The 72,089-nt window shown below is 36.8% G+C and overlaps 2 protein-coding genes across 2 annotated transcripts; one reads left to right on the forward strand and one right to left on the reverse strand.

Moving 5' to 3' along the window:
• The first annotated feature begins 5,785 nt into the window (after nt 1–5,785).
• LOC143556114 (protein IQ-DOMAIN 32-like) lies at nt 5,786–13,554 on the forward strand. The gene is made up of 6 exons (XM_077045535.1): nt 5,786–5,852; nt 10,441–10,799; nt 11,096–11,278; nt 11,384–11,452; nt 11,522–12,803; nt 13,397–13,554. The coding sequence occupies exons 1-6, from the start codon at nt 5,786–5,788 to the stop codon at nt 13,414–13,416; spliced, it is 1,980 nt and encodes a 659-aa protein (XP_076901650.1). The 3' UTR covers nt 13,417–13,554.
• Nucleotides 13,555–14,003: 449 nt separating this feature from the next.
• LOC143556107 (uncharacterized) lies at nt 14,004–19,751 on the reverse strand. Its single transcript, XM_077045525.1, has 7 exons — nt 19,590–19,751; nt 17,555–18,157; nt 17,273–17,460; nt 16,380–16,594; nt 15,613–15,806; nt 14,405–14,530; nt 14,004–14,237 (listed from the first exon to the last, which is right to left on the reverse strand). The coding sequence occupies exons 1-7, from the start codon at nt 19,749–19,751 to the stop codon at nt 14,139–14,141; spliced, it is 1,587 nt and encodes a 528-aa protein (XP_076901640.1). The 3' UTR covers nt 14,004–14,138.
• Between the last annotated feature and the right edge of the window lie 52,338 nt (nt 19,752–72,089).

The raw sequence follows: 72,089 nt of genomic DNA on the forward strand, positions 1-72,089 counted from the left end.
ACACACAACACACCACACACATTCACAAATCAAATTCAAAATACAACACACACACAAGTAAGATCAAGATCCAAGGTGAAGTTAGGCAATTATGAGGAAGAACCAAGTGGAAAGGAGCATCACACACATAAATATCATCCATTTCATCATCTTAGGATCTTCAAAAACCCAAGTAAGTTGTAGTTATAAGTTGATTTCTATGATTGAATATATAAGATTATGTGTTCTTGGCTTGAGATTGATCTTAGAGATTGAAAAGTATGGATGCATGTGTGTGTGTATATGAGCCGTAGTTATGTATGCATGTGTAAGGGGAAGAGTTGAACCCTCACATACATGCATACATTCATCCTCAAGATTATATTTGGATTGTTGAGATTGATTAGAGATGTTGTTAAGATATTGTGTAATTAGGTGAAATTATGGATGAATTTGGTGATTGAGTTTGATGTTAGAATGGATATTGGATAATTAATGATCAATAAGAGTAATGATATGAACATAATCTGTTGAATTGCTAGTATTGAAATTGAATTTGGCAAGAACTTATTCACAATTTTGCACTTTAGGGATTCTTGGATTTCTTGGATAAATTGATAATTATTGGTGATTGATGAAGTTAGATTGATATTGATGATAGGTTGTATGTTAGAGAACTCATAATCTATTAATTTGAAAGACAATGCTTAAAGATGATTGTTGAAAATTGTTAAATTTGCTAAATAAGGAAACTTTGTTGGATGCATAGTTGAATCTTTGATTATTATATGAATACTTAACATATATGATTTTAATAGATAATCAGTTACTTACTTGAATTAATTAGGATGGAATACATCATCAAAGTACATGTTGGAATATTGTATGAATTACTTGTCACCTACTTGCTAGAAATAGAAATTTTTGTAACTTGAATAATAGAAAAATCAAAATTTAAATAGAACCATAGGTTGCATGAAACCTTGAAAAACTAGTTGAATGAGATAAACAATAATCATAATTGTAAGATTGGATTAGATAGAATTATTAAAAATTAGAAGTTGCTATAATAGGAAACTTTGTTGATTGAACACCTAGGAAATTCATAAGTTGATTAGTTAATGAAACACTTGAACTTGTGCATATATGCTGAGATGATTTGATGATGTGATGATGATAGAAATGATCATATGACTTGGTGATTTGATTTAAAACAAACATACATGATTAGGCATGCATGTTAGAACATTCTAAAAAGGAATAAGGAATATATTTGAAAAGTATAACTTTGGCTTATTGTAGAGACAATGACAATGATAAAGATCTGGACTTTTGGATGTTATGATAATGTTTGTTATATTATATTTTGCTAAGTTGATTATTTCCATTATTAGTAAACATAAGTTATGAATTAGGAGTCTAAATTGATTGAAATGTGCTATGTGAAATTATTTGATCAAATCTGGAAATATTAGTAAATTATATGTTATAATGTGTATATTTAGTTCATAGGATAATTGGTTTGGACTTATTTGATTTATTTTACTTTTCGGTAACTTTAACAGTCAAAAAATCAACTTTTAAAAGCAAACCAATTAGGGTCTGTTTTAGAACAGCCCCTAAAGTTGTAAAATACTCATATATAACATAATTTAATAGATGAAAAGAGGACATGATAAAAAAAATTTGGTCCTAAACGGTGCGTGTCGCGACAACCGACACGAAAACGTTAAAAGTTGCTATTTTAAGAAAATATTTTCTAAGATGAGAAGTAACATATTTTTGTAAAATAACTCCTAAAACTGAACTAATATATATGTAACAAGTGTTTTCAAATATTTAAAAGTTATATTTTATACGAAAAGTCGAACGGTTCGATTTTAAACGTAAAACCGACAAAACCAATAAAAATCCATTGTAAATAATAATTAAATATTTTCTTAAAAATTTCCAGCAACTGAAACTTTAATATTTTATCTTATTTATTTATTTATTTATTTATTTATTAATATAGTTATTAAAACAATAGATAACGAAACCCGAATTATACTTGTTAACTTGCTAGATAGGAAATATGTGTTTATATGCTTGTGTGGTCATTAGGCTAAGGTTAAATAAATAAAATATTTTAACAAATAAAACTCAAACGAAGTTTTATTAACAAACGTGTACTAATATAGGACACGCGATTTTGGACGAAAAGTTTCGACTGTGAGTTTCTCTAGAAACACCTCGTTTTTAAATAAAAATTTTTTTATTGTGTTTTGGGGGAAAAGCATATTCTTTTATCAATTTTATTGAAGTTTTTTTAAAAAAATATTTTGTTTTACAAACCGTGTAAAAAGTGAGATGAGCCAACAATTGGTTAAATAACTGTTAACCGAATTAATAAGGGCACAGAAATATTGGTAGATCTATCGGGGTGACGCCCCCCACTTCCAATCGCGTTGGGTTAAAAATGAGAATATTTTGAGTATGGTATGTTTCGAGTTATCAATTTTGATAGTCATACACTTGTTGTATTCCTTGCTAGTCTACAACAGTGCAGTTTGTTTAAAATATAAAATGCTAAGTTTTTATAGAAAGTTCGATTATTAAGAATTTTAAAGATATAATTACCATGTTAAAAGAAGGGTAAGGAAAGAATACTACCGTTGCTTATGGTAATAAGTTATGACAATAATGGTTGTTGAACCATTATATGGTGAGATATATAAGTATTCGTTTACCATGTTTCATAATAAATTGATATAAAGTGTTGTTTATTATGATTTTTATGATGATTTGAATTGAATTTTCGTTTACCATACTTTCATAATATATATATATATATATATAGGGAGGGCAATAAGACCTTTTTAAAAAATCTCTTAAATTTAAGAGTTTTCCTATCTTGATGCACATTGTACAACTTGGTATTGCACATGTCTTCAAAACCAACAACATATCATACGCAGGTGATTCAAAATTCAAAACCCCAACACATTCTGACGGTGCCTTCATCTCTCATTGGTTCACGTTCCGTTTCAGAACAATCGCCACCGCTTCCACTGGCCAATTAACTCTAATTACTCAGCCGCCAAAGTTCTTCCGTTCGCAAGTAAGCTCACATTTCATTCAATTTTCGTGCATGCATTTATTTATTGATAGCTTTATCCAGTTTAGAGTTTATTGGCCCAACATTATTTGTATTTGGGTAAATTATCTTGAAGTGAGCTGTAAAACTATGAGCTAGGGATGGGGGAGACATACGATATTATTGAGCTATAAAGCTAAGAGCTAGGAACTGTAACCTACATTTGTGTGTTTATGGCTATCAAGAGTCTATTCCGTAAAGGATGTTAATGGTGATTATGATGTTAATGGTGACTTTTGCAAGCTTACTAGATTGTTACCTTATTTATATAAAGGATTGTGAAAAAGTTTACTGATATATTCTTTTGTTCTTGTCTTGTTTTAAGGTAAGTGTATTAAACTTTGAATTACGGAAACTGATTCCACTCGAGGAAGTTTCTGAAAATTTGAGATGTTTTAAAAAAGTGCTAACATCACAGGATGCTGATAAGAGATTAGGGATTTTCGGGCACAATAAGCTTGAAGAGAAAGAGGTGCTTGGCCTTTAGGTTTCTGGCTTACAATTACTGTTTTTTATTCTTATTAATTTATAAATTTCTGTTGTTGTATTTTCAGGAGGGCAAAATTTTGAAGCTCTTAGGGTTTATGTGGAACCCACTATCATGGGTCATTGAAATTGTAGTAACAGGCTTGAATTAGAGTGTTAACACTCTTAGGTTAGTCTTATTCTGTTGTTAGTTTTGTAACACTATTTCGAACACTATTGTTTCAATATGTATCTCCATTTATTGACATTGTATCGAGTCTATTCTTTTACAGGGTAAGATCTCAACATTTTTATTTGTTTCTATTTTCTAAGGTTGCATGCCAAGTGTTTGATATATTGCCCGAATAGATCAACTTTAGCTAGTGGTATGTCATTTTTGCATTTGGTGGAGGTGGTCTGAACATTGGCCGGTGACCGCGATTAAAATATGCCCTACTTGAAGAAAAGGTAAAAAGATTTTACATATATACGTTCATCAATTTCATCCGGATGATGTTGTTGCTAAAACTAAAATAGAACTTACTTTTGCAGTTAATAGTTTTTAATTTATTACTATTTTAGGTGGAAATAGTATAAAGGAATTCCATAGACTCGTTTATTCTCAATTATTATCTTTTCATGCCTTAACCTGGCAAGTAAGTGCATGTTAATGTTTTAACTATTTTAATCAATCATATCATCTGTTATTAATTTGTTATTTTATTCACAGATCACTCCCATATATTTGATATCTTGTGTGAACCACAATTTTTGATTGTTGAAACTTGAAAGTCTTGTTGTACAAGCAATCCGTTCTCCACTTTTACCAAAAAAAACATTAAGATATGTCGACTAGTGTGTATGATCTTTATTACATGAGCTCAAATGCGATGAAGGTAATAACGGTTTGTAATTTATGTAAGTCTAAAAAATTGAATAATTGATTATTGGTATTATTTTTGTAGCAATGGGATGGATTAATTGAATTTTTGGGCTCTGAATCTAAAATCACGGGGGTCTTGAATTTCTTCATAAGTACATTTTGGAATATTAGTTATGATTTTCTATTATATTTAGATTAGATAGGATTAGAAATGAGGTCTCTAGGGAAAGGTTAGGAATAGTTAGCATATCAAAGAAAATAAGGGAAGGGAGATTGAGATGGTTTGGGCATGTGAAAAGAAGACCGACAACAGCGCCAATTAGAGTAGTGGAAGCCTTCATTGTGGAAGGAAAGAGGAGTAGAGGCAGGCCTAAATTGACTTGGGATGAGAGAATTAGACATGACTTGACAGAGTTGCACCTCTCTGAGGACATGGTCCAGGATAGAGATTCGTGGAGACGTAGGATTAAGGTTAGCGACTTCTAGGTGAAGGTACCTAGTTAGCTTAGCTTTCTATTTAGGGTCTAGTTGGCTAGCCTTGCTCCTTGTTGTTTATGAATATATTTTGTTAGATGCTGCTTTTTGTTTCGTATGCCCTATTCTTAGTAGGTTACAGATTCCTTGCTTTTTTGGTAGTTTGCTATCTATGTATTGCCAAGTGTCTTTGCTTGTAGGATGTATGTATGTTTACTCTAATAAAATGTATGTAGCTTTATGAGCTGGGGGTCTCTCTGGAAGCAGCCTCTCTATTCTCACGGATAGAGGAAAGACTTGCCTACATCCCACCCTCCACTGACCCTACCGATAGCGTGCTATGCGGTGGGATATACGAGGCTTGATTGATTGATTGATTGATTTTCTATTATATTTGTTTATTGTATTATTCTGAATTATATAATTATGTGTTGCATAAGTATAAGGATTTCAAGAATTCTGTGTTTTTTATCACTTATGAAACCGTTACCGAACTTACATTATAGGTGGACAACCGGAACACATTCAGTTGTAATAATGGAGGCACTATGAGGAAAAGTGCTGCCAATTTTTTTAGGATCTGTCGAGGCTGTTTGTTGGGTCAAATCCTGTTCACGTAATGGCTTCAAGCACCATTGACATTAATCCCAAAGATGAAATCTTTGATGGGAAGGTATTGTGCTTTTATAATTTACTTCCTTGGTCAAAAATCAAAACACTAAACTTAATATTTTAAGTTAATTTAGAGTTTTTAAATTTATGAGGAATGTGGTAGTGTTATTAGCTACAATTCACGTTGATGTGACATTATGTAAGTTTGGTTGTACTACAAAAGTTCACGAAACTATATGGTTGTACTGCAAAAGTTTAGGAAACGAAACTGCAGAAGTTCAGGAAACGAGACTGGAAACGAAGGTACATTTACAGTTAGGTCAAATTTAGTCATGTAAACAAATCGAATGAACACTAAATGGGTTTTTTAGTGTGCATTTATTTTAACTTTAACCGAACAAATGAACAAACATGAACACTTAAACGAACAGATTTTCTTGTTCTTGTGCGTTCGTTAAAAAAATGAACGCGTTTGTTCGTTGAACTTTATCCGAACAAACACGTTGACTTAAACAACTGGATTTTCTTGTTTGTGTTCGTTTTTTAGGAAAATAAATGTATTTGTTTGTTGAAAACGTATCGTATTTGTGTTTGTTCATTAAGAAAATGAATGTGTTTGTGTTTGTGTTTGTGTTTGTTTGTTACGAAAATGAACGTGCTCGTATTTGTTCGTTACCAAAATGAGCGTGTTAGTGTTCATTTGTTAGGAAAATGAATGTGTTCGTGCTTGATCATTTAACTTTAACCGAACACTTAAACAAATGTTTTTTTTGTTTCTATTTACTCGTAAAGATATGAATGTGTTCGTTTTCGTTTATTTCCGTTCGTTAATTATCTAAATTCAATTTTCCTATTTAAAAAGAAGATCTAAATTAAAGTCTAAATACCATCATCAATATATCAAACATTTCAAAATTAAACACATATATATTAACAAAGGGAATTAAAATATGGAAATCAAAATGATTTCAATTTAATATTGGTATAAATAAGTTTGAATGAGTTTTTAAATGAATCAACATACATAAATAGAAGTAAAGGAACCGAATTCAAATGTACGTAAATGAACAAATATTAACGAACGAAATTATGGGAAATGATCAGTTATACATATTGTGTGTACAATGGAAATGTTGAATCTGATTTCTCTGGTTTCATCACTTCGTGTATAGAAAAAGAATCAAAGATGTAACAAGATTGACAGAATAGATAAAAAAAAACATATGTCGGTTTGGGGAAAAAAGGTACAACAACAATTCGCAGCCAACTTGAGTGCATCATCATTCACATTTATTACTCCGGCTCTTGGGAATTTCTTTAGGTTTGTTTATCTAACTCTATCTATACTAATAAAAGAAAATAATGAGGATGATGTGACAATCCGTATTCATTCTAGGTCTAATCTCTTTTCTCATTCATTCTACCTATCCATGGGTTATGGAGCAAAACCATATTGACAAATGGGTTATAATTTCTTTCTAGTTCTCTAATTTATCATCTCATTTATCTCAACTATCCATTTGTCATGGGTCCAAAAAATTTTGGCAAATGGGTTATAATTTCATTTCCAATTCTCTAATTTCTCATCTTATTTATCTTACATATCCATGGGTCATGGGACAAAACAGTTTTGAGAAATGGGTTATAATTTCTCTTTTTATTCTCTAATATCTCATCTCATTTATCATAGTTATCCACGGGTAATTGGTCAAAACAATTTTGCAAATGTTGTACATTAAAAAATGAAATTTGTAAATTTGAGATTTTAGACTTCTTATTGTTTATATTATATATTTTATCTTCTTTTTACCTATAATTATGTTCATTTCTTTTAGATCTTTTTATTTTTATTATTTGATAAATCCTGTGTAATACACGGGTTCAAAAGCTGGTTAAATATATATTGTGATTTACGTTTTCAAGTAAATATATTGTAACCATGTATACTGATATCTAGAAGAAATGGGTGCCATTAATGAGAGAGATGTTACATCAATTAGTCAGGGCTGCAAGTCAAACCTATTCATAATAAGGATTCCCCACTTGACTATTTATTTGATCAAAAATTTAAATTTGCTACTCAGTATTGACTTAGACCATTCGCTATGGTGGGGGGCTTCGAAGCCCCCCCCACCACACACCGTGCCACGTCAGCGCCACGTAAGCACCGAGGGCATCGAAGCCCCACCCAAAGATGTCCCGCTATGGTTTAACGCCCCAAAGGCGCCCCTATTATACATATATATGCATATGTATGTATGTGTGTGAGAGAGGGATGGAGAGAGCTGCTGAGAGGGGGCCCACCCAATTCATCAACCGTGCCGAACGGCCATTTCTTCGTCGCCCTTGGTTGGACCGCGCCCCACGGCGGTGTTCCGCGCCCATCAGCGCCCGCCACGTCACCCGTTGAAGCCCCATAGTAGATGGTCTTAGTGTATTGTGTTTAGGTGTTTCTTGCTTACTTTAAAACCATTATCTTATTTTAAATATGGAGAGGCTTGTACAATTCTTACCATAATGAAAGACATGTGGATTGACCAACCCTCGGAAGGTCAAAATTACATTTTTTTTTCCATGATATTTTCTTTATTTGTATTTAGCATCTCAAAATTCAAAGTCAATTTTTTTAGGGATATGTAATGACATTATTAGGAGAAAGCTATTGAGTGAATGAGTGAAATAGATGGACACAAGAAATCTTTAAACCATCACCGATATTAGGAGATTAGCTTTTTTTATTTACCATGTTGGTCTCGTGTTATTAGGTTGTATTTTATTTTTATGACACTAGACAATCTATATGGGAAAATACATCCAAGATATGCATTACTTTATAAAAAATTCTTGATGACTAGATCATCACATAGACTACTGATACATTAACATGATAGTGTATAATATACCACGAGAATGTTAATAAAGTAACTGAAAATGTGTATCACATGGCAATTGTTTTAGCCGCAGCATTGCGTGGGCTTCTACTAGTATGTATGTATGTATATATGTATGTATATGGATTATTTTCGAATAAAGAGAAACTCGCCAACATATGTGTTGACGTTCGTTTTTAATATGTTTTTCAGGTAAATAAGTAAAGTATTGAAGCTTCATGAAGTGTGCGGGAAAATAGTGACGACATGTGTTTGAATGAAAAATGTTGACTTATGTTGGACTTGTAATTTGAATAAAAATTGTGTAATATGACACGTGTAATGACTCCGATGGTTAAATAACGTTCAACTTTCGTTTGACACCTATTCTTAAATATGATTGGCTGAAAAGACATCTGTCACCACCCGAATAACTTAATCAAAGTCTTCCACTGATTAAATTAAGATTTTCGGGGTGTGCCAATAATGCTACGGTATAAGTAAGGGGCAATTTCATAGAATAGTAACCAAGTTTCAAAAGTGTTCCAATTAGGTCACTCAACTTTAAAAAGTGTTCCAATTCGGTCACTCAACTTTCATATTTTATTAAATTAAAGGTTTTAACATGTTTTTTTAACATTTTTATTTTTTGTTTCACATAGGAAATCTTTTTATCTTTTTTTTTATGTTGACGTTGAGTGGCGACGTTAATTTTATTTTTTATTTTTGAATTTTAATATAATTAATGTTTTTTATTTTTTTAAAAATATAACTACATATATTGCAAATTCCGACCCCCACATCTTATCCTCCATTTCTTTCTTAACAAACAAAAAAATCGGTGAGACTCGATTTGAAGATTTAGTGACCCGATTTGAGAAAAATATGCATGAGTGACCTAATTAGAACACTTTTGAAAGTTGGTTACTATTCTATGAGATATTCCCTATAAATATCGTAGGATCTAAAAGTATTAGGAATGTAATGATAGTGTAGACAATTAAGAATGTTATAAGAACATGTTGTAAAGAATGAAGTAATTAGCGGACATTTAAGTTGTTAGTCATGTGTATTTAGTAACGACAAATGAGAATGGGTATTGGCAGAATTAAGATAATCCTTCTTTTTTATCTCGGAATTTTCTTCCTCTAAAATTTATCTTATTACAAAGTTGTCAGTCGAAACAACAATATTCTCTGTGGCGGATCTACATAGCAAATGGGTGGTTTTCTGGAACCACCCGAGTTTTGAAATTATAGTGTATGATATATATAAAATACTAGAGGGAACCACCTTATAAATTAGGAAGGTACCACTATGATAATGATATAAGTGCTGGTTTAGTTGGTAAGTTGTTGGTTTTGTAAACTGAAGGTCATGGGTTTGACTCTAGCGGGTTTTTTTTTTGAACGGCCAACGAATTTTTTAAATGGGCTATTGACTAAATTCATCATATCGGGTCTTTCGATTTGGGAAAAACACTCACCTAAAACCAACACCCGTGAACACTCTTCCGAAAACACAACAGGACGGAAAGACAAAACTCATTTAGTTCAATGATTCAACCAGTGAAATATAACACACATCTCATCTCGGTTAGGTTTAGGAATTTCAAAATAATAATTTCCGTTGGCATTTAATAAACAAAAAAGGGAAGGAAGGGGGCGGAAGTTTGAAAAAGCTGGTGCAACTTGGCTCAATAACTAAATGAGCTCTATTTGAGGCTCGAGTTTGAAAAAGCTTCGCTCGTATCGAGTTTTTTATTGATCCGATCTCAAGTAGCTCCCAAGCAACTCGGCTCATTTGCACCCCTACTAGCTCGCCAATAGCTAATAGTTTGGATTATTAGAATTCCATTTTACATAAAATAAACTAAATTTGAAACTAACCATTTGATTGTAGTTTAATTGAATAATCGACGATCACCTTGCTTGAACAACACGCAGACATGTACACACACACGCGCGCGCACGTGTTGTATGCATGCAATTTGTATCATGTGTATGTTCTAACTTAGTGAGTTCATGTGAAGCTGCTTCAAAACAAAGGTTCTGATAAAAGAGGATGGAGTTTCCGTAGAAAGTCAGCAGAACAACGAGCGCTAAGCAACACTGTTGTAACTGAAATATCATCTTCTGTGCTTAAGAGTTCAGAACCTGTTATCATCAACTCTGAAGCACCTATCGCTTCTTCTGTTTCTGAGAAACCTTCTGCAAACAAATGCACAGAAGAACTGCCTCGGGTGTCCACTTCAATTGCCAAGAGCACTGCACCATCCAATTTGGTCATTCAAGCCGCTGATGAAGATGAAGTTAAATTCGACTCCAGTTATGATGAGTCATCTGTCATTTTCATCCAGGCTTCCGTTAGGAGATACTTGGTATGCATTTACTTGTAGCTAAATGTAGCAGTTTTGACTTGTTTACTTGAATGGATCTATTTGGGTTTTGTTTTATTCAAACGGGTCAAATGGGTTGAACTGCTCAAAGGATCTATTTGAAAATGCATGCATCCTCCCTGAATTGTTATATTTGAATAATTAGATTATTTTGTAATACTACAGTTTTTGTAATATAGTTAGCACATAAACAATCTATACAAGTATAAAACAGACCAAAAAAATGTCAATAAGCTCTAATTGATGGTTTTTATTATCATGTTATATGTAACGTTTAGGCCCAGAGAGAACTAGTGAGGCATAAGAAAGCTGTGAAGTTGCAAGCTGCTGTACGGGGGCATTTGGTTCGTTGTCATGCGGCTGGAAGTTTGCGGTGCATTCAAGCCATTCTTAAGATGCAAGCTCGTGTTCGGGCCCGTTATGATAACAAATCTGTTGAAAAAACTTCAACTGGAAAAGAGGTAAACTCTTATATAATTCAACTTTCTTTTATCTCTATGTTTGTGGTTTTCTTTGTATTGCTGGAATATGTGTTATTATTGTATGCCCTTTCTGTTATCTTCCAGGGAGTAACCAAGCCACACCCAACATATATCTCCATTGAGAAGCTACTCAGTAACCGATTTGCTAACCAGGTATGGAACTAGATATTTTCTGAAACTGTTCACCCTTTAATAGCACTAACAGTCTAATTTCTATTGAAGTTACTGGAATCCACACCACGGACCAAACAAATTAACATTAAATGTAATCCGACAAACGATGATACAACTTACAAATGGTTGGAAAGATGGACGTCCGTGTCATCTCCCCAAGTTATGGAGTCGCATACATTGAAACCTCAACCGAACAAACCCATTGATACTAAAAAACAGAGTGAAAACATGATTTCTGGACAAAAGCCTGATTCTCTTTCTAATGAAAGTAACCATTCGAATACCAGACTTAAAGTGGGTCCCACTTCATCTCCCTGGAAGCACTCATTGGAGGATGATCAACCCAAGCGCCCTGCAAAACGGGCTGCCACTGAACCAGCTGATTTTGAGGGGAGGAAGTCTGCATTTGGGTCAAGAAAGGCGAGTAATCCAGCGTTCATCTCTGCTCAGTCAAGATTCGAAGAGTTGACTGTTAAGAACAAATCATTGACTTCAGTCGGTTCTTCCAATCAGGAACACGTGGTGAAATCCCCGGGGGAGTCGCTAGTCTATGAAAGTTTAAAAGTTGGCCAATCTCAAACTGTTGACTCGGAATGTGGAACCGAACTTTCAGTCACATCTATGCTCGACTCACCAGACACATCAGAGGTTGGAAATGTTGAATCTGAAAAAGAAGCAAAAGTTTTGGATAAAGAACATGCACTAGTAAACACCGAGCTGACTCGGTCCATTCTTGATCCATCAGAAAAACATGATTGCAACACTGATGTGTCACAAGTGAAACAATCACCAGAGGACGACGCTGAGTTGACTCAGTCCACTCAGATTCATCATCATCAGGTGGACAAAGCATCCCCAGAACCACCTCCCAGAAGTCATGTAACAGCGCATGGATCACCTTCTAGCGAGATGTCGAATAACAATAAGAACAAAACTGACAGGACAACATCAGGTCAAAAGTCAAAGTCTTGGTCAAAGAGTACAAAGTCTCCTGTAAGTTCAGGTTTAAGAACCAGTCTGGATAATTTGCCTCAAGAGAGAAAACCAGGGAGGCGAAGGAATTCGTTTGGTTCACAAAGTTCTGATCAGGAACCGAGAGATAGCAGCAGTAACAATTATATACCAAGTTACATGCAAGTGACTGAGTCTGCAAGAGCAAAAGCTCTTGCAAATAACTCTCCAAGATCGAGTCCAGATGTGCAAGTTAAGGAAGGTTATATGAAAAAGAGGCACTCGATGCCCGGTGCAGTTAATGGCAGGCATGATTCACCTGGTGTCAAGCGGACCTCACCTCAGGCGCAACTATCCACCAAAGGAAATAATAATCCAGGTAATATCTTTTTAATGCTGCATTTTAGAGGGCAAAATGCATAATAGTTTTGATTTAAGGTCATCTTTAACCTTATAAGCAGGGAAGTTATAATTAAGTGTCAGTTTCGAGCACGACACCATAAATTGTCAACATGATCAAACTTATCACTACTTCATTTGCCATTGTCATCATTTTGACATGTAAATTAATATTTAATAATCTTTGATGCTTTATTCAGATTTTTTTTCAGAGTATATGTTAAAAAAGAAATAAAGTGGGACTGGATTTGGATATATTTTAAGGAATCAGCCCTATAAATCATAGTTACTGGTTTTGATTAGTATATTCTGTCAAATTTGAGCACTCATGTTAGTTTAGTTAACGACAGTTATGAATGCTATTTATATGTTTGTGTCAGTTAACTAAATAAAATTGAACAATAATGACATAATTTAGTGGAAACACAGGTATGTGAATGTTAATGTTTTCATACTTACCTGTAAAATGTGTGAAAGTGCAATGATGTTTATATTTTATTTTAGCTTGAAAACATTGATGGAATTCTTGTTTGCTACATGTCTTCTGCTGATTGTTTTATGTGCTTGAAACAGAGAGGAAATGGCAGAACTAAAGTAAAGCAGCGCTGAAGTGGCATGCGTATTCTAATTCGGGCATTTTTTTCTGTCTTCTTAGGAGCATGACTGCTTTGATCCTTGATTAATTTTTCTTTTTTTGATAGTCTGCTTTTGTATTTGTTTGATTTCTGGGTAACTTATTTTGATAAGGTATACATTCATTTACACGTAATGTGCCTTAATATTTTTGATATATTTTAGCTAGGGAGGTGTTTGGATCCCCACTTATTTATATCATTTCTTTATACTTTTTGAGTGTTTGGACTTCCTAAGATGGGTAAAATAAGTTGTGTTTATGTTGATGAATTCAAATGATACGTTTTTCCCTGGACTTGGTGTAGCGTCATGTCTGGATTTGGTGTAGTTCTAGTATCAATTTTTACTAGCGTGTCATTCGATATGGGAAGCCGACAAGACATTTTATAATTCGTGTATGTGAAGATGAAAAGTCATGTGTCCTGTTGATGAACCACTAATAAAGTAATAAGTAATAACCATTGCCCAACACCATTTTCCAAGTAAAAGGTTTTACAGCAATACAAACATCCATGTTTCAGTTGCATGATTTCATTTTACAAAATATACAAGTATATTTTCAACTAACTCCGCTATAACCTATTGCAGCTTCGAAACTGGGTCCAAGCAATAAAAATGCCGATAACTGTCATACCCAAAATCTTTTATTCAGAAACCATATATACGTTCATTTAACAAATACTTATCTTTCTTCACGCCGTACAGCATTTGGATTTGAAACCATATCCATCATCATCTTCTCGGGCGAGTCTTCCCAATTTGAGAATGTTTTCAAGTCAACCTACAAAAGAAGTAGCAAGAAACTTGGTCGGTTCGGACCCACAAAACCGAAGAAATGAAAATGCTCAAGTTCTCTTTGTTGGTTCTAAAAACTGGTGCTCAGTTTCGTTTGCCCTGAACCAGAACCAAACGGGCCGTTCCTAAAACGAATTTTATTTTTAAAGTTACCTTTCGCCTTTGTTCAGTAAAAAGTTGTTCTCTCTTGAGGAACAAATTTTGTGCTTCCTTTATCTTTTCCCCTCCTAATCCCCATACTTCCACCTCCAAAATTTGAGCTTCAGTTGCCAAGTACCCCTACACAAAACCAAACACACGAGTTGTAAGCTATAGTGCATTCAAATGGCAGCTCTCTCAAAGAGCAATACTAATATCAAACGGCAGCTCTCTCACGGTCTTCTAAAATAGCAATACACAACAATAAAGGTAGGGGTGGCAATCTTGACCCAAACCCTTTCAAATGAGTCAATTTGAGTTGTTTTAAAAGTTAAATGAGTTGGTTTGAGTAAAAGGTTTTAAATAAATGGGTCAAAATGAGTCATTTGAAATTCCATCCTTTTATTTTCGAGTCAAAATGGGTCGACAAGTTCAAAGAAATGAGTCGATGTGGGTTAGTGTCCTAAGGAAATGTGATAGGTTTCGGATCGGAACGGGTTTTCGTACAAGATAGGTTTCGGCACGAAACGGGTTTCAGATCGGAACGGGTTCGGTTTAGGTTTCAAGTCAACACGAGTTTTCACCGTGACGTGTTGGGTTTTGGTTTCTTTCTGGCCGATTCCGGACTCGTTTTTGTTCGTTTTTTCAGTTTTGTTTTTGTTCGGTTTGAATTCTTTTAGTTTCGTATTGATTGATTTTTTCGATTTCGATTGAAGTGGTCCGGTTTTGGCTTTTTGTTTCTTTGTTTCATCATCGGTTTCGGTTCGATTCTAGATGGTTTTTTTTTTATTATTATGGAACGAGGACAACGTATGAAACATTTTAGTGCTTTTACTTTTTTTGTTTATGATTTATATTTTGAGTTATAATTTTTTTATTATTATTTTTGAATTTTTTTTGAGGGTTTTTTATCTTAATAGAAAACCCCTCAAAAAAATTCAAAAAATCATAACTTAAAATATAAGTAAAAAACGAAAAATCTAAAAAACCTAAAATGTTTCCGCCGTTATTCTCGTTCACAAAAAAAAACTCAAAACCCGGTTTGACCCTAACCTATTTTGACCCAAACCAAAACAACCCTTTTTTTAATTGACTCGTTTTAACCCAAACTCATTTTGACTCATACTCGTTTTAACCCATGACTCATTTCAACCCATGACTCGTTTGACTCAACCCAACCCATTTGCCACCTCTAAATAAAGGTATGCATGTCAAGAGTGTACCTGATTTGGGAAAAGGGCACCTGGTTGGTAGGTTTTATCATACGCATGATGACGCACCGTAAGCTTGGAGAAGTCTTCATCCATGAAAACTCTTTCATTCCCAATGGACCCACCAAAAGCAATCCCCACAGGCTTCGGTTTTGCCTCATAACCAGTTGAATGCAAGTGACTGTATACAAAGTTCTTCTCTTTGCCTGCTCAAGAAGCATATCCTCTCAGTTCGTCAAAGGGGTCAATGTCCGGGTTGCATTTAATTTAATAAAAGGTCAAACAAGTTAGGTGAAACCGGTCAAAAGTCACCTAACGTTTATTCGAATGATTACAATGCCATACGCAATTTTATTAACTTAAACTAGGGGAGTCGTTCAGACCGAGCCAAAACCTGAAAAATTGGGTTTTAGGTTTTTGAAAAGCGTTCGGTTTCAGTTTTTTACAATGGGTTTGGTTGGGCTTCATTTTTTCAATTTGCCAATTCTGCTTGAAAACTTTGGGCCAAAAAGAGGTCAAAAATAATAAATTTGGTTGTAAAATCGAAACCAAACTGAAAAATCGGTTTTTTAAAAACATGGAACCAAATTTTCGGTTTTTTATTGGGTTTGGTTATTTTGGTTTGGAGCACACCCCTAGCTTAAACATATGGTTTTTGTAATGACATATATCATCAGTTATATACAAAATACAAAAATATAGACAAAAACGTGTTTGTAGATTGGGCAAATTCGACCCGTCACACCCGCCCGTTTTGGCACCTCTAAAAATTTATGTACCTGAAGATGTAAGATGATTAAAAACAGGACTTATAGCATATAGACTTCCAGATGTTCCATAAAATGTCTCCTTGTTCTCAAACCCCTGGCTAGTAAGTGCACCAATTGACCAGCTATGATCTTCTATCATAGCCGAAATAATCACAAGAATTGGACCATTATACCCTTCAACATTTGACCAAAATCTGCTTAAACCTTTGCCATGAAGAGAAGACCTGTAATATATCACTTAGTTTGTTGTGATTATCTCTACCACAATTACAAATAATGATTTGTATAGGCTTCCTTTGTAAGTATCCTTACAGAATACTTATATTTAGTTAATAAATAATACACAATACCTACAACGTTGCAATTATTCTATAACTTCTAGTGATTTACAAAAAGCTAATAATGTTAAAGAAACTTGAACAAACCAATTTCATATATTTGTGATACTGATCAGAATCTGACATATCATTGTCAGACTCAATCAACAAAGCTCGCCAGAAATCAGCTTATTTGTAAACGAGCCGAGCCGAACAGAGAAATAACCAGGGTAAGCTTGGATTGTTGGCTCACTCGTTAGACTCGTTTAGCTGGCTCATTTTAACTTAAAGCCAAAATCTTAATGTAAATAAATTATAGCTCAAATTTTAATATATACAAGCATTATTAATGCATTATGTGTATCTTAAAAATAACCTTTTTATGTATATCAAGAACTCAAGAGGTGTAAAAAATAAGATTACTTTTAAAAAAAAAGAAGCTAGCTGCCTCAACAAGCCACGAGCCGGGCTCAAGCTCAACATTTTAACTTGTTAAGAAACGAGCTGAGCCCGAGCCCAATCTAGCTCGGCCCAGCTCCTTAGAAGCCCTACTAACAAAACAATTGATAAAAATAGGATACAAACCGATATAGAAGGTTTTCTTTAACTTCATCAGCATCGGGAGCAAAACATGTTTTCAAAATTTCATCACGCATTGTATTTCTAAGGGTAAGGGAAATGGACCATGCCCTGCTAGGTGTCAGAAGATAATTAGTCGATTGAGCTATTACACGACTATCACCAACAGACGATGATGATGGCTCTGATCCATCCTGCCATCAATAAAAAATGCTAGTTAGCCCCAACTAATAATAAAAACACCAAATCCATTATATCATCATGTGACATAAGACAGTACATTAGTACCTGTTGAGATGCATATTTAACATGTCTTGAATGCACAAACTGCACCAAACAATCCGGAAGATTTGGCACGGTTTTCAACACCCAAACATGAAGCTTCCCTACAGGAATTTGTCTATCAGACTCCAAAACACCATCATCCCATGCATTCAACTCAGCCCCATTTTCAACACACGAAGAAACCGCCGACAAAACTAAATTATTCACATCCGGAAGCCCAAACGCTGAGTTTTCTTTAACCAACTGCCGGTTTCTAGAACTCCAAGACATTACCCAACACATCCAAAACAGCATCAACAAATCAGCTGGTAACAGATACCCGTTGATCTTATAATCAGCATCAGTCGACTCGATTTGTAACCCTGTTGTGGCTCCTGATTTTGAAACTGCCGATGCGAATACTTTTAATAAGTTATTTAATGAAGTTGACGTGGGCATCCGACCGCAACAGTTGGTGTAACCGTTCAAGAATGATATCCAGGTCAGACCATCTTTGTTAGATAAGAAGAAGTGATCGAGTATCGAATGGCCAAGATTGTCGAGTAATGTAGGAAAGGTTTCTGGTTTGAAGGTTGCTTCATAGTTGATGGCGAGCTTAAAGCATTCCTGGAAACATAATATCAGGTAGCAGTATATATAAGATTTTGTTTGTTAATGATAACTTCTGAAGACAAATTAGATTTTAATAATCCTAACTATGTAATGTATATGTATGTCGATTGTAATGATCCATACTTACAATTCGACTAACGGAACTTTTAATTAATAGTTGAGTGCTATTACTTTTAGTACTTTCTGTTGTGTTGTTGTTTTGATTCTCCGTGTCACGCTTTATGTTATCAGGATATTAATATTATACTTTACACGTCAAGAAAAGGTTTTTCGGCAGGCTCTTGGCGTCCTAGATAGAAGAAAGGTTGGTATGAGTGATATTTTACTTGGGCGTCTGCTCTGACGAACAACAAACAGACGCAGATACTCATCGATTAAGAAATTTTGATTATACTGAAATAAGCAAAGCAAGGTAGTGATTACATCGAAACAACAGAAGGCTTTTAGAAACAATTGACAGAATGTTTTGAATACAACAAAAATAAAGAAAGTCAAGTCAGGGTAAACATATTATTAGTTAAGAGTTTATTGTAATAATAATAAGGGTTGAGTTATAATAAGAAGATTAGTTTTTCTAAGAAGGATAAGAAATAATCTTGTCCATTCATTTTAAAATTGAATGGTTGAGAATAGATTAGAAAGATCATAAAGTGTAAAACAAGGGTAAGGGCATAATAGGGATAACACATTTGTTGACTTTCTCTCTCCACATGCAAGACATATGTCAAATACCCCCATCATTTTAAAACGCTCAAACATTTTTATACGACATGTTTTTTTCAAAACAATTTCACCGTAATAACGAGTGTTTTTTTATCTTTTATATGAGTACCATATTGCTTTATAAAAATAAAAAAAAATCGTGGGTTTTTACAAGGTGTGTTTTATCATAATTGTGTTTTACAAAATTGTGTTATACAAGTGTGTTTTATTTTTTCATAGTGTTTTTGGCATTGTGTTATTTAATTGTGTTTTCATTGTGTTTTTGTCATGTTATTTTCATAGTGTTTATTCCATTGTGTTTTTTTACATTGTGTTTTTTACATACGGTTTTATTTTCCGACGAAAATTCCGAAGACTTTTCCGGCAAGATGGTGGCGGTGGTAGTTGTAGGAGATGAGTGAAAATTGAAGTGGGTTTTAATTAAGTGTGTTTTAATTAAGTGGGTTTTTGAAATTAAATTAGGTGGGGTTCAATATTAAGGCAGTAGACTAAAATACCCTCCATCCTAGCCTTCTTAAAAAAACCATACTTCCTATTTGATCCTTTCTCATAATAATAATAATAATAATAATAATAATAATAATAATAAATACTAGTGGTATCATAAGTGAAGTTTCCTTTGTAATTATTATATTTGCTACTCATATAAACATCTTGAAATTCAGTAAATTAGGGTTGGAGAAGCAAAGAAGAATAATAATACCTTTAAAGAGGTGATGGGAATGGTTTTAGTAAGAGGATCTGGTGATAAGTTATTGAAGGCTTTGTGGAGAAGAGTAAGAGCACCGGTGGAGGCAGCCAATGATTCAGCTTCACGTTGCTCCGGTGAGACTACTACCTGTTCCGTCGACGACGATGCACCCATTTCCCGATTGATTAAAAGAAACAAATAATAATTGATATTATATAAAAGTAAAAGGGATGGGGGTTGAGACAGGTGCCCTAATTAATTACAAAAGATGGTCTACGATTGTTATTATTGTTGTTGATTGAGCTGGATGACAAGAATGGAAGATTTGGGTTTTGGACACAAAAGAAAGAAAGAAAAGATAAAACAAATACCCTTTGGTGATGTTGTAAGGCCAATTTCTTAACACTAATTATTAATCATTATTATATCATCAGAGATGATTTTTTGTGGGATAAAACTTACACGATCATCATCATATTTGTTGCCACCACATCTCATGTGTTCATATTTCACCTTCCACGTGTTTGTTTTTATTAGAGTTTTTATTAAACTAATCATCCATATTAATTTTGATAACATTAATGATGAAATTCACTATTACTATAAAAACTTCTTTAAATCAGGTTTTAATCTTGAAAATTCATGATCACAAGTTTTAAATATCATCCTCATGCTGTTAAATTAGAAGGACAACTGCAATTAGACTATGGGTAATAGGGGTGGTTAGAGGGGCGCGGTTCAGGTGGATAGTGATGTGGCTCGCAAACACCGTTACACCCATCAAGTGAGCATGGGCGCGAACGAGCCCCGAGGCTGGGACTGCGGGAGCATTGTAGTCGTTGGAGGAGAGTTGACTGGTCAAACTATCCGTTGGCCAGTTAATATATATATATATATATATATATATATATATATTATTTATTTTTTTTACTTATAAATACAAATCCACACGCATACTTTATAAAAACTCAAACAACACTTTCCCTCTACCAAAACTTCTATTTCTCTCCATATTTATAAATGGCATCGTCGTCATCGTCTTCGTCTTCCTATTCTACCGAAGAAGACGAACTCATTTGTCAAGCGGTTCAAACGACGATAAGTTTTTTGATAGATCAAAAACGCCCCCGAGCCCCATTATTCCGGCAACCACGTATTCGTGATCGAAAGACTGCTAACAAAACTTTGATACGTCACTATTTTAGTCCCAATCCCACATATGGTGAGGATAGTTTTAGAACCCGTTTTCGCATAACTAGACGATTATTCATGCGTCTAAAAAATGACTTGCCATAGCACTTTGAGTATTTTCAACAAAGAGATAACGCTAGAGGTAAGCCCGGGTTCACGGCTACTCAAAAAATTACCGTCGCTCTTCGTCTACTAGCGTATGGTGTTGGATTGGACATGTTGGACGAGTATCTACAAATGGATAAAAAGACCGGACGCGATGCGCTTAACCACTTTTGGAGAGGTATATAATATAATTTTAGTATTTACGTTTGTTTGTATATTTTTTATATATTTACATAACTTATATAATTTTAATAATTATATTTAGGGGTCATATCGCTATACAGGCGGAGATACTTACGTAGACCAACAATGTATGATATCCAACGTATATACGAGGTGCACGGTGAAAAGCATGGTTTCCCCGGGATGCTCGGTAGCCTTGATTGTATGCATGTTGGTTGGGCTATGTGTCCTACTGCTTGGCGAGGTTAATTCCATCGAGGTGATCACCCCGGCCCTACTATTGTACTTGAGGCGGTGGCGTCACAGGATCTTTGGTTTTGGCATGCGTTCTTTGGGGTTGTCGGGTCTAATAATGACCTCAATGTTATCGATCAATCACCGATAATCGATGACCTTATCAACGGGGTTGAACCCCCTCGGGCTTTTTTTGCAAATGGAGAACATTTCAAGTACGGGTACTACCTCGTTGATGGTATTTACAACGAATGAGGGATGCTTGTTCAAGCTTGCGCGTCTCCAGTTTTTGACAAACAAAAGTACTTCACGAAGAAACAAGAATCGGCAAGGAAATATATTGAAAGGTCGTTTGGAGTCCTAAAGAAAAGATGGGCAATGTTGGCGAATCCAATAAGATTTTGGACATGAGAGAAGATAACGGAAGTTGTCATCACGTGTATAATCCTACATAACATGATACTAGAAGATGAGGGTCACGCTATTTGTCAAAACTACCAATGTGATATTCCAAGACAAGAATCGATGATCACCAATGAACAACGACTCGACAACATAAATATTATCAAGAGCCGTGAGTTACACGGCAACGTTCGACATGAGTTGGTCGAGCATTTGTTGGATAGAAGACCCGATAATCTTGTATTAGACTAGTATCAATATAATGTTTTATATTATTATTAATGTAATGTTTTATATTATAATTTAATGTATTATTTAAAATAATTAAATAAATAAATAACTGGATCAAGCTCCTGATCACCTGGACCACTACATCATCTAGGGCTTGGTTGAGAGGCTTGATCCATGGTCATGTCATCGCTTACGTGTCGGCTTTTGATTGGATCACTAGGGGCCCAACCAATCCCCATTACCCTTAGGAAAAGCGTAATGGGCGATTAAAAGGGCGAGAATGGGGCGACAAAAGGGGAGCACACCGCCCCCCTGTGCGATATTTGGGCGAAATGGGGCGGGGGCGAGGAGAATTTGTCGCCCAAGAAGAAGAAAAAAGTATTATTATTATATTAATATGTGTGTGTGTGTTATATATACGTATCTGTATATATTATTATATTAATATTGTAGTCTCTACACCATTACACCACGAAAACAAATTTTCACCCCTTGCTGACTGGGCACCACACGGCGCAAAACGCCCCAATTTGTAGCCCCTCCACTACACATAGCCTTAGCCTTGAAACTTAATTGTTTTCTTTTTCTTTTTCACTCTTTTCTTTAATATTACAAAAATAGCATTTTTTTTACTTCTTAAATTTATAAACAATATCTCTTCTAATTAGAAGCTATCGTGAGGCGACTCCTAGGTTGAAGCACAACACATTCAATTTTCCTTTTTTGTGCCAGTCTCTCTAAAAGACCACGATTTAATTTGAGACAGCAACTTGGGTTGGTGAGGTATGTGGCACAATAACATAGATCTCTTACGATTTTATATAAGGTGTAAAGATCTAGCACAAAAAGGAAAGCATGTTTGACATAATAAAACCTGTTAATAAAAGAAGTCTGTTGTGTGATTTTTTTATATATTTTATTAAATAATTAAAATTAGTTGGCTGTCTATATTATTTCTTCTTATTGTTATATAAAATTTAAAACCGTCTTATAACAATGAGACGTAAAATAGCGTATTCATGCTTGACACTTGTTTTAAGTGTGTAGTCTCTAACCTATTAAACACAACAAGGCTTGTTATCTATTAAGACAAGAAACACGTGACTACACTTTTTGAAATGTTTTGTTTAGATTGTTGCTTATTTATGTTCAAGTTAACTTACTTAGCTCATTTAATTAAATAGTCATATTTGGATTGATTTATGTAAGTCGTTTAATTAAATGAGTCTTGTTTGCTTTGACTTATCAACCTATTTAATATTCGGTTAACAAATAAACAAAATATAATTTATGTATAAGGTCAACTCGTTTATATTTATAATAAGAATACATTTTATAGACTTGTTTATACAACCCGTTAGCATGTTGAACTAATTTAAATTTTGAGTATTGGTCATTTGCAATCCGTCAACCCATCTGAGTTTGGATTTATGTTCCAGAGTCTCATTTAACGAGGGGAGGGGAGGGGAGGGGAAGGAAATTAGAAGAGAAAAGAAAGGAGACGAAAAACTTATTTTTGTGTTCCCGAGTTTAATGAGAAGGAAAGGAAAATCAAGGAATTTACATATTTCATGTGTTCCCGAGTTAAGAGGAAAAGAAAAGAAAGTTATAGTTTTACTATCATACCCTTTAAGTAAAACTAAAATAAAATTAGTTCTAAGGGTAATTTAGTAATGTAACATCCTAAAATTTATAATGTTGAATAAAGGAAGTTATGTTTAGTGATTTCGCGTAATTAATTAATATCGGGTAAGGAGCGGATCATGGACTTGGATTAATTGAGATGGGTTAAATGAGAATGGCCTTAGGTCCATGGGATTTAAGGGATATAAATACCCCCCTAAACCCAAAAATATCTTTCATTCTATCACTTTTCTATCACACTCCAAAACACACACACACCACACAACTTCGCCGCCGGCCGAGGGAAGAACCGGGCAGATCCGAAAGAGAGAGAGAGCGATTAGTTGTGATAACAAGTAAACGAGATCCAAACAAGCTCAAAAAGGTATGATTCTTGATCTTTGAAGTTTAAAGATCCGAGCTTTATAGCGTATATACGACCGAAAATGGTTGGGAAACGTAGTGGGTGATGTCGAACCATAACAAGGGTGTTAAAATCGCCCAAAATGCTGGACAGAAATCAAAGCCGTGGCTGATCTGGGCAACTTCGCCTGCAACTAGGCAACTTCGCCTTCAAAGCGATAACTTCGCCTTCAAAGCGATAACTTCGCCTGAGGCCAAGTTCGCCTAATTGATAACTTCGCTTACGGCCAAGTTCGCCTAACTGGTAACTTCGCCTAAAGCCAAGTTCGCCTGATAAATTCGCCTAGAGCTAAGTTCGCCTGAGGTTTAACTTCGCCTAAAGCCAAGTTCGCCTAACTGGTAACTTCGCCTAAAGCCAAGTTCGCCTGATAACTTCGCCTAAAGCTAAGTTCGCCTAAGGTTTAACTTCGCTTAAAGTCAAGTTCGTTTAGAAAATAAATTAAAAATCTAATGAAAAATGTGTTAAGACAGTTAATGGAAATAAAATTTTTCCAAGCTGACCTGGCAGCTCGACCCCAGCCAGGGGCTCTGCCCCTTGGACCCTGCTAGGGGCTGCCGCCCCTAGACCCCGCTGCCAGGGGCGCTGCCCCCGGACCCCCGTTCGTTGTGGGTCATATAAAGATAGAAATACATTATGAGAAGTGATAGTTAATTGATACGTATACTTGTTATACAGTCAGCCGTGCACAACTGAAGAAAAGGATTACGATTAACGGTGAACGTAACCGTGTTCAGGTGAGTTTCTAGCCCCATTTATGTGTTATGTTTTCGGGGCTGTGTGCATACTCGATATGTTTGTTAACACGCTTATCCTAAGAGATAAGTGTATGCCTTATGTGAATGATGTGATATGTATGAATGATGGCTTGACGGTACGTGAACGATCTTCGGATATTGCACGTACTGTCAGGTTGTAACGCTAAGTATAAGGTAAGTATGATATGTATGCTTATGTGTATGAATGTGATAAAGTTAATAAAAGAAGGAAATGATGGTTGTATGGTTACGAAAAGGGTACCGAGCCCTAATAATACTCGAGGTATGATGTATGGTTGTATGGTAACGAAGAGGGAATCGAACCCTACTAATATTCGAGAACTAAAGAACCGAACCCTACTAATATTCGAGGAAAGAGGGAAACCGAGCCCTAATAATACTCGTGGAAAGAGGGAAACCGAGCCCTAATAATACTCGTGGAAAGAGGGTACCGAGCCCTAATAATACTCGAGGAAGGAGGGTACCGAGCCCTAATAATACTCGAGGAAGGAGGGTACCGAGCCCTAATAATACTCAAGGAATGTAGGGCGTAATGCTCTTTATAACGTAAGATATGAAGGTAAGTTAATACAAAAGAAAGAATGAAAGTATGAAAGAATGAAAGTATGAAAGTATGAATGAAAGAATATAAGTTTATGTGTATTGTATAGTGTACGATTAACTAGAACTCACTCAGCGTAGCTGACTTTTAGTATGCACACAGGTGAGTAGGATGAGGCAGCTCGCTTGAGGAGACACGTGGCATTGAACAAGAGTCTGGCATCTGAAGACTTATGATGTTTTAATTTTAATGCTTTAATGTTGAAAGACAAAGGATGTTTTGAGACAAGTTATGAATTATGTAATGTTTTATGAAAGTTTTATATTCCGCGTAAATGTTTTAATTAACTCTGATATTTAGAACTGTGTTTATGAGTAAATCCAATACGAAAGTAGGGCTACCGGTAACGGGGCCTTACAAGTAATTGAAAAAATTCTCTCATAATCTCTTCAATTTGGGAGGATGAATATATGTTTAAATTTTCTAGTATTTTCCCTCGTCTCTCCTTAAAAAATCTCTGAAACATGTTATTTTAACATTTTCCCATCCTTTCATTCCCCTCCCCCCATTAAATGAGACTCGGGAATGATGCCAGTTGTTTTTCCACTAACATTTTTATGTGAAAATAAAACAGTATCAATATAATAGATGCTAACACCTATGATTATATAAAACTTATTTTTGTGATTAGTTATAACTTTGAACTTGATGACATATTCTCATCAACCTAATATTTATATAACCCTTAGCTTATATTTGCATTACTCTAGTTTAAGCTTAATTATATTGTCATTTTTAAGTGATCTTAAGCTTAATTAAAACTTAAATCACTTATCTTTAAATCGATGCATCTTAAATACTAAGGATGTGTAAACTCGTTCTTGACTTGAAAGATAGAAATTTAATTTGATAATTTTGCCCAAAACCTTTCACATTTGATTTTCCATTGAATTTGTGATTGATCCATAGTTCGATTGCGGATTGGTCGTGAAGTTTCTGTCCAAATGTTTGTATTTTTATCGTTGTCACAATAAAAAGTGCGTTTCAGAATGTGGTACAATGTATGTACTAACATGACAGTTTCAATTAATTGTTATCGATCATGACTGGTTTCTAAAAAGTTTAAAATTGGTTCACGTCAAAACATAATTTGACAAAATTGGGTTTTGGTTGAAAAGGTTGTTTTAGTGGTGGGGGGGGGGGGGGGGAAGAAGATTTTAAAATGAGTGCTGCACCTAATATATTTGTTTTATACTGACTAGTAATTACAACTAGACGAGGGCGGTAGTATGTGATAAAGGCGAATGTGGAAGTGATGGTTGTGAAGGTGGAGGTGACACAACGATAGTGATTGTGGTAAGTGGTAACGAAGGCATATGTGGTGTCAACAATGGAGGTCGCGAAGGTTGTGGCAAATAAGGTGAATGTGCCATATTAGGATGTGCTTCTGCTTACCAAGGCTTCTAATTTTTTGTCTTTCCCTACCCTGTCACACCCCGAAAATCTTAATTTAAACAGCGGAAGACTTTGACCAAGTCTTTCGGGTGGTGACAGACGCCGTTTCAGCCAATCACATTTAGGTATACATTTCAAACGAAGGTTGAACTTTATTTAATTATCAGAGTTATTAAACGTGTCATATTACACGAGTTTTATTCAATCTACAAGTTCAACATAAAGTCAACATTTTTCATTCAAACACACGCCACCATTTTCCCGAGCTCTTCGCGAATCTTCCGTATTTCATTTAATTACCTGAAAAGCATATTGAAATATCGATCAACACAATGTGTTGGTGAGTTTCCCTTTATAACAAAATAGACCATATATATATATGAATCGAAAACAACATCCATATAATGATCTTATGTCATTATATCCGATATCAATTCGTGTGTAATCGTCACTACACCCCGAATTAAATCCAAAATATCCGGTGTATAATGGTCTACCGCCATTATATCACCAATATGTGTGTAATGATCTGCCGTCATTACATCTCCAAAAACAATAGGCATTTTACTTCTTAAACAAATTGAGCTGTTGTAGACTAGCTAAGAATACAACATTACGTATGACTATCATAGTTGATAACTCGAAACATACCATACTCAAAATATACACACTTTTAACCCAACGCGATTGGAAGTGGGGGGCATCACCCCGATAGATCTACCCATATTTTTGTGCCCTTACTAATTCGGTTAAAAGTTATTTAGCCAACTAGACTCATCCCGCATTATACACCAATTTGTAAAATAAAATGTATTTATAAAACATCAACAAAATCAATATGTAATAAATAATATGTTTTTCCCCAAAACACAATTAAATATCGATTTGAAAACAATTCCAGTTAAAAATCGAGGGGGGTTCGATAAAGAAACTCACAGCTTGTAGCTTTTCGTTCGAGAATTTGCGTGTCCTATATTAGTACACGTTTTGTTAATAAAAACTTGGTTTTAGTTTTTATATAAAGCCCTTTTTAGTTTATTAATCCTAGTTTAGTGTTCACATAAGCACATAAGCAAATAAGCGAGTACACATATTTCGGCTTTCCGTTAGCTATTATTTAAATAACTATGTCAAATAAATAAACACTTAAAATATATAATAATATTTTAAGTTTTAATTGCTGGAAAGTTTTAAGAAAATATTATATTTTATTTTTTTACAATTTTTGTCAGTTTTGTCGGTTTTATGCTTAAAATGAATCGTTTCGGTTTTTCGTTTAAAATGTAACTTATAATACATATGAAATACTTGTTTCATGTATATTGATCAAGTTTTATAAGTTAACTTGTGAAAATTTATTATTTTCATTTTTGTTAACATTTTCTTAAAATAGCAATTTTTTAACGTTTTCGTGTCGGTTTTCGCAACACGAACCGTTTAGGACTAAGTTTTATTATCTTGTCATTTTCTCATGTATTAACTTATGTTATACGTGAGTATTTTACCACTTTAGGGACTGTTCTAAAACAGTACCAAATAGTAGTGTATGTTTCGTTCAAAAAACCGATTTTTCGACCGTTAACGTTACCGACAAGTCAATTAAATTGAACAAGTCTATACTAATCATTCAATGGACTAATCACACATATAAGGACACATAATTCACCATAAATTTCAGTTTTGATCAAATCATTTCGCAAGACACGTTTAACCCAATTTTCAAGTTTTTAGTTCATATTCTAAGTTTATTAATAATGTTACTAATCAAGTTTTGTTATTTTTATATGAACAAATATCATATTAATACCTAAATGTTCAGGTTCAAATCATCATTTCATTTACGTATAAGTTTAAGTAGTTCATTAACCAATCAAATTATGAATTTCCTAAGTGTTTAACTAACAACGTTTCCTATTATAGTAACTTTTATTTTTTTGATAATTCTATCTAATTTAATCATTCAAATTTGATTAAGTATAGATCTAAGTTTATATCATCCAACTAGTTGATACAGTTTCATGCACCCTAATGCTCTGTTCAAGTTTTGATCTTTCAGTTAGTTAAGCAACAAAGTTTCTATTTTTATTAAGTTGTTGTCTATTTTAACCAAAGTGTTAACTAATCCATGCTTCTAATCATGCGCCCTATCTTAGTTCAAAGTTGTTATTAATCACATATTGATTATATTCATTCCAAGTATTCACATCAAAATCCAAATTTCAACTTTTTCTTAAATCAAAGTTTCCTTATTTAGTAACTTTACCAATTTTGGTTAATTTTCAAGTTTCAACTATTAATTCTAGCATGCAACATATCTTACTTTCAATTAAGTTATCACATATCACTTGTTGGTTCAATAATCCATCAAAAACCTCTTAATTAATCCAAAACCAAAATCCCCAATTTTCACTTTATGAACAAGTTCTTGTTTTGGTTTATTTCTAACAACAATCTCCAATAATTCAAATCCATATTATCAATTATTGATTCATTACTCATCCTAAATCCATTAACAACAAGCCCTAACATTATATTCATTCAAATTTGTATCAAGTATTTAAGATATTCATAACACTTATAATCACATTTAACCATCAATATAGGATCCTTAGGATGTGAAGAGGTATGTACCCGCCTCAACATCGAGCGGGGCGGGTCAACCCACAAGATATATACAAGACATTAGAAATCAAAGATATTATCAAGGCACAAAGCCAAAACTTATGCGCACAGCGCACATCACATATGCTCACGCATCACATATGCTCATGCATCACATATGCTCGCGCGTATCACATGCTCACGCATCATATATGCTTATACATATCACATCGTGCGTGGCGCATCCGCGCGCGGCGCATATCACATGCTCGCGCATCATACATGCCCACCCATATCTGCGCGTGGGGCATCCGCGCGTGACGCGTATCACATCTGCGCGTGAGAATAAAGAGAAGACCTCGCGCATCCTCAGGATGGGCGCATATCACACATGCACATAATCAACCTCGTCCTTATCCAAATCAGGATTATGGCAACCTTGATTGTGCACGTCAGACAACCTTCCAGAAGGCATCTTTTTAAGGAATAAGGATATGCTGATGTTGACAGCTGCTAAATGAAAGGTGGACAGCTCAGCATGACTCATGGGTTACCACGTGATCATAACCAATGAAAAAGCACCAGGTGTCTCCAGGGACACGTGGCGCAAATCGATTGGGGGAGGCCAACAAAACCCTAATTTGGTCTCAGCTCAATCAGTGGAAACCCTAGCACTATAAATACATCATAACGTACACAGTTACAGACACATTGATTCACATTGAAGCATATTCAATCACATAATCATACAGAGTAACATACAGTATTCAGCCATTTGAGCAATACTCTCCAAATTCCCTGACTCTCACATTATCATCTTCTCCTACATATACTTATTCTCACGCCGGAGGGTTACCCCAAAGAGGACCCCTCTGTCCCTTTCTGAGGGGTAAGTAACGGCGCTGTTCATTTTGTAGGTGGAAGAACACAGATCCAGAAGAACCATCGGTGAAATAGTATAATCACACCCGAGGAAAGTAGATCTGCTACCAGTGAGTAGATCCACGTTTCTTCATTGGCGCCATCCACTGTTACATCGGCAATCAGATCTCATCAGATCTACATAAAAAAAATCAATCACCATGGTTTCTGGCGTTCGTAACGTTGATCAAGCTCTGGAGGATATTGAACGTGAGGGTGTTAACGACGGACAGCAGGTTCTGAGGGTTCCGCGTGATTCTACTTGTACCACCAGCAACCGTCCCTTCGTCACAACCCCTCACGGCCAAACTGAAACTCCTCCAGACGATCTCACGTTACAAAATCTAGCCGGCGCGAAACAGAAAGGACCAATGGGTCCAGATGAAGAAACGTGGATCTACTCACTGGTAGCAGATCTACTTTCCTCGGGTGTGATTATACTATTTTACCGATGGTTCTTCTGGATCTGTGTTCTTCCACCTACAAAATGAATAGCGCCGTTACTTACCTCTCAGAAAGGGACAGAGGGGTCCTCTTTGGGGTAACCCTCCGGCGTGAGAATAAGTATATGTAGGAGAAGATGATAATGTGAGAGTCAGGGAATTTGGAGAGTATTGCTCAAATGGCTGAATACTGTATGTTACTCTGTATGATTATGTGATTGAATATGCTTAAATGTGAATCAATGTGTCTGTAACTGTGTACGTTATGATGTATTTATAGTGCTAGGGTTTCCACTGATTGAGCTGAGACCAAATTAGGGTTTTGTTGGCCTCCTCCAATCGATTTGCGCCATGTGTCCCTGGAGACACCTGGTGCTTTTTCATTGGTTATGATCACGTGGTAACCCATGAGTCATGCTGAGCTGTCCACCTTTCATTTAGCAGCTGTCAACATCAGCATATCCTTATTCCTTAAAAAGATGCCTTCTGGAAGGTTGTCTGATGTGCACAATCAAGGTTGCCCTAATCCTGATTTGGATAAGGACGATGTTGATTATGTGCATGTGTGATATGCGCCCATCCTGAGGATGCGCGAGGTCTTCTCTTTATTCTTACATCCCGCGCAGTCTGATCATAAAAATCCCTAAACACAACTAAGGCAAAGTACATGCCAAATCATAGTTGTTGAGGTCTCAGGTCGAGGTCGCGCGCGGAATCATAGTGGATATCTGAGTAACACATGCTGACATGTAATGGCTAAAACTCATAATTCCATATAAAAAACGCGCGACAACGACGCGCAAAAAAGGAATAGTGAAAAGTCATCGCGCGTGTCAGCATAAACAAGATACTGCGAAACCACTTACAAAATAGGACTATGGTTAAGTGAATAATTTCCTTACAACTCTGTTTCTTATTTTAACGTGCAAGCATATCTTATATCTGTACAAGCAAACATGAAGAGATGAATGGAAATGCGCAAGATGTGAAAAAGGGAAAACAAATTTCATTCCATAGCATTGAAATTTACAAGTGTGATGAGTTACAAATTACAAGTATAACAAAAAACAAAAAAAAAAAATTTAGAAAGATGAAGGGCTTCTCAAGTCTCCACGTCGACGTCAGCCACTTTATCACCCTCATCATCTCCCGCAGCATCTGGCGTGGCCCGCTCCTCATCTCCAAACTCACCATAGTCAAGTTCTTCCTCCTCAATGGAGTCTTCTATCACGACGGTGTCAGGAGCAGATTCTTTCGCCGCGCCAGAGCCGCTGGCAGGGACAACATCCCCCGCGCCACGATCATCGCCACCAGCCCGCTCGCATTCATCGAGCAACTTCTTTAGCACGCCGAGGTCGGGCTGGCCAGCAAGCGCAGCTATCTGCAAATCATTAGAAAAGTATTGAGTACAAAACACTTGGAAAATTAATCAAGAAAAACTCATTAAGGTCAAGGTACCTGCTCAAGGATGGGGATGGGAGTATTCATATACTTCTCCCCCATCGCGGCCATGTCCGCGCAGGCCGCGTCGCTCTTGTAAGGGTACTCGGATGGGTTCTTCTTCAACATGCCATATTCATAGCCATCCGTAAACCCTTCAGCTCGACCCACCAAGCGCGCGGCAGCATTAAAGTCCATCACAAGGGCCTGAAACTCGCCAGAATATTTCATCGCCAAAGCGCAACGAGTCATGCCCTGTGACACCAGCCATTGGCGATCCTGCGCGAGGCCAGCAACAGACGTCTCGAGGGCAGGAACCTGGGAGTTTAATAACTCAACAGTTTCCTTGGTCTTTTTTAGCTCCTCTTTATCAGACGCTGCTGCCGCCAAAATTTCTTCTTTCTCCGCCTGCGCAGCATCAAGTGCTTCCTGGCTAGACGCTGCCGTCGCCAAGGCCTCATCTCTATCGGCCTGCGCGGCCGCCAACTCCTTCTTCAGGCGCGCAACCTCACTCTCCAGTGATGATTTCTCAGTGATAGACTGGACGATAGCTTGGTCACGCGCCTCGGCCTCCAGCTCCAAGTCACGCACTCTACGCGCGTACTTGGCAGCTTCGGCCTCCGCCACCTGCTGCTTCTCCCGCGCAGCTTGGAGCTCATGCCCGCGCTTAATAAAGGCGGTGTTGGCACTTGCTCGGTTTTCGCTGAGCTCTGCCTGGAGTTTCTCAGCTCGCGCGCGAGCATCAGAAAGGTTCCAGGCGGCCACCTTAGCCTCTCGCTGGGCTTCCACAAGAGCATCGCGTACTTTAATATAATCACGATGAAGCTCTTGGGAAGCAGCAAAGAAAGCCGACCCAGCGAAAATATGGTCATTCAGCAAGTCCGCGCGGGTGCGCTCCTCCTGATACCTCCTTTCAGTAGGAGGCACGGCATGAGCCCAGAAGTCCTCGCATACGCCCATGGATTGGAAGGAACTGTCTTCATTAATATTCCATCTCGGGCGGTAAACGTGGTCACCTTCCTGCAAAACACAAGAAATGTTCTAAGTCATAAAACATACTTATATGGAGGTTTGCGCAGCGGAGCAACAAATTAAAACATACCTGCGGGGATGAAGCAGAAAAGTCAGCGCCAGCCCCACCAGAAGTCTGCGCTGCGAAGTCTTGTGGCATCGCAGGGCTGGCGCGGTCTCCCAAGGAGTCCTCAGCTTGAGCCCCCTCATCCTCCTCATCTTCTTCAATAGGCCTCTTCTCCTGCGACCTGGAGGGCTCCAAACCAGTCTCGCGGGGAGGGCTGCGTGTAGGAGGAGGCGAGGGAGGTCTCGGCGTCGCCAGTTCGGCGCGCAATACGGCTTCCTGCTCCTTTGTAATCCCAATAAGGGGAGACTCAGCACTAGCAGGAGCAGAAGCAGAACCAGCGGCGCCGGCAACGGCGCCAGGAGTGTCACCAGCAACTTGTACGCCAGCTACAACTCCTAGGAACAAATCAACAAGGAAAAATGGTTTATGACTGGATCCAAAAGAAAAAATTCAGAAGACAAATGTGCAAAACATACATTGGCGCAATTCTGTTCGCGCGGCGAACATCGTCATAAAGTTCATTCTACCCTTTTCTGAGGGTAGAACAGGGGACTTCGAAGCAGCCCCCGGCGCAGCCTCAGCACCTTGTGGCGCCTGCGGCTGATCTGCGACCGTCGCCGGTCCTGCAAACATTCAAATGCGAAAAGATTTAATCAGAATCGCCCTCATCGAACCATTATGGATAAGCAAAGTATACCTGTCGCAGCCGCGGCACTGCTTCTCTCTTCAGCCGCGCGAAGGGAGGAGGTCACGCCACCATACCTCAAGTGGACAGGAGGTCTGCCCACTCTCACGAGCAGGGAAGCTAAAGAAACCTTGGTGGTAAACACCTGGGTTTCCTCATGTCCCTTCTTTTGAGCATAGGGATGAGCGACAGGGGTGTCATCTTTCTTCTGTTTCTTACTGGCCCCTGCGCCAGATTTCCCCTTAGCTTTGCGTTTTAGTAGGGGCGCCTCCTCTTCCTCCTCCTCCTCCTCTTCCGCGAGCTCCAGCTCGTAGTTTTCGAGCGCATCTGAAAATACAAGCAACAGAACTGTTAATAAACTTTGGTATTCTAAAGGAATAAGCATAAGTGCGAAGGCTTACCAGGCGCGTCGCTATCAATGTCAAATTCCAGATCCACAGGGATGAACATGTCATCGAAGCGATCTGGGAAGCCCACCTCCCCAGCGCCAAGCGCGACGGAGCCACCCTCCACTTGATCATCATAAGCGGCGTGGATATAATCCTTGGTGACTGCACAAAAACAAGTCAAGTGATATCAGCAAAAAAAAAAAAAGAATTATGTTCGCGCAGAAAAAGAAATAAAGCAATGAAATAAACTTACACAACCCGTCGACTTGGATTACGGGCTCAAGCGCGCTGTCGGCCCACAGCTTACTCATGCCGACCCCCACCAGCGCCTCCTCGCGAATGCTCTTGGCGGGGGATGGTTCAGTGGTCAGCTTATTAACCCAGGGGCCAGTTGGGTTCTTGAGGACACCCACATCCGCAGGCGCAGAAGAGATAGAGCGCATGGTCATACGGATGGGGATCACACCAGCCCTTATGTAAAAGAACCTCTCAGACCAGTCATGAAGGCTCTTGAATGAAACAGTGGAGCACTTCACCTTCTGACTGCGAGGAATAAAAGAGAACCAATTGTCTTGGATCTTGGGCTTGTAAAATACTGAAAGCGCCGAGGAGTGGGCTCCTCGCGCTGTGATTTGCACATGAACTCGAAATGAGTCATGCGCACAAGTCCAAACGGATGGACTTGGGATATATGAATCCCGAAAAACCGTAACACCGCGCCTACAAACCTTGTCATCGGAAGACGAAGGTTGCAGTGGGTGAAAAAATGGGTGTACAGTGAAATATAGCCGGGAGGCGGGTCCGCCGCCGTTTGCCCGGCCACAGGCAACATGCAGCCAAACACAGGGAGAAAACCCTGTGACGAGATGAGGCTGTCGAGATCGGCCTGCCTCAATTTGCAGAGGATTTCATTCCACCTTTTCGGGGCTTTGGTCTTCCCTACTTCCTCCGATGTGGTCTCAACAACCCTCTTCCCCTTGCCCTTCTGCTTCAATGTCGACATCACCACAGATTTCACACGGCGTCTTCGGGAGGCAATAGAGGTGATGGAGGGGTTAGAGGAGTCTGAACTATCAGACATACAACTGCAGCAGCAGATAATCGAAGATTCGAAAACGATGAATACACTCAAATCAGAATATGAAAGGCAGAAATTCGAAAATTAGCAACAATGAAGATGAAGATAAAAAATTTTCTAAGGGCCTGCTTTTATAGGCCCAGGAGAGAGAAATTTGGCAACTCATGGGATTTCACGCGCCCCCACTCGCAGCTGTAAGCCAACGAGGCCGCGGAACGTGTCCTTGACACTGTTTGAGGGGACGTGAAAACGTAACGGAACAGCCACGGAGCAGAGACGCGCCCCCACTCGCAGGTGCAAACCAATGCAAGCGCGACACGTGTTCCGGACAGCTGTGCGAGGGGACATGAAAGGCAACTGTAGCACCTCGAGCACACGTAACGTCTGACACGTTTACGGCGCACGTCACCACCAACCAACCACGTGTTTGGACCCTTCGTTTCAACCAAATGGATAGAACTTCGCGCAACGATGGAAACAACCAAGAAAACGACAAAACCCCATTAAAAGACCAAATCAGTAAGCCTAATATCTATCTTACCGCGCTCGCGCGAGATAAGACACACATTAGACTGGGGGGGCTTGAAGAGGTATGTACCCGCCTCAACATCGAGCGGGGCGGGTCAACCCACAAGATATATACAAGACATTAGAAATCAAAGATATTATCAAGGCACAAAGCCAAAACTTATGCGCACAGCGCACATCACATATGCTCAAGCATCACATATGCTCACGCATCACATATGCTCATGCATCACATATGCTCGCGCGTATCACATGCTCACGCATCATATATGCTTATGCATATCACATCGTGCGTGGCGCATCCGCGCGCGGCGCATATCACATGCTCGCGCATCATACATGCCCACCCATATCTGCGCGTGGGGCATCCGCGCGTGACGCGTATCACATCTGCGCGTGAGAATAAAGAGAAGACCTCGCGCATCCTCAGGATGGGCGCATATCACACATGCACATAATCAACCTCGTCCTTATCCAAATCAGGATTAGGGCAACCTTGATTGTGCACGTCAGACAACCTTCCAGAATGCATCTTTTTAAGGAATAAGGATATGCTGATGTTGACAGCTGCTAAATGAAAGGTGGACAGCTCAGCATGACTCATGGGTTACCACGTGATCATAACCAATGAAAAAGCACCAGGTGTCTCCAGGGACACGTGGCGCAAATCGATTGGAGGAGGCCAACAAAACCCTAATTTGGTCTCAGCTCAATCAGTGGAAACCCTAGCACTATAAATACATCATAACGTACACAGTTACAGACACATTGATTCACATTGAAGCATATTCAATCACATAATCATACAGAGTAACATACAGTATTCAGCCATTTGAGCAATACTCTCCAAATTCCCTGACTCTCACATTATCATCTTCTCCTACATATACTTATTCTCACGCCGGAGGGTTACCCCAAAGAGGACCCCTCTGTCCCTTTCTGAGGGGTAAGTAACGGCGCTGTTCATTTTGTAGGTGGAAGAACACAGATCCAGAAGAACCATCGGTGAAATAGTATAATCACACCCGAGGAAAGTAGATCTGCTACCAGTGAGTAGATCCACGTTTCTTCAGGATGTATGTATTCATGTGTAAATGAGCTTGACCTTCCCTCTTACACATACATACATACCTACGGTCCATATATACACACATACCATATCCATTATTTCAAACTTTCAAGCTTCAATCAATGTATCTAAATCTAGTAATCAACCTTAATTTAAAACTTACTTGTTGTTCTTGATGATTTGAAAGATAAAAATGGTTATGTTATGGGTGTGAGAGTAGTGTGCCTTCTTCCTAATCTCTTCCTAGTAGCTTTATCTTCTTGCTTTAATCTTTCATGGTTCTTTGATTGTTGATTATGTATGTGTGTGTTTAATACTTGAAATTGATTTGAGTTTGGGTGTGTTGGGAGGGTGTTTGGCCGTAGCTTTTTACAGGAGAGGGAGAGAGATGTAGATTGGTGAGTGTGATGGTAGAGTGAGAGGTGGACCAATGATATTCATCTAACACATGGGTCTTCTAGAAACTACAATGATTGAAAGAGGTGAGTTGGTGGAGGCTTAATGATTGCAAATGGTTTTGAGAGAAACAATGGGTGGGATGGTTTTGGGTTGGGTTGGTTAATGGGTATTTAAACAATAATCTTAAGTTTCCGTTTTAACGTCTAACGAATTTTAGCTAATCAAACGAATCCCGTTTCTAATAATTTTTGTCAGACTTTGAACGAAATTGGATTCTTGATAATACAAGCCTAAGAAACTAATTTTTGGAAATTGTTGACGTTGGGTCCTTACCGGGTCGTTCACCGACACTTGATTACTCATGTTGCAATTTTTGCGATTCGAGCATTCTTAAATTAAGTTTACATATTGTCTCGACTACTTTAATAAGTATTTTAATTTTTCGAGAATATTTAGCCCCTTTAAGGATTTATTTACTTTTTGACTCGTTACCCGAGGTTATTCCACGTCAGGTTCTTTACGTGGCGATTTTTGCACTTTTTGTTGACTTTGAATTATCTAGACCACTAATAAAGAAGTTTTCTCATAATGACGAAATTTTATTGCTAATCGAGATTATATTATTCGTGTTTTAGGCTAATTTTTAGTCGGGTGTCACATGCCCTACCCATCTTACTAACCACATGTCACCCCCACCACCCATCGTCACAACTAGCTACTATAAAAAAAATGTAGTGTATGAATCTATTTTGGTCAAAAATCGCTTTAATCCAACCCCAGTTAAGCATTTTAAAATGATTCATTTTGACGATAGTTTGTCTAAACCATACCTAGTTTGACCCGTTACTCTACCCAACCCCCTCATTTTACCATACTTGGCCAAATAGAATGAAAATCCAGATAACTCTTTTATGTGTCAAACTTACGTTAATCTAGTTTCGAATTTAAAAGGAATGAAAATTTGGTAGAAAGAAATGGACCTTATTCACATTGGTTGATTTTCTTTTGTGTTACGTTTAAATTCCGTACATATACCCTATCTTGAAAATCCTCCTGACCTGTAACACCCAACAAACTCTCCTCGTGTTAATACAATTAAAAAGTATTAATATTTAATTTAACAAAACAACAAACACGTACGATAATATTGAACAATGACACACATGTTGAGTTTAATTAATCCTATTTATATTCACCCATTAATTTCCTTAACAACCTGACCACACAACCAGGAACAACCGAACTAATTAACACTCTCTCCTTCACATCCACACAATATTTATTGTTTTTAAACTACTTACTTCCAATCCAATTACCATCCGTACACTTAATTATTATTCCACCATGAGCCCTACCCCTAATTTCCATGCAAAGCAAGAACAATATGATGATCAGCCACCCCTAAACACCATCATCCACTCTCTACCACCCTCCCCCTCCACCGGCTCATCCGACGGCCCCAGGCCCAAGCCGCAAGACCCCCCTCGCCCCCTCATCATCTACACGCACTCACCAAAAGTCATCCACACGCAACCCAGAGATTTCATGGCATTGGTGCAAAAACTCACCGGCTACACCCCTCCACCACCCGAGGACCCACAACCGAATAATATAGACGATAAAGACTCCACATCCGTCCTCACCGAGGAGCATGGAGGCAGTGTCAATGACATATCGCAGGTGAATTCTTGTTTTGGTGATGGTCATGTGGCCCCAACACCTTATCGGGCGGTCCCAGGGTTTGATCCTTATTTTAACCCTACTCCGGTTTTTCCAACAAACCGGAGTACGGATTTCCTGTGCACACCTAGCCATCAACTTCCGTTTTATAATCCGGATTCGTTGTTTATGAATCGGAATTCGTTGTCTCCTTCTCCTTCTTCTTCTTCCACGTTGCGGGTGCTTAAGGATTATCGAGACGTTTGATCTTGTGGAGGTTTAATTATTCGATACTTTTGTTTTATTGTAGGCTAAATTAATAAGTTGGAGGTTGTTTGTTTGTTAATTTTTGTACGGGAAATAAAGACATCAGTTTTGTATTGTTTAATTTCACGTTATGTTTTTGTTCATTTGGTTAGTTATGGATTATTCTGAAATTTTCCAACCTATATAAATTGGAGATCTATGATTTACTTTTCTATATAAATCAAAGCTTTTGTTTTGAAACCAAAAGGGAAAAAAGAAACAAATATTGCAAGGTTGTTAGCTATATATATGATACAGTTGTATATAGAACCTATCATGTCTAGCTATGAGGCAACTTAGTTGTGCATGTATCAATCAATATGTGAGTACTAGTTTTGCTATTGAAGATGCTAATCAGCCATATATATAAGACTAGATAATAGATATATATAACACCATTGAAGAGTTCATTTAGTTGTTCATATATTGTTGTCTCAAAGGGAAGTGAAGTATATATTAGCGTTTAATAGTCAATAAGCAACTTAGTTCTAATATAATTGTGTTTTATTATGCATGATGAATTGGACTGAAACATTAGTTGGATTAAAGTTGAGAGGAGTCTTGCTAGAGTTGATGATAGGCTTGAATGCTGGTGTTGCCTTCGTGGGCTAGGGTTAACTCATTGCGCGGGCCTGACAATGTAAACGTTTGAGATTGAAGTATAAAAGTAAAAGAGGCACATACTAAATTAAAAATGAACACAAAAAAATGAGTACATCTTATCTCTCAAGATTGATTAACCAGAGTCTTAATAATCTTCATATGTTTTAGAGTTTCATCGCATTGATGATTGTTGTGATTCTTTCTGTATTCCTTTGTTTGTCATACTGTTGCACTAATGATCTTGATTCTTATTGTTGATTTGACTCGGTTTGTATTTCTTCATTTATGTATGTATTGTTCTTGGGTTTTCAATGTTCGTGACAATATGTACATGAATCTGAGCTAGATGTGTTCTCGATCTTGAGTCTGTTTATGTTACATTCGGTCAGTTGTCTAACATTTGCACGTACTATAACGCCCCCAACTTGGAGTGGACTGATGTTTCTATATAACATACTAAATTTGAATTTGTGTACTACATGGGATGTGTTCGTAAGAATGATAAAGATCAACAAAATGTATATATATATATAATTCTTATGTCTGTAATTTGAACTTGTATGTAATAATGAGAAAATGGAAATTTACATTAATAACTTGTATATCTCTAAATACCTAATGTAATAATGAAAAAATGGAAATTTACATTAATAACTTGTATATCTCTAAATACCTATGCCTCTTTGTATATATCATCTAATTTTCTATTGGTGACTTTTTCATCAATGTCTAATATTAGTAACTTTAATGTGTACGTCCCTACCTTTTACTCTAAATAATGCAGCATAGTTGATAATGCGTAGATACTATATATCTTAAAAACAAACCAACTTAGCATAGTGATTGTTCTTGAATCAAATTTATTGTCATTGTAGAACATACAATAAGTAAAAACTGTTTTGTTGAAATTTGAAAGGAATTTTTTTTAAAGGTGTAAGTATAGGATAAAAGTGTGTTATAATATTATTAGTGTTTCTATAACCCCAAGTGATTTGACTTGCAATATGGTTCCATTACATAAACTATTTTTCTAATTAATATTTCTGAGTAACATCACTGTAAACTTAGAAATTTTCGTCCATTTAAAACATCAAGTGAGTACAAGCCATCATCAAAGTTTTCATGAACATAATTTGAATGACAAATATTGTTTGGCCTTAATTAAGTATTCCTTTTTATCACCTGAAAACATTTTATTTTTCTCCAAGTAAATAAGTAACTTCTTACACAACTTTATGTTTGGGTACAAGTATCGTTCTTTCTTGAAAAAATGTTAGACTGAAAAAAAAATAAAGAATTAAAGGATATATATATATATAGGGGTGGGATCTAGAGAGAACTCATCTTAAAGAGAGAACTAAAGAACTAGTAAAGAATTATTTTTAACTATTTAAAAAAAATTATTTTGTGATTTTTTTTTCTTTCCTCATTCTAATAAGATGATATTGATACTAAAAAAAATAAATAATAAAAACAAAAAAATAAAACTTGTCGGTGTACTACTGTAGTGCATATGTACACTAATGCCTATTGCATATATACAATAGTGTTTTATTGCATATAATACAACACAATTGCATTATCCAATACACACTATTGAATATATGAAAATACGACACTAATAATTGTATGCAAAACACATTATCGCATATATGTAATATAACACTAATGCACATATGCACTATATCGATTTTTTTTTAATTTTTGTATATAATATAACACTATTGCAAATAAACAATACAAACAACTATATATATATATATATATATATATATATATATATGCTATTTAACACTATATCAAATATCAAAATGCACACTATTGCAATATGCATTATAAAAAAAGTCGGTGTATTGCATATATGCATTACTCGTTAATTTTTTTATTTATTTTTATTTTTTTATTTTTATTTTTTTTTTTGTGGTGAAGAATAACAACATATATAAAGGATGAAAGAAAAAAAATTTTAAAAGTATTTTTTTAATCAAATTAAAAATACTTCATTATTAGTTCTCTAGTTCTCTCCATAAAATGAAGTTCTCTCATGATCCTCTCCCTAGGGCTGGTATCATTTACGAACTCCTAAAAAGTTAAGAACTGTTAGGAACTCTAAACAACCAAATATTTTTTTAATTTTTTTTATATACTAACATTATTTAAGAGTAGTTTTATCAGATTTTATATAAAAAATTTTGATTACATATATAAATAACAAGTTTACATATGTGTAAAATTTATGTACTAATAAATTTACATAGGTGTAAAACAAAACATAGATATGTATAAAAACTAATTTTCAAAATTGTAATCGTAAATATAGATATAAAAAATGATAAAGCTACACTCAACTAACATTAACATACAAAATTTTTTATAAACAAAGTTAGTTTTCAATGGTTCTTTTAAGTTCTTAAATAATTTAAGGGTTCTGTAATGATACTCATCCTATATATATATATATATATATATATATATATATATATATATATATATAAGTCAGTTAAATAAAAAATAGGATCACATGAATAAGTAATGAGAAGATCAACATGTAAGTTAGTTATTGTCTCGCCATCATTCAAAGTTCAAACAACCAACATTTCTTCTCATAAATTCAAAAGTCATTTTGCAAATATCTTTGTTTCTTACGCATTGTGTTTTTCAAGTGTCTTTAATTTCATAGTCAATGCTTCTTTAAGTTCATCCTAAATTTGGAGAAATTGTAAAGTCCTTAGCCCAATAAGAAACATTAGTTTTTTTTATTTTGTTAGTGTAAAGACTTTACAATTTCTCTAAAATAGGATGAACCGATAATGAACTTAATGACGCATTGACTATGCCATGCCTATTTCCATTAGGGATAACTGGTGGAATTTTTCTGAGATGTTGTCCAAAAATAATTACCTTCCCACCAAATAGAACATCAGAGTTGGTAAAACTATCAAAAGCCGATATGTCTTTCAAAGTTCTGTATTTCTATCCAAATTATGAATCATTGGTTCCTCATCACAATATATAAATGTTTTTGTTGAGGTATTTTTGTCATGATAAAACCAACAATTATATTACATGAGTATTATTATTATTATTATTATTATTATTATTATTATTATTTAGTAATATAAATATAAAAGGAAAAAGAAAAAGAAAAGAGATTCTTTTTCACCATTTCGTTGAAGTATTTTGGTTTGGGGTTCTTTTGGGCCCACATGACACATATTGAAGTTGTGATTATTTTTTTCTTTGTGGGCTTTGGTGTTCAACGCAAGAAACAAAGAAATAGGTTATTTCTTTGGGTGTTGCAATCTGCCAATATATGAATACACACAAAAACAAGTTTAGGGAATTTACTTGGTGCTCCATTACTGCCGTCAAAAAATAATGAAGAAAGAGAGTTTTGCTTCAAAGTTTATTTTGGTGTTTTGTGAAGATAAGAGACGTGCCAGAGATTAATCCATTCTCTCGTTGGTGATACCTCTTACTCATTTAATCTTTTGTAGTTTGATTCCATATACTTGAAGATTGTTTGTTCCAAGTATATGATGACTTGTGTATGCCTCTAGCTTTATCTAGAGAAGACTTTGTATTGCTCATTATTGGTGATAGTGAATTTGAAGCGGCTCTAGTAGTCCTGTGGTTTTTACTCTCGCCTTGAGAGGTTTTTCACGCTAAAATTATTGTGTCATATTTACTTTTATTTACCCTATTTGTTTGCATCCTCATTGGTTCATTCGGGTCGGGAAAAAGTTTAGCCAAACGAAGATTAATTCCGCACTTTTTGTTTACCGTTTGTGGCTAAGTGGTCGTTTTTTCCAACAGAGTGGTATCAAAGCTTCGGCTCTTGTTCTTGGGTTTAGACTTGTTTGAACGATGCAAGCTAATACGGATAGGAAGATGAGTTTGAATGGTTCCAATTATCATGTTTGGAAAGTCAAGATGGAAGACCTTCTTTATGTGAAGGACTATTATTTGCCTGTTTTTAGTACCGATAAACCTGAAAATAAAACTGATGAAGAATGGAATATTTTGCATCGGAAGGTTTGCGGGTATATTCGGCAATGGGTTGATGATAATGTTTTGAACCATATTAGCGGGGAGAGTCATGCTCGTACTATATGGACCAAGCTTGAAGAGTTGTATGCTCGGAAGACCGGGAACAATAAGTTGTTCTTGATTAAACAGTTGATTAACTTGAAATACCGTGATGGAACTCCTGTTACTGATCATTTGAATGTTTTTTAGGGTGTTATTAATCAGCTTGCAGGTATGGGTATTAAGTTTGAAGACGAGATACAAGGTTTATGGCTTCTTGGTACGTTACCGGATTCTTGGGAGACTTTTAGGACATCGTTGTCCAACTCAGCAGCTAATGGTATTAATACTATGGAATTGGCTAAAGGTAATATTATAAATGAAGAGATGAGAAGAAAGTCACAAGGTTCCTCTTCACAGTCAGATGCCTTGATTACCGAAAGTAGGGGAGAAGCCATAGCAGAGGTCCGAGTAATAGAGCAAAGCACCGCGGTAAGTCCAAAGGGAAGTTTGAAGAATATGAGTGTCATCATTGTGGTAGAAAAGGGCACACAATAAAATATTGCAGGAAACTGAAAAAGGAGAACAAGAAGGCTAATTACAACAATAAAAAGAACAACTACAAGAAAGATGACGGTGATGAAGGTACTTCTGAAACTAACACTGCCACCGAAGAGTTTTATATTTGTTGTGATTATGATAGGGTGAACATTGCACGTGATGATTCGAGTTGGGTTGCTGACAGTGATGCTACTTGTCATGTGACATCACAAAGGGATTTTTATTCGTCTTATACTCCTGGTGATTTTGGGAATGTCAAGATGGGTAATAATGGGCTATCAAAGATCGTTGGTGTTGGGAATGTTTGTTTGAAGTTTGATACGGGGATGGATTTGGTTTTACACAATGTGAAACATGTTCCGGATATTAGACTTAATTTGATCTCCGCAGGCACATTAGATGATGATGGTTTCCATAGTACCTTTGGTGGTGGAATTTGGAAACTTACTCGTGGTTCGTTGATTGTGGCAAGAGGTGAAAGAACTTCAAAGTTGTACATGGCACATCCAAAGATTTCCAGAGACTCGGTTAATTCATTGACGAATTCTGATGCGACTGATATGTGGCATAAGAGACTTGCTCACATGAGTGAAAAGGGGATGTCTATTTTATTGATGGAAGATGCCTTGTCCGGTGTGAAAGATGTTCATTTGAAGAAGTGTTCTCATTGTATGAATGGTAAGCAAAAGAGAGTTTCTTTTCATAGTCATCCGCCTTATAGAAAAGAAAGTATACTTGACTTGGTGCATTCAGACGTATGTGGTCCTATGAAGACTAGAACACTTGGGGGCTGCTTATATTTTGTCACATTTATATACGATCATTCGAGGAAGGTATGGGTTTATACTTTAAAGTCTAAAGATCAAGTATTTGATGTGTTTAAGCAGTTTCATGCCCTAGTTGAGAGACAGACTGGGAAGAAGCTCAAGTGTGTTTATACAGATAATGGAGGTGAATACATTGGTCCTTTTAATGCTTATTGTAGAGAGAAGGGTATTCGACACCAAAGTCCACCTCCTAAGACACCACAGTTGAATGGTTTAGCAGAACGGATGAACCGAACCTTGGTTGAAAGGTTTAAGTGTTTGTTCTCACATGCAAGGTTGCATAATTCCTTTTGGGGAGAAGCTTTACATACAACGGTACATGTTATTAATCTTACTCCTTGTATTCCTTTGCATAATGATGTTCTAAACAGGGTTTGGAGTGGCAAAGATGTTTCTTATAGTCATTTGTGGGTCTTTGGATGCAAAGCATTTGTGTATATTCCCAAAGATGAAAGATCAAAGCTTGATGTGAAGTCTAGACAGTGTATATTCCTTGGTTATTAGCAAGATGAGTTTGGATACAGGCTATATGATCCGGTTTCAAAGAAGCTTGTTAGAAGTCTTGATGTTGTGTTTGTGGAAGACGAGAGTTTGAAAGATATTGAGAAGACACAGGTAGTTCCTCAGTATATTGATGATCTCTTTGGTTTGGATCCTATTCTTACTCAGCGTTCTGAGCCACATCACGAAGATGGTATTCAAAATGACGAACAACATGGTACCGATAATGTTGATAATCAAGAGCAGGTGGATTTGGATGAGGATATTCATCCCGAGTTACCAGTAGATATGCCTGCATTTGTCCCACTCAGGCGGTCTACGAGAGATCGTCAACCTTCTACTCGTTATTCGGCTGGTGAGTATGTCTTACTCACTGATGGGGGAGAGCCCGAGTATTATAAAGAGGCCATGGAACATAAGCATAAAAGAGTGGTTTGAAGCCATGCAAGATGAGATGAATTCCTTGTATGAGAACAATACCTTTGAGTTGGTGAAGTTGCCTAAGGGAAAAAGAGCTTTGAAGAACAAGTGGGTCTACAAATTAAAGACTGTAGAACATACCTCACGGCCTAGGTACAAGGCAAGATTGGTGGTCAAAGGGTTCAGTCAAAGAGAGGGTATTGATTTTGATGAGATTTTTTCTCCGGTTGTGAAGATGAGTTCCATCAGGGTGATCCTTGGTTTAGCTGTTAGTCTTGATCTTGAGGTTGAGCAAATGGATGTCAAGACAGCATTCCTTCATGATGATCTGGATAAAGAAATCTATATGGAGCAACCAAAAGGCTTTCAGGTTAAAGGTAAAGAAGATTATGTTTGCAAACTTCATAAAAGTCTTTATGGGTTGAAGCAAGCACCGAGACAGTGGTACAAGAAATTTGAGTCAGTTATGGGGAAGCAAGGCTACCGAAAGACTGCGTCTGATCACTGTGTTTTCTTTAAGAGGTTTTGTGATGATGATTTCATCATTTTATTGCTTTATGTTGATGATATGTTGATTGTTGGCAAGAATGCAGAAAGAATTGTCCAGCTGAAGAAAGAGTTAAGCATGCCGTTTTCTATGAAAGACTTGGGGCCAGTTAAGAATATTCTTGGAATTCGGATTACTAGAGATAGAGCTTCAAAGAAGTTACACATGTCACAAGAGCAATACATTGAAAAGGTGCTTAGCAGATTCAAGATGTCTAAAGTTAATGTGGTTAGTACACCTCTTACTCCCAACTTTCAGTTAACTGAAAAAGATTGCCCTACTTCTGAGAAAGAGATTGAAGATATGGATGGTGTTCCATATGCATTAGCGGTTGGAAGCTTGATGTATGCAATGGTATGTACACGACCTGATATTGCCCATGCAGTAGGTGTTGTTAGTCGGTTCTTGTCAAATCCAGGTAAGAAGCATTGGGAAGCAGTTAAGTGGATACTTAGATATTTACGAGGTACTTCCAAATTGGGTATAACATTTGGAAATGGGGAGCTGATGCTTGTTGGTTACACGGATTCTGATATGGCAGGAAATAAGGACAACATGAAATCCACTTCTGGATATTTGATGTTATTTGCAGGGGGAGCCGTGTCATGGCAGTCAAGACTGCAAAAGTGTGTTGCTTTGTCTACTACCGAGGCTGAGTATATGGCAGCAACAGAAGCATGCAAAGAATTATTGTGGTTGAAAAGATTTATGCAAGAGCTTGGCTTTATGCAACAGCGGTACATGGTTCTTTGTGATAATCAAAGTACTATTCACCTTGCTAAGAATGCTATGTTTCATAAGAGAACAAAACATATTGATGTGAGGTATCATTGGATTAGAGATGCTATTGAAGAAAAGTTGTTTGAACTTGATAAAGTTCATACCGATGATAATTGTTCCGATATGTTAACCAAAGCTTTGGCAAGGGAGAAGTTGAAAATATGTTGCTCACTCGCCGGGGTGGTGAGTTCTTTCTCATAGACAAAAGGAGGAGATTTATTGGGGTATTTTTGCTCATGAGAAAACCCAACAATTATATTACATGGGTATTACTATTATTATTATTATTATTATTATTATTATTTAGTAATATAAATATAAAAGGGAAAAAAAAAGAAAAGAGATTCTTTTTCACTATTTAGTTGAAGTATTTTGGTTTTGGGTTCTTTTGGGCCCACATGACACATATTGAAGTTGTGATTATTTTTTTCTTTGTGGGCTTTGGTGTTCAACGCAAGAAACGAAGAAATAGGTTATTTCTTTAGGTGTTGCAATCTGCCAATATATGAATACACACAAAAACAAGTTTAGGGTATTTACTTGGTGCTCCACTACTGCCGTCAAAAAATAACAAAGAAAGAGAGTTTTGCTCCAAAGTTTATTTTGGTGTTTTGTGAAGATAAGAGACATACCAGATATTGATCCATTCTCTCGTTGGTGATACCTCTTACTTATTTAATCTTTTGTAGTTTGATTCCATATACTTGAAGATTGTTTGTTCCAAGTATATGATGACTTGTGTATGCCTCTAGTTTTATCTAGAGAAGACTTTGTATTGCTCATCATTGGTGATAGTGAATTTGAAGCGGCTCTAGTAGTCCCGTGGTTTTTACTCTCGCCTTGAGATTTTTTCCATGCTAAAATTATTGTGTCATAATTACTTTTATTTACCCTATTTGTTTGCATCCTCATTGGTTCATTCGGGTCGGGAAAAAGTTTAGCCAAACGAAGATTAATTCCGCACTTTTTGTTTACCGTTTGTGGCTAGGTGGTCGTTTTTCCCAACAGTTTTTTTATTAAGTTGCAATGTCGTTGGCTGGCTCTATAATCTATATGACAAAGAGAATCCTTTTTTAGTTTTGAAAGAATTAGAAACCAAGAGTGGGCTTAAAACAAAGATTCCGATGTCAACTGAGACAACATTTAAAACAATCTAACCTTTAGATCTACCAACCAGAGATGATGTATTCCATATAAATGTTTTGCCCGCTCCATCATAATCAGAAGCAAAAAGAAACAAATACCGTCTTAAGTCTTTTTGTTAAACAACTTTCATGATATCATGAAAACCACATCGTTGTTCATATGTTAGTGAAATAAAAAGATTATCAAACTCATTTTGTAGATTCTCTCTATCATAAGCAAACTCTTCAGTAATCAAATGATTGTTTCATGATCAAGGAAGATATTGTTGGAAACTTCTAAAGGTTGAAACTGTTACAAAACTTGTGATTGTTTCATGATCAAGGAAGATATTGTTGGAAACTTCTAAAGGTTGAAACCGTTACAAAACTTGTAATTTCATATAAAGTCAAGTTCTTAATTTGCTCATTAATATAAGCGTGTAATAAATAGAAATAAAAATCTAAACAAATTCTGATAAGAATAAAGAAAAAATATAGCACTAAGCTAAGCGCTCAATAATATCAAAATCTGAGAAATCGGCACAAATCGTCTTACCAATAGGATGCCCCAATGCATTACAAAATTTCGATTTAGCCAAATGATCCAACCAGATGTATAATTGGAACAATACTATCAAACCTTTTAATAGCATTATCGATTAAAAATGTATTTTCTTGCATTTGGCATGTGTTCTCGAGTTCATTTATGAAAAAAAAACAAGAAAAAGAAAGTTTTCTTTTCTTATTTTTCTTTTTGCATCTCATCTTTCTCTTCAATTTTCTTTCCTTCCAAATCTTTCTCTCAACATATTTTTTTCATCCCTCATATTCCATCTCTTCCTTTAAATTAAACTCGAGAACGAGCAGTAAAAAATAACTTTATTTAAAGTAGAATTAATATGTTGTATCATGTACCATTCGTGATAATGACATGTTACAAGAAGTTGATTAAATGTGTTTGCAGCACATTTGAGTTAAAGTTACAGATCTTATTCATGTGGCTAAGAAAATGGGTGTCAACCGATAACATCAATTCTTTTAGACTATATATAACTGAAACTAGAGGTGCACAAATTAGGTTTTTCAAATACCCGGTTCCGGGTATGGAACCGGGTTCAGGTATGACTGGATACTGGAAAATCGGGTATTGATAATACCCGGATCGGGTTCAGGTCCGGGTATTTTCTCTAAAAACCATACCTTATGCATCGGGTTCGGGTCGGGTATAGAACCAGGTATTTGAATACACTCTTTTCGAGTATTGAATCAACCATATTTTCTGGTTTTTTCGGGTATTTTTTGGGTATAGATTGGATTTTTAAGACATTGCACTTTTTAGGGGTATTTTTAAGGTATTTTTCGGGTATAAATGGGTATTTGAAATACCCGGTTTCCGGTATTGGAAAAACCCGGTTCTATAAAACACTTTGGTAATCAGAAGACCTTTTATTATTTTATGCCAAATTACAAAAGAGGAGATCGACTATTGTAGTCATGGTTTTTAAACAAGAAAGTAAATCACTCCTATCATTAAGCTAGTATTAAGCTAGTAGATAAGCCAAAACAATATGGTCAAATATATTAAATATGCACTGATTGAGTTAACGATTATAGATTCTCCCTCAAGTTGGAGCATGAAGATTTCGAATGCCCAACTTGTCAACTTGAGCACCCAAGGCCTTTGTAAACAAGTCGGAAATTTGAGACTTAGTGTGCACGTATGAAGGTTGTATTTCTTTTGATTCGACCCTTTCCCGAATGAAGTAACAATCCATTTCAACATGTTTTGTTCGCTCATGGAAGACGCGATTGTTGGCAATGTGTCGTGCAGCTTGGTTATTACAAAATAGAGGTTGGTTTGATTTGTGTCATGTTCAATTCATGTAGAAGCCATTTCATCCATAGTATTTCACTCACTGTGGTTGTCATTGCTCAATATTCTGCTTCAGCGGATGAACGAGACACAACTGATTGTTTCTTGGATCTCCATGAAATTGGTGCTCATCCCAACGGTAAGAGGTATCCCGTTCTAGATTTTCTAGTGAATGGGCAACCCAACCAATCCGAGTCACAATATGCAATGAGATTAGTTCCCCCATTACATGGAAGCAAAATCCCTTGTCAACAAGTCGTCTTCAAGTAGCACAGGACACGGATTGCAGCATCCATGTGTGTTTGGCGTGGATCAACAACGAACTGACTTAGCACGTTAACAGAGTAGGCAATATCGGGTCGGGTAGCTTGTAAATAAAGCAGTCTTCCTACAAGTCTTCGGTATTGGATAGTATCCGTCTTGGGTTCTTCATCATCTTTATCACGCTTCAAATTTTGTTCCATCGGAAATTTTCTTGGTCGACATCCTTGTAATCCGTAATAATCCAAGATGTCTAAAATATACTTTCTTTGGCTAAGGACGAGGCCCTCACGTGTACGGGTAACTTCGATTCCCAGGAAGTATTTTAGCACCCCGAGATCTTTCATGCTAAAATTTTTGTTCAAGTAGTCTTTTGTTTGTTGGATCTTTCCAAGATTGTTTCCCGCAATAATCACATCATCCACGTATATGAGGGTCGTCACATACGTATCACCATCTTTGTAGATAAAAAGAGAGATCCATTTTAGTTTGTTTGAAACCGATTTTGGTTAGGGCTACGTGAATTTATGGTACCAATTTCGGGAGGCTTGTTTAAGACCATAGACTTCTTTAATTTGCAAACTCTTGTTTCTTCTTTCTTGCAAAAAACTTGTGGTATCTTCATGTACACCTCTTCTTCTAAATCTCCATGCAAGAAGGCATTGTTTACATCTAATTGATGTATAATTCAATCTTTTTTTGCCGCCACAACAAGTAAGCTTCGAAGGGTGACGAGCTTGGCGACAGGTGCAAAAGTCTCATGGTAATATATTCCTTCCATTTGGGTGAAACCCTTTGCAACTAATCTCGCTTTGTACCATTTGATATCACTGTTTGGTTTGTATATGATTTTGTAGACCCATTTTGAGTATTTTGCACGTTTGCCTTTTGGCAATTCTTCAAGGCTCCATGTCCCATTTTCTTCAAGAGCCTGAATTTCTTTCTTCATTGCGTGTCTCCATTGTTCATCCTGTACCGCTTGAGAAAAATATTTTGGCTCGTCACTGGAATCAAAGGCCGTGAGATAAGCTTTGTTGATGAAGAAAAATTTTCATAAGAACTAAAGTTAGCTAAGGGGTGTGTCGTCGAGGATTCTTTGTTGGTAACAGGTTGGGCAGGTCTATCGACGAGGGAAGTTTAACATTGTAGTTGGCGAAGTGTCTTGGTTTTGTTTATTTTTTTTTTCCCTGGCCGGTTCAACTATTTCACTTAAATTTTCATCTTTATTTCCCATGTCCATGTTTCCTTCATCACTGCTCATTTCAGTTGGTCCATCTTGTTGGGTCGGTGAATATGTTGGAGGTGTAGCCGAGATTGGGATTTCACTTCCTCTTTCATTCTAGACTACCGAGTTTGGGCTCTCATTTCTTTCTTCATTCTGGACCGATTGGTGGCTTACTTGATCTGGGCCGGTGGTTTGCATTTCTTCAACCTGGGCCGGTGATGGGTTGTCTTGAGTTGGGCCTTCATTGTCTTCCTTTGAAACGTTCCCTTCCTCAGTTATAATTGTTTCTTTCAGTGTTATTTCCTTTTCTTCCCAAATAATAGGGAATTAAAAGACCTCCTCTTCGTCTTTGTCTCTTTCACTTGTAGAAAAGGGAAACATTCCCTCAACAAATTTTACATCCCTTGATACAATAATTTTGTTGTGTTTGACGTCGTATATTTTATACCTTTCGTTCCCCTTGGGTATCCAACAAAAATACTTGGTCTTCCTCTTATCTCAAATTTGTCCCCATTTGTTTCTGTGCTTCGGTAATATGCCAAACACCCAAAAACTTATAATAGATTATTGTCCGGTTTTTGGTTGTATAAATTCCGTATGTACTTTTATTTTCTATCACTTCTGAAGGTAACCGATTAATTAAGTAAGTTGCGGTTAATATGCATTCCCCCAAAAATTTAGTTAGCAAATTTGTTTCAAACCTTAGTGCTCGTGTTGTCTCAAGTAGGTGTCTATGCTTACGTTCCACCACCCCATTTTGTTGAGGGGTGTGTGGACAAGTTGTCTCTAGGTCTGTCACTTTTACCCGAAACCCAACCCGAAAAAACAGTACCTGAACCCGAACTAACCCGACTCGAAGAACCCAAACCCGAGAAAAGACAAACCCAAACCTGAACCGAAGTAATTCAGGTTGGTTCTCGGGTTTGATTTAGAATATTTGGGTCAACCCGAATAAACTTTTAGTTTTGAAATTAAATATATGTTTATGTATAATAGGCTAAGTCTTAGTCACTAAAGTTATCAAAATCTGGCTCTAATCGACTTTTGTCATTCTAACTATTATGGATCGATTGCTTATTAATAATTTATGAATTTCGTTTATTACTAATAGCAACCATAATCGAACAACCAAATCACGTCCGATTGAATACGATTATGGTTTGAGTTAGTTTTACTCTTCTTCTGAATTGTTTTATCAAGTTAGGTTAATTTATTATTCGATTATATGTGTTATACACAAAGAAGAATATTGTGTTTTAATTTTAGCATTATAGTTTTTAAAATTTTTTTTGGTTTTGTGTTTTTTTCTAGGATACACGAAACCCAATTAACCCAACCTGAAAAAACCTGAACCCGAATTACCCGAACCCAAAAAACCCATGAGAGATTTGGGTCAGGTTTCGGGTCAAGATTTAAAACTTTGAAACCCGAATAACCGACCCGAAAAACCCGAAACCTGAAAAACAAACCCGTAGAACATCCCTAGTTATCTTTAAGACAATTCCTTGATCGGCATAGAATTCTTGCATTCAATTTGATGTAAATTCCCCGCCATTATCACATCTAAATCGTTTAATCTTCTTTTCAAATTGGGTTTTAACAAATATATGAAATTCTATCAAACATTCACTTGCATTATTTTTGTGTCTAAGGAACCCAAATCGCCCTACTATATTCATCTACCATGGTAAGAAAATATTTTGCATGTGAAATTGAAAGTGTACGGTATGGACCCCAAATATCACAATGCACCAATTCAAAACAACCATGGGTTTTGATGGAACTAATGGGAAAAAGGAGATTTTGTGTGCTTAGCCTTGGCACAATAATCACAAAACCAATCTTTATTCTTAATTGAAATATTTTTAAGAAAATCAATATGGGAAAGTTTAGGATCTGAGGTATGACTTAACCGCTAGTGTCAAATGTCGACGGTCGTCACCAAGGCTTGTCCTTTATCTTCAAGCATCCCCATCTTGTAACGATCATCCTTGCATTTACCCGTTCCAATCAATGTCCTCGAGGTTAAGCCGTGCATAACAAAGAAATCCGGAAAAAACGTTAAGCACATTGAAGGTCCCTTGATATTTTACTAACTGATAATAAATTGCAACAGAACTCTGGGACGTGTAAGACTCCTTTTATTTTCATTCCACTTTCTAAAGTGTATTCTCCATTTCCTTCAACGGTTATCTTCTCACCGTTCGGTATAATAACCGGGGGTTCATTTGTGTTTCTTGTGCGATTTTTAAGGACATGCGCCTTGTATGTAATGTCATATGTGGCACCCGATGTAACATTTATGGATTTTTCTTTTAATAAGCGTTAGTTTTTCTACTCATTTAATAAAATTATCGTATTTATTTCATCATCTACATTTATTATTGTTGAATTATATGTTATTTATTGAATAACATTAACCTTGTATGCGTAATTATATGATCATATACTCATTTCTTCATAAACATGTTTAATCATTAATATGACACGTTGAACCGGAATGCCTAGATTAATATTTTATAACATGTAACAAAATATTTTGTTATTATTAATTTTATCCTAAGTATTTAAATTGATCATGTGGTTAAAAGATGGAACATTCTAGAACCTTATATCTAAACCTTGCTTTACAAGTAACTTTATCTAGTTATTTAATTTGAAAAAAAAAGAAAAAAAATTTATTTAAAAGTGTCGTGCACTTTCAAATATGCACACCCACATATTTTATTTTTTTTTATTATGATTAGTTATTATTATGATTAATATTATTAGTATTAGTTTATCACTTAATCTTTAAACAAGATTTATCTGTATCTAAATCGTTTTCAAACCTCCTACTTTCCACTATAAATAGTGGCTCTCATTCTCATTATTTTTCACACCAAATTTCATTATCTCTTTTCCTCTAAGCATAAACAAGTAAGTCTTTATAATTATTTTGCTTTTCATTGTTGTTTTTATACACTTTTGCTTTCTATCATGAATTTTTTTTCTTGTTTGTTCTTATGTTCTTGAATTTTCCTTTGAATCTTCATAGTTGCTCATATACTCTCACCATGATCATCTTAAATTATTAATAAAACCCTTACGTTTTGCTTTAAAGATTATGATGATCATGTTTTTCCAAGAAATCACAATTATTTTCTCAAGATCTTGGATCAAAAGTATGATTTTTCCATGAACACTATGGATATTTTTATGTTCTTCAAAAACTCATAAATTATCATAAATATCAAAAATTATAATATTTACACTTATACATTCATAAATGTCAATAAACATCATAAACTATAATATTTACACTTTGAACCCTATACTTTCCTAAATGATAATAAATACGCAAAACTATATGATATTACACTTTTAACCTTGTACTTTATGATTAATCAAAATCATTCTAAAACATTTTGAGTTAGTATACAAATAGAGTATAAACCGGGTATGTACGTATCTGACAAGCAAACGGTTCTGCCTAAGGCAATAGTGGCAGAAATAATCCCATTGGACCCGCGACTCTTACCTGGGAATCAACTTGCTGGAGGTCATGCTATTAGTTTAGAACATTCTAGTATGCGACACTCTAACTAATTTAAAAATCAAAACTTAATCTAGGGCATCCCGTGACCGGTTCAACTAACTCTTGCTCGTGTTCGTGTTCATCTATCAAGCAAGGTGAGTTCATAGCCCCTTTTACATGCTTTTAAATGTTTTATACTTTGGGGTGGAAACATGCAACTTATTTATTCTATGTTTTATAAATGTTATTTGAGTCAAACTTTATTCATAATATTCATTGTGTGTGATCATTACAAGTATATACTTAATCGCATGTACAACCATTAACTTGTTAAGCCCGTGGTAGTATGATGATAGATCTATTGGCCCGACCCGCCCACTCAGGCCTCGGGTAGAGGCATGTGTGTTCTGAATCCGACGATCGTTAAACGTTAAACATAATAGTCTAATCGTGGATTAGATGACTCGCTAATCGTGTCAGAGGTTTGGTTGTAATCACTAAAGTATATAAAGTAACTCAACACATATGAAATGTTTTCAACATAATACATATTTTCCTATTTAAAAACCTATCTTCTCACCAACTATTTTTAGTTGAAACTCTCGCATGTTTTTCAGGTGATGGAAATTAAGTTATGAAGATTCATGAAGTATCACTTAGGGGATGTGTCAGACTTAAAAGTTTAATTGCTATGTCATGTTTCTATTTTGGATTATGTTTGGTTTGAACAACGTGTTGGTTTATTTTAATAAGAGTTTTTACATTTAATACCATGTGCATGATTTTAATCTACGCACGCCCCGGCGTTTCCGCCTTCGGCCGGGGGGTGTGACACCCGAGTCCACGATCTAGTTACGTTCTCTATCGTTGTTACTTGTTGTGTTTGCAGATGGTTCGGTTGAAGCCATATTGGCTAGAGTCATATCTGATCTTGTGCCACTTTCACTATCAGCAAAAAAGGTTATAAGTTGCTGATATTGTTCGTTGGTTAACCCTTGTATGGGGCTGATTTCGGATTCAGAAAGCTCTTCATTCTTCGTGTTGTCTTTGTTAAACTTGTCGGCCATGGTGAAGAAAAACGAAGATGGATTTTATTGTTTTAGGGTTTGAATGTGGTATGCTCTGATACCATATAAAACACGTTGGTAATCATAAGACTTTTTTATTATTTTATGCCAAATTACAAAAGAGGAGATCGACTATTATAGTCATGGTTTTTAAACAAAAAGTAAATCACTCCTATCATTAAGCTAGTAAATAAGGAAAAAAGAATATGGTCAAATATATTAAATATCCTCCGATTGAATTAACGATTCTAGAGGTTCTAGGTATGAAACCGGTTCGGTTTTCGGGCATTACAGGGTACAAATCGGGTCCGGTTCGGGTTGAAGTACCAAAATGCATACCATATTCGTACCCTACGGGTAGGGTCGGGTACGGGTTCAGGTATTAAAAATCTGGGTATAAAAAAAACTTATTCCAGGTTTGTGTTTTTTGTGCACCTCTTACCAAAATTGTCTGAAACCCATATTTTTTTTTATTACCAACACTCATGATTTTATTTTGTGAGCAACGATATCCCAGATACTTTTCAATTTTACAATTACTTATTAAAAAATATATAAACAATATATTAATCACATTTTACTCAAAGAATATAATCTGTTGGTTAATAAACCTATTGGCGAAAATGCCTATAGAGTTCATGAGTTTGTGTTCTATTGGAACCGATTGATATCTAGGAAGGTTAGTTTTGTGGTGTGGCGGTGCTTGGCTGGCTTCCTACGTGTTGTGTTGGCGAAAAGGAATATCTCGGTACGCTCGAATATGTTCCCGATTCGTAGTAAATTAGCGGAGTCGTGAGCACATTTTTATTCTTGTGGTTTAGCTCAATCCATGTGGAGTGATCTCACAATGATGTAAATTGCCCGTTTTTTCCTGCTTGGTTTTCAGAATTTGTTGGAGATTCACAAATACTTGATGGTTTCTATCAATGTTTTCAGACCCGACCCAGACGTTGACCCGGACGCGTTACCGGGTCAAAGGTCGAACCGACCCGGAATGGTGGACCGGTGTTTGACCCGGATGATGCTATATATAGCTTAAGAAACAAAAATAAAACAACTACACTCGTCATTAGAACAAATTTATGGTTAAGTTTAATAATACTATAACTTTCAAGGTGGAAAATATAACTTTGTAAAAAAGAATATTTAATAACCTAAATGCCTAATAAGTGGACGTGCACTCCATCTGAAAACCCTAAATATGCACTGCATCATCGCCGCCGCTCCGTCTCCGCCGCTCAATCAACTGAATCGTGGAAGTTCATCGATCACAGGCGAGATTTATGACTCAATCATCTCACCATCTTCATTGATGGTCGGTTAATATGTATATGTTTTAGTTCGTTTATTGTTTAGCTTTAACTGTTTATTCTAGGACTATCGATAATTCATACGTGTATTATTGGATAACAGGTCACGGGTGTTAAAGTGCTCTATTTGGACCTTTTGTGACACAGAATGAAGACCCGGGATGTCCAGCACGCATAACGATACAAGATATGAAGTTTGATGATGACACGTCCCATCGCGATACGCGATGGGCTTGGCTGAAGACCCATAGCATATCGCTATGGGTTTAAATTGATCGTTGACTTTTCTGGTCCATCGCGTATGAAGACCCCATCGCATATCGCGATGGGGTGTGCAGACGGGAAATTTAGGTTATAAACGTATTGTTCATTCTAAAGAACCCTAACTCCGTTTTGACGACTAAGAGGCGATTCCAGCAGTCCAAGAAGGCGATTTTCACTATCCTAGCTCGTGCCAAGACCCTACATATGATTCCTATTATTCATATCGAAGATTCAATGATGTCAAGGCTCGGCTAATCTCTTAGGATCGAACCCGGGATGTATAGTTTGTAACCTTTTTACAGTTTTTCTCATGTGATTTAGAACACTTGTGTATTGTTATTGATGATTGATATATGATTATTGATGTTTGGTATTTCTGTGTGTTCGGTCGGTTTAGGTTTACGTTGGTCTGAACGATGTATTACCAGTTGCTAGATAATTAGACATATAACTGTTTGGTTAGATTGAATACGATAAAACATACAATTGCCCTTAACTGAGTCACACTGGCAAGGACTGTTTGATAACCAGTGCCGTGTGAAAAGTAATTGTTGATGTCTAAGGTTTTGTCTGATTGATCTGTTTTCAGTTAATCGGTAATAATTAATCTGTTAGGTTGCATGAGATACTGTTGGTTGCTTACTTGAATTCCCGGGTGTGATTTGCTTTGTTAACTGCTTGCAACTCGTTTATTTGTTCGTTGCTTAGTTCTCTACATTTACTAAAATTTCTTATGTGATCAACACTAAAAACCACTCACTTCATAATTAGAAATCTGTTACACGAATACATTGACCACATACTCCTTGTGATACGATACCCTACTGCTCTAACTATTTAGAATAATTAGGTTTTTAATTGACTCAAACTATGGTCATCAAAATGGCGCCGTTTCCGAGTAGTTAGTGCGCTTAGTGTTTTTCGTGTTATTTGATTTCTTTGTTTATTTTAGTTTAGTTTTTTTTTAAATTATTTTATTTTTGTTTTTATTTATTTTATTTTTCTGTATTTTACGCGGGTTGTGTTAGTTGTGCAGATTACATGTTTATGCACACCCGTCATTCGGGCCGACAGTCTCCGTTAATTTACGAGCCCGAAATCGAGAGGTTAGCTCGGCAGAACCGAGTACAAAACGGAAATTCCGATATGGAAGACCAGAACCAGAACGAAAACCAAAACTAGAACAATAACCAAAACCAAGACACACTCCCAAAAACTAACGCGTTTCACCCAGACAACATACCTGACCCACCAGACTTCAATAACCAAAATGGAAACGAAGGTTTGGAGATCGATAATGAGGTAGACAGATGGGTTAGAGATAATCGGGCAGTTGAGCCCGAGAACGAAGGTTTGAGCAGGAAGATGTGGGTTATAATAATTAGGATGAAGAGGTAGAAGATCCGGTTAATCGAAGACGGGCTGAACCAATTAACGAAAACAGAAGGGGTCGAGACAGGGTGAATCAGGCGGAACGGCCCGAAAGAGTTCGTGGTATTCCGGTTAACCAGGGTGGTTTGGGAAACCCCGGGGGGCTTAGGAGGAATTATATGGCTCCGGTTCATGGTGTTAACAGTCGATTCAGACCGGCTATCTCGGACGGAGCATCTCCGTTGGTCTCACAGGAACGAGTGCAGGGACAGCAAACTTTCAAGTCCTGACCATCTTACATTAACATCGTTCCTCATTTCCACGGGTTGGCTTCGGAAGACCCGTATTCGCACTTGACCGATTTTTCGGCTATTTGCGGGTCTATTAGTGATGGTACATTTGATCAGGATGAAGTCCGGTTGCGATTATTCCAGTTTTCTCTAAAAGATAAAGCAAAACACTGGTTTAATTCACATCAGAAATTGGGCCGAAATGCAGCAGGTATTTCTAAACGAGTTTTATTCACAGTCGAAGATTACCGAGGCCCGTTCAGACATTCACAACTTTTCACTGTTCTCTGGTGAGTTATTTCATGAAGCCTTTACTAGGTATAAAGACATGATCAGGAAATGCCCACATCACCAAATCGAACACTGGGAACTTGTAAAGTGCTTTGTTAATGGTTGACATACGAGGACCGAAAGCATCTTAAGGCCTCGTGTAATGGTCTGTTGCTGAATCAGCTTGAGGAAGATGATTGGTATTTTCTAGAGTTTATGTGTGAAGATTCGAAATCTGAAGCAGCAGCTGAAAGACGAAGACGGGGTAATTCATCAAGGTCAGTTAAGTCAGTTGCGAGTGAGTGAAAGAATTACTGAGTTGGAACGTGAATTGGCTGAGTTGAAAAAGGGTACGATAAAAGAGGTCGGGAAAGTTGGTGTTAAATTCCCGGTTTGTGAAGATTGTGGTGAAATCGGGCATAAGGCAGAAAATTGCCCCGAGTATTATGATGATGTGGAGGATGACACCGAGGAAGTTAATTATACTTACGGGGATTCCAAAGACCAAGGGTTCAATTCAAACACCTATCACCCGGGCCTGAGGAATCACCCGAACTTTCGTTACGGGAACGCGTCTACACAGTTGAACCCGAACTTTCAGGGATCAAGCCAGAACATGTCGCAGGGTAATTACCGCAAGTGCGGTTATCAGCAGCAGCAAGGTTCGAATGATCATAATCGGGGGTATAACAGAGACGGTAACCGAGGTGGAAATTCATCGGGTAATCAGGACCAGCAGAGGGGGTCCTCGGGAAATTCGGATGAGTCGGTGCACTCAAAGTTGGATGCGTTGCTGAAGGTTATGACTGATCATAAAGCTGAAACGAAGCAACAGTTCAAGTTACGAGATAAGTCGTCAGAGGCAATGATGAAGCAGATCGGTCAGCTCGCTTCAGATGTGGCAAAGTTACAGAAGAACACGAGCCAACTCCCGAGTGACACCACAGTCAACCCGAACCATTACTGCTCAAGCTCCAAGAAGGGAAACAATGTGCACATCAAGGATGTAAGTCTTTTACCTAATTTTGAAATTTCTGTTGTTGAAGTTGATTCACCACCACAGTTTGTTGAGGGGGTGGTGGAAGATTTTAGTGGCGAAAGTGATTGTGTAGGTCAAAATGAATCAATTTTCCAAAATGAATCAGAACCAAAAACATATGAAATGTCTTTTTGTGAAAATTGCACATGTGAAAGATGTTTAAATGGTAAATTGACCAACATGAGAGATGAGGAGGTAGAGAATAATACCACCTCAAGTAAACTCCAAGACCCGGGAGTGCCACTTTTATCAATTCAAATTGGGAAATTTAAAACTGATCGGGCACTTCTAGATCTTGGAGCATGTGTTAGTATCATGCCTGGTAGTTTATATGATCAGTATGAATTTGGCCCATTAAAAAGGGTAAGCACCACCGTGGTGTTGGCGGACCAAACTCATACACTTCCACGGGGCATGGTGACTAATGTAATGGTTCAGGTGGAGGAATTTTTCTACCCAGTTGACTTTCTTGTACTTGACTATGCCAAACGTGTGAATAATACACAACCGCAAGTCATATTGGGAAAGAAGACGAAAAAGAAAGAGGTAAAGAAACCGCCAGACGTAAATAAAAAAGGGTAGGATCATGGCGTTCCAAAAGGTTGGGAGAAATCTCTTGAGGAGCGTGCAAGTAACGAGAAGGCTGCACGGGGGCAGGCTAGACGCCCACCTTAAATGTCATCAAATTTTCAAAAGGGTGGTATTTGTACATTTTGTATATTTTTAGTTTGCATTTTTTTTATTTATTACTAATTGTATTTCAAGCGTACCATCATAGTAAAAGCTAAGTGTGGGGATACCGCTCCACGAGAAAATGAGGTTTCAGTTAAGCGACCCAGAGTGCTTTCATGTTCATTTTGCTGTGGTTAATCTATGTATGTGTATATTATGTTGTAACCGAACTTTGTGGGTTTAGTTCACTATAAACCCTCATGAGACCCCACTCGTCTTCCCGGGCTACCGGGAGGTTTACAGGGCTTGTTGCATATGCTAAATGCAATCGTGATTCCTACGAAAGTGAGTTAGGTCTTTTAACGTTTTTAACTAACTTAACAGAATTTCTTATGAAACGACTTAATTTGGCTCGTTAATTGTTTTAATAAAATTAATAAATATTCATTTTTATAACTCTTAAAAGACCTATGTCTTACACTTGTGAGAAGCTTGCTTCTACACATCTCGAGATTTTGCAGGTTCGATTGTCAGTTTGGTAATTGGATGAGACGAGAGTATACGAGTGTTATGAGAGTTCACGAGCCGACTGGTCCTTCTCCAGTCACGTTGATATCAGGTGATTTCAGTTTCATAATTTGTTTTGTTTTGATTACTTTAAACGTTAAAAGTGTAATTGTATAATTATTAGTTGAACCGCCACATTTGAGCCCCGATTTTTAAAATTGCTTATTAGTTAAAAAAATCAATTTCAACGTCGTCCCTCAAATGTTTATTAATCGTTTTATCTATTTTAACATTGAGGAAAATGTAAACCTCAAGTGTGGGGATGGGGGAAATTTGAAAATTTTAGCCCGATGGTACCTCGAAGGGTGTTCGGAAACCAAAGTTGTTAACTGTTAATTGTTGCCATTAATGCCAAGTTATAGGTTTCTGGTCATGGTTGGTTTTTCAGCTTCTTGATAGTCTTACTCACAAATGTTTTCAAAAAGAGAAGTTGAAAATGGGGTCGTTTAGGCGGGGATAACGAGTTAAGGGGACGGGTATACATGTTTCATATCGGCAGCCCATTATTCCAGACATATTGTGAGATGGCCCCCTATAGTTAATACACATACTATATAATAGATATAAAACATGTCTTACACCATTGATTGAGGGAAACCAGTATGTTTTACAGAGTTAGAACTTGCTTATCACATGCTTATCGAGATCTTAATACCACCACCTGTATGGAGATTAGGACTTTAGAAAACCCTTTCATACACTATTCCCCCACTAAATAAATTTCCTTACCCGACATTATTCCCCTAGGAGCCCGTTTGGACCATATTCCTTTTCATTTATTAAACTGAACATTACACACCATTTCAGCCTTGGCCTTCACTTTATTTTAACCCTGTGTGATGAAATCCAGTTCGTTATCGAGTTGTATATAGTCAGTTGTTTAGCATAGTACACAATGTACTTATCTCTCGGTTGAGTTGTAAATCTGTGTTTATCAGAGTTGTATATTTATTTGCTTCAGTATATTGTATATCACTGGTAAAAAAAATCAGCAAAAACCCAAAAAGAAAATCAGTTCTTATTAAGTTATGTAATTAGCAGTCTGTTTATTTTTGATTAGTTGTTTTTTGTATTTGTAAACTGGTTTCATCCACCTTAGTCACTGAATATGCCTATTCCGCACCCAACCTAAGCCTCAGCAAAACCATAGTCTGAGTCTTTATGCAACCGGTGGGTAATGGGTGGAGATAAGACTAGTCTGCAAGCTTATTAAGTTGTGACTCATATTTGGTATTTGAGGGCAGAGACATATACTGGCACATCTTTTGCTAGTCCATATATTAAACCGAGAGGAGTGTTGATAGTGTGAGGGGTATGAACATGTATGCCTTAACCGGAAACAAAGTACACTCGTCTGGGCGGCTCTATTGTTTTTATAGAATCATTTAGCCTTATTTGTGAGATGTCAATCTAAAAACAGTGTTAGTATGGGAAACTGGGTATGACCTTAAACCTTACTAGTATTAATGGCGATAATCTACATCCCTATGATTGAGGTTGATGTTTGCTTTAGAGTTTTGCTTAAGCGCAAGCAAAAGATAAGTGTGGGGATGTGATGGTCGGTTAATATGTATATGTTTTAGTTCGTTTATTGTTTAGCTTTAACTACTTATTCTAGGACTATCGATAATTCATACGTGTATTATTGGATAACAGGTCACGGGTGTTAAAGTGCTCTATTTGGACCTGTTGTGACACGGAATGAAGACCCGGGATGTCCAGCACGCATAACGATACAAGATATGAAGTTTGCTGATGACACGTCCCATCGCGATACGTGATGGGATTCCGGCCTGGGTAGTTATTTTAATCATCTGAATTAATTCAAGTTTTCTAAATTGTTTATTAGTTAAAATTAATTAAGTTTAAGTTTTATTAATTAATTAATAAGTAATGATTATGTTTTATTATTATTTAAATAATTAGGGTTTGTTTTATTATTTTATTAATTAGTTTATTAATAGTTTAATTAAAGTAATCATTAGTTAATTATTATTAGAGTTTTAATTAATTAGTTTTAAAATCCCCCTCAAATATTATTAATAAATAATCGTGTCTTGTAGTTGAGTCTAATTTGCTAGTTTCGTAATTTAAAGAGTCTCGTGGGTTCTATATCCGGACTTACTTAGTTGTACTAGAGTCGACCGGTTCACTTTCCGGTTAGTAGTTTAAGGGTCTAGTGTATTACTTAGTGTCTAGATTAGTTTATTTTTAGTTAATAATTATTTGACTACTTTAAGCACATCAAGGTTTTGGCGCCGATGCCGGGGACTCTTGGCGATTGCGTTATTTGCTTTATTTGGACTTAATTGCTACATACGTGCTATTTGATTTATTTTCGTTTGAGTCGTAAGAGACTAAGTTAATTTTAGTTTACTTTCGTTTTTTAGCTTTTAAATTTTATTTTTAGTCTACTTACTTGGTCTGTTGCGATTTCAGGTTAATGCCACATCTTCGTTCGCAAGGACCACCGCTGGTTAACCAGCTCGTCAGCAGAGAAACCACCGTCAGAAGCTACTTCTTCACAAAAATAGTCACCATATAGTTCACCACCCGAAAGTCCGAGAATTCAACCAAACGTTCAAATGGCCGACGATAAGACAATTGTTGCTCAAGCCTTCGATGGCTTAACCGGAAACCAGTCATGCATCGTTGTCACCGCGATCGACAACCCCAACTCGTGGCAGATTCCATCATACGTCATGAACAACATCGTTCAAACTAATCAGTTTCATGGGAACGATGACGAGGATGCGCCGGCTCATATTAACCGACTTTACCGCGTTTTGAAAACTTTTAAATTGCAAGGTGCTACTGAAGATGCAATTTTCTTACATCTTTTCCCTTTTTCACTTACAGGTAAAGCAGCTATTTGGCTTGACACGCAGCCACCTGGCACGTTCACCACTTGGGAAGCACTATGTTCTGCATTTATCAAGAGATACTTTCCACCGGCAAAAGCGGCTGTTCTTCACAATCAGATTCACTCGTTTCACATGGAGCCGGATGAGCAATATTGTCATGCTTGGGAGCGTTTTCAGAGCGTGTTATCTCGATGCTCACAGAATGGTCTCACACCATGGGCTCTCGTGGAGAAATTCTACAATGGGTTGAACTAAGAAACCCAAGTTCGGTTCGACACGGCCGCGGGAGGAAGTCTACTGGCTAGGAAGAATGTCGTCGAATGTAACGAGATGTTTGAGAGCTTCGCTCAATCGGACCTCGCAAAAGGGCCACGACGCGGGAATTCCACTCCCGTTAACAGTACATCCTAATCTTCTCGAGGTGCACACTAGGTTAATCTGGATATTATTGTGGCTTCTGCTTTGAAATCATTGACCCGAGAGGTGAAGGAACTTAAGACAAAGGTGGACAAGTGTAAGTTTTTAAGAGGTGGACACAGCACTTTGGAGTGCCCGGTGATGAATCAGCAAGTCGATTATGTTGGTGCTCAGAATAGGTTTCCCAACAACAACTTCAACAACAATCAGAATTGGAACACCTACAAGAACCCGAATCAGAATAACTCCAACTGGCGTCCGTCAAACGCACCACCAGGCTATTAAAATTCTTACAATCAAGGACAAGGTCAGTACAATAATAATAATAATAATAATAATAATAATAATAATAATGGTACTAATGTTCAAAATAATGTGCAGGATCCTAATGGAAGCATGGGACGTCTAGAGGAGATGATGAAGCAAATCTTGGAGAGAAAACAAGTCACACAAAAAAAGTTGACCGAACACGATATGCTCATCAAGAATCAACAATCTTCTATTCTCGATATTCAAAGAACCGTTGGTGATACTGCTCGTCGTCTCGAAGAAAGGCCTCAAGGACAGTTTTCGGGTTCTACTCAGACTAATCCGGCCGCTCAATTGAAAGCGATTACTACTCGTAGCGGTGGGTTTTTGGTCCCGAGATAGTTAAGGAAACGGGTGGAGTTGAAGAAGAGGAAGCGGCTGATGAAGAGATCGAGTTGGATGCTCCGGGTAGGTCACATAGTAAAACACCAATTATTGAGCCACAGGTTGAGAAAAACCCGTTCATATTTCGGCCACCACCCGATATTAATATTGCCCATGTTCCATATCCCGCTCGTCTCAATAATCAAAAGTACACGAGGGAATACGGGCATTTTCTACATATGTTCCGCCAATTGAAAAATAATCTTCCGTTTGTTGAAGCTCTACAACACATGCCAAAGTATGCGAAATTTTTGAAAGATTTACTTAAGAGAAAAGATCGGTTGGGAGAGATTTCGTTTATTTCGCTTAGCGGGGATTGTTCGGCGGTAGTGTTGAACCGGGTCCCGGAAAAGTTGTCGGATCCGGGTGTTTTTACAATCCCGTGCACGTTCGGCAGTGATATGATGAGTCAAGCGTTGGCGGATTTGGGTGCGAGTATCAATCTTATGCCGTATTCGTTGTTTGAGAAGTTGGAGTTGGGTGAGCTTACACCGAATCGTATGTCGTTGTCATTGGCGGATCGTTCGGTTAAGTATCCGCGATGTATTATTGAAAATTTATTAGTAAAAGTTGGTAGATGATGTTTCTTGTTCAGCGGAGATTATGGATGAGGAGAACGAGTTGACGGAAATTATGGAGGATGGTGAGGAAAAATTGGTAAATGATGTTTCTTGTTCGGCGGAGATTATGGAGGTTAGTGAGATTATTTGTGAAGTAGAGGCGGAAAAACCTGCTCCGTTGCAATTAAAGGCTCTTCCGTCACATTTAGAGTATGCGTATCTTGAAGAGGGCTCGGATTTGCCCGTTATTGTCTCGTCTAAGTTGAGTGAGGAAGAAAAGTCAAAATTGATAGAAGTATTAAAGATGAATAAAGTGGCGATTGCATGGAAACTTTCAGATATTCAAGGTATTAGCCCCGCTTATTGTACCCACCGGATTTTGATGGAAGATGAATATAAACCGGTGGTTCAACCCCAAAGGCGTTTGAATCCAAATATGCAAGAAGTTGTCAAGAAAGAGGTTCTTAAGTTGTTGGATGCCGGGGTGATCTATCCGATTTCGGACTCTCCATGGGTAAGTCCGACTCAAGTTGTTCCAAAGAAAGGGGGGATGACGGTTGTCATGAACGCGAAAAATGAACTTATCCATTCGCGTACGGTTACCGGTTGGCGGGTTTGTATTGACTACCGGAGGTTGAACGATGCTACTCGAAAGGACCACTTCCCGTTGACGTTTATTGATCAAATGTTGGAGCATCTCGCGGGTCAACAGTTTTATTGTTTTCTTGACGGTTTTTCAGGTTATTTTCAGATTCCAATCGCACCGGAAGACCAAGAGAAGACGACTTTTACGTATCCTTATGGTACATATGCGTATCGTCGCATGCCGTTCGGGTTGTGTAATGCTCCGGCTACCTTTCAGCGTTGTATGGTGGCAATTTTTCAGGATATGATAGAGACATCCATGGAGGTTTTTATGGATGATTTTTTGGTGTACGGTAACTCTTTCGATAATTGTTTAGTTAATCTTGAGAAAATGTTGAAGAGGTGTATCGAGACAAAATTGATGTTAAATTGGGAAAAGTTTCACTTTATGGTGACGGAAGGGATAGTTTTGGGTCATAAAATTTCAAGAGATGGTATAGAGGTGGATCGAGCAAAGATTGATACGATTAGTAGGCTTCCTCCACCAACAAATGTTAATGCTATAAGAAGTTTTCTTGGTCATGCGGGTTTCTACCGGCGATTTATTAAAGACTTTTCAAAGATTAACCGCCCGATGACCCGATTGTTAGAGAAAGATGTCCCGTTTGTTTTCGATGAAGATTGTTTGAAGGCATTCAAGTTTCTGAAAGATCACCTTGTAAGTGCTCCTATTCTCGTATCACCGGATTGGAATTTACCTTATGAGCTCATGTGTGATGCGAACGATTATGCGGTTGGAGCGGTTTTGGGGAAAAGGCGTGATAAACATTTTCACCCTATTTATTATGCAAGCAAGACTTTAAATGATGCCCAAGAAAACTACACCACCACCGAAAAGGAACTTTTAGCCGTTGTGTTTGCATTTGACAAGTTCCGGTCTTATCTCGTACTTTCTAAGACCACCGTTTTTACCGATCATGCGGCGTTGCGTTTTCTCTTTCACAAGAAATACGCGAAGCCCCGCCTCATACGGTGGATTCTTTTACTTTCCGCGTTTGATATAGAGATTAAAGACAAAAAGGGGCGGAAAACGTTTCGGCGGATCATCTTTCCCATTTAGAAGATCTGAAGAGAGAAGAGATTCGCGAAGAAGAAATTGGTGATAGATTCCCACACGAGTCGATTGATTTTGTTACGGCCGAAAAGCAAGGTTTGCCATGGTTCACCGATTTTGCTAATTTTTTATCTACGGGCCTTGTGTTGAAGGGGATGACTACTCAACAAAAGAAGAAATTTTTCCGAGATGTTAATCGGTATGTTTGGGACGATCCTTATCTGTTCAAGATTGGTGGTGACCGAATTCTTAGAAGATGTGTGTCGAAAGAAGGGTTAAATATTTTAAAGCATGTTCATGAAGGTTTAACGGGCGGTCATCATGGAGCGCATGCCACGGCTCAGAAGGTATTTGATGCTCCATGCCACGGCTCAGAAGGTATTTGATTGTGGTTTTTATTGGCCATCGGTTGTAAAAGACGCGGTGGAGTTTGTTAAGACTTGTGATGCATGTCAACGCAATGGAAATATTTCATCGAAAAACGAGATGCCTCAAAACCCCATCCAAACTCTTGAAATTTTTGATGTTTGGGGCATCGATTTTATGGAACCGTTTCCCGTTTCCGGTGGTCACAAGTATATTTTGGTGGTAATAGATTATGTTTCATAGTGGGTTGAAGCACAAGCATTAGCCACAAATGATGCTCGAGTTGTTGTGAATTTTTTAAAGAAGTTATTTACTCGGTTCGGAACTCCAAGAGCAATTATTAGTGATCGAGGTACCCATTTTTGCAATTCCGTCATGGAGAAATCATTAGCTCGTTATGGAGTTACTCATCGCACCTCTACCGCTTACCATCCTCAAACGAATGGTCAAGTAGAGAATGCTAATAGAGGGGTGACACTACTACAAAAACAGGTATTTGTTACGGCCAAATCGGTAGCAAATCCGTAGCAAACAGGGTGTTTGCTACGGATTTGCTACCGATTTGGTCTGTAAGTACAAGTCTCGTAGCTAACTTATTTGCTACGGATTTTTGCTACGAAATTGGAATTTTTCTACGACTTTAGCTACCAAAAGAGACGTCGTTATTTTACCTACGTTTGCTATAGATTTTGCTACCAAATTGTTTGCTACGGATATTTAGCTACGAATTGCTAGGTACGAAATTTTGCTACGTTTTTTTAGCTACAGACTTTTAGCTACGATTTTATAACTATGCATATTTGCTACAATTTTTTTAGTTTAGCTACAAAGTTTACTACAAAGGTTCAGCTACAACTTTGGCTATGATATTCATCTAAAGATTTTGCTACAATCTAGCTAATGAAATTTGCTTCGGCTTTTGCTATGAAATTCACATGATTTCACTACAGATATGTAAGGTTTAACTAGAGATTTTGCTATACGCTTTTTTTAAAAAAAAAAATCTTTTTTATATTGTTTTCTACCTTTTTCGTGTAAACATTATATTCACTTTTTATAAATATCACATCAAAGATAAATATATGAATCAAATACCATAAAATATCCATATGCAATACAAGATCTAAATCATCTAAAAAGTAATACAATAAAAACTGAAATTTCCATATATCTTAACTTGGTGGAAAGTTTTGAAGCTGATTTCGTGACAATAAGTCAATAACTGAAGTTTCTCATTCATTTCAATAAACAATCTCGTATTTTCTTCAATTTTCTCCAATATAGCATGTTTTTCGACTTTCCACGTTCCAACTCCGTTATTTTTCCCGTTCCAGCTCGACTATTTTTTCCTCCAACTGTTGCACCTACAATTATATTAAATTTGCACATGATTCTTAAGAACACATTGATGTTCAGTGTAATATAAAAAATAATAAAAGCTTATTGTACATAAAAAAATTACTAGTTATTTATTTCGTTTAATATTAAACCTTATATAGATTATATAATATTCTACGTTCTGGTTTGGTTTAATACGGACCAAACTGTTGGTCACAGTTGGAAGTTTTTAATAAACTAGTGAAACCCATGAACTCGTACCATAAAACGTGTTTCAAAACCCGGAGCGACCAACGTCTAATTGGTCCGGTTCTGGGTTGTACCCGATGCACATCCTGATTGGGACAAAAATAAGACCGAACTCTTATGTATTTTTTTTCTAATAGAGAATACAAACCTTATTACTTCTCCCAGTGGAAAAGAACTGGCGGTATTTGGCTTTGAAGGTGCACCCGCTAACACGACATACGAGCTGGTGAGGTTGCTTGTCACGTACATCCGACGTTTTTCTTCTCCCCTACAATGCTCGACCATATTAATTGCATATCGAATTCTAGGTGTAAGCTAGTGTCAGCTCCATACTTCTTGACAACCGGCTTTTTAAATAATCCTACGATGAGAACATTAACATTATATAACTAAGCAGTAAAAGAACATATATTTACAAAGTAATGAGACTTACATAAGCTTCACCCGTCCTTGTGCCAACCCATTTTTCTCTTGAATAATGTCTTCCATATCATCTGCTTGTCCCAAATCCACATCTGCCAACTCACCATACAGTTTGATAAAAAAAGAGAGAGAATTTTATTTCACAACAAGTCTTATAACCACATTAATATGTGTTTAGTTAGAACAAATACTTGCAATATTTTAATAAAACTCCTAACCCCAATTAATTACCTTTTAATTAGAACATTATGATAGCACTAAATTCACAACATTATGATAATATGGAACATAAAAAGACTTCCAAGAAGCAAAACAAAAATCTAAACTAAAGAAGCCATATACATGTCAAAATTGAAGCCAAATACATGTTCATCTCTCACTAAAGTAATTTATTTTATATAATAGTGAACTAAATTTCTACATTCACAATATTATCATAAAAGTATATATGAGAATATTGTGACAGACACGATATTAATCAATTTTATAGGGGTGAACTTAACAAACTTTAAATATTATGGCAAAGTATTTGACAACATTACCTTTGTTAACGAATTCTTAAGTAATTACAACACTGCAGATTCTTGAAGCATTTCATTGAACAGCTGGTGTGCATCTTCTGACCTGTTCAAATTCACAAAAAAACTAGTCTGTGAAAACATAGTATTAAGAAAATCAAGGGAAAATAAAGCACCAATGTTATCCAGAACAGGGATACCAAGGACAAAAGAGTTCGATTTCGGGTCATAAGCAAGCTTTTTAAACTAGACGCGGTGGTGGTTTGTTAACAACAGCGCTGGTTATTAACGTCGGTAGGGTCGTCTGGTGGTATGACGGTGGTTCAAGGTGGGTCTTTACTGATGAAGAGAAAATAGGGCAAAAAGTGGGTGAAGGACGGGGTAGATAGGGGTGATCGATAGAGGGAAATTGAAATTTTGATGGAATTTTAATTTTGGGTTTGAGATCAGGAGTAACTTTGAGGGAAATGAAATTTTAGACAGAGAATTGAACCTTGAGAAAAACT

This window comes from Bidens hawaiensis, unplaced genomic scaffold (assembly GCF_021521415.1).
Source record: "Bidens hawaiensis isolate Kalapana, Puna unplaced genomic scaffold, B.hawaiensis_p1.1 tig00018436_1, whole genome shotgun sequence".
Lineage (NCBI taxonomy): Eukaryota > Viridiplantae > Streptophyta > Magnoliopsida > Asterales > Asteraceae > Bidens > Bidens hawaiensis.

Bases quoted from the DNA above. Each gene is read 5' to 3' on its own strand.
- LOC143556107 (XM_077045525.1), bottom strand. From the start codon at position 19,751: ATGGGTGCATCGTCGTCGACGGAACAGGTAGTAGTCTCACCGGAGCAA. The intron at 18,158-19,589 runs GTATTATTATTC...TTATGTTTCCAG, and splicing joins TTCCCATCACCTCTTTAAAG to GAATGCTTTAAGCTCGCCAT. The intron at 17,461-17,554 runs GTACTAATGTAC...TATTGATGGCAG, and splicing joins TTAAATATGCATCTCAACAG to GATGGATCAGAGCCATCATC.
- LOC143556114 (XM_077045535.1), top strand. From the start codon at position 5,786: ATGGTTGTACTGCAAAAGTTTAGGAAACGAAACTGCAGAAGTTCAGGA. The intron at 5,853-10,440 runs GTACATTTACAG...TAACTTAGTGAG, and splicing joins AAACGAGACTGGAAACGAAG to TTCATGTGAAGCTGCTTCAA. The intron at 11,279-11,383 runs GTAAACTCTTAT...GTTATCTTCCAG, and splicing joins AAACTTCAACTGGAAAAGAG to GGAGTAACCAAGCCACACCC.